At 38.7% G+C, this 56,370-nt stretch overlaps 1 protein-coding gene across 2 annotated transcripts; it reads left to right on the top strand.

The window, feature by feature from the left end:
* The first annotated feature begins 6,404 nt into the window (after positions 1-6,404).
* DDHD1 (DDHD domain containing 1) lies at positions 6,405-48,684 on the top strand. 2 transcript variants are annotated; one of them, XM_070931680.1, is made up of 13 exons: positions 6,405-7,554; positions 18,476-18,646; positions 30,964-31,065; positions 33,348-33,476; positions 34,321-34,468; positions 35,499-35,605; positions 35,976-36,082; positions 39,486-39,748; positions 40,222-40,297; positions 42,021-42,170; positions 44,523-44,775; positions 46,814-47,008; positions 47,873-48,684. In XM_070931680.1, the coding sequence occupies exons 1-13, from the start codon at positions 6,405-6,407 to the stop codon at positions 48,055-48,057; spliced, it is 3,036 nt and encodes a 1,011-aa protein (XP_070787781.1). In that variant the 3' UTR covers positions 48,058-48,684. The 2 variants fall into 2 exon arrangements, with proteins under 2 accessions (XP_070787781.1, XP_070787782.1); XM_070931681.1 differs by lacking the exon at positions 30,964-31,065 and having other exon boundaries at positions 6,890-7,554.
* The last annotated feature ends 7,686 nt before the right edge of the window (positions 48,685-56,370 follow it).

Below are 56,370 nucleotides of genomic sequence, written 5' to 3'. Positions count from 1 at the left end.
TTATTTTAAGTTCTGGACCACAAGTGACCAGATCTGTGCTATCCACCTCCAGGATCTCACCAAAGAAGTAGCTGAGGACTTGCCAGAAGCTTGGGCTTCTGAGGATGTGTAAAGCCTCCCATATGAAGCTTCTTGAGGACAGTAGCAGTTTGTCACCCTGCTGGAGAGCACTATTATATTAGGAAATGTGTGTGAAGGCATTCTCTTTCCCAGAGTTATGAAAAGGGAGGCTTTATTTCATTTTTTCCATATAGGTGGTTGCTCAGTGAAAACCACATTAGTTTGTATGCCTGAGATGCGTATCATGTATTTCTTTTTCTTTACTTCTGGATTGGTGTTTTGTATCTGTTTAAAAAAGAAAAGAGAAGCACAAATGGACCATCAAGCCAAAATTTCAAAAAGCAAAAATTAAAATAATGCAGGGACAACCCCCAAAATAACAGTAACAAACCAGTGGTGAAATCCAAATTTTTTTACTACCGGTTCTGTGGGCGTGGTTTGGTGGGCGTGACAGGGGAAGGGTGCTGCAAAATCTCCATTCCCTCCCAACTCTGGGGCCAGCCAGAGGTGGCATTGCCAGTTCTCTGAACTACTCAAAATTTCTGCTACTGGTTCTCCAGAACCTGTCAGAACCTGCTGGATTTCACCCCTGTAACAAACCCTACCTAAATATGAATACATAAGTGATTTAACAGAGAAAAGAAGTTTTAAAAATTAATATCATTTTTTTTCTATCCAAAATGGCACTTGTTCAGCCACTTTTCTTTGTGCTTTAATAGGGCAGGTGTGTTTAAATATTTTGTTGCAAAATTCTTTCCCTTTATTCATTTTCTTGGACAAATGAGTGTCATCAATGATGATTGCATAATTAATTCAGAGTAGAAAGCATTTGAAAAAGTGGTTCTGAATTGTGGCATTGAGACCTCCATCTTGAATTTAAATTCCAGACCAAATTACATTTGGTGTAGATCTGGATAATCATTAGCTACAATTTACTAGTCATCTTCCATTTTTGGCTGATATATCAAGTCCCTTTGTGGTGCCTGGTTGTGATGCCGGGTTTTATTGTTTGAAAAAAAGTGAAGTGCCATCTTTGGTGGTAAAAGATAACATCCTCCCCCCACCAATACCCAGTAGTAGGCCAGAGGCAGTAGTGGGTTGACCCCAGTTCGCACCGGTTCTATAGAACCAGTAGTAAAACTGGCGGGAGGTTCCGCTCACTGACCCCAATGTCATCAGAACGCTTCTGCGCATGTGCAGAAGAGTTTGCGTGCGAGCGAGTGAAGGTAAGTAGAACCTACCCCTGGCCAGAGGTATATAAATTCTGATTCTGTTTTTGCTCTTGGCCACTCAGCTTTGCTGGGAAGTCTTCCCTGAGTGATTTTAATATTATCCTTTGTTTTTGTTTTGCATTGCCTGGAGATGCTTACATGGGAAATGGTCTACATATATATGTTATAAACCAGGGGTGTCAAACTTGATTTCATTGAGGGCCGCATCAGGGTTGTATTTGACCTTGGGGGGGCGTGGCCAGGGTGGGTGTGGCCAGCTCAACATCACTCATGTCGAGGGCGCCTGTGGTGGCCTAAGCGCTCTGCCAGAGAAAACAGGCTCCTGAGCTCCGTTTTTGGCTACGACGGCATCCTGCAACCCTCTGTCAGTGAAAATGAAGCTCGGGAGAATCCGCATGCAGCCCTCCCGAGCTCAGTTTTTGCTTTGCAGAGGCACCGCATGTCAGCCCTGGAGGCCATCTTTTCTTGGGAAAACAGGAGGGCAGATTTTCAAGGAATTGGTGGAGATATATAGCCATAACATTTTTTTCTCTGAGAATCAAGGATTTTCACCTGGGTAGGAGTGACTGGGAGCTGTCTCCAGTTCGGACCATGTGGGTGCAGGGCAGTGGTGAAATCCAATTTTTTTTATTACTGGTTCTGTGGGTATGGCTTGGTGGGTGTTGCAGGGGAAGGATACTGCAAAATCTCCATTCCCAACCCACTTCCAGGGGAAGGATAGTGCAAAATCTCCATTCCCACCCCACTCTGGAACCAGCCAGAGGTGGTATTTGCTGGTTCTCTGAACTACTCAAAATTTCTGCTACTGGTTCTCCGAACTACTCAAAATGTCCACTACCAGTTCACCAGAACCTGTCAGAACCTGCTGGATTTCACCCCTGGTGCAGGGGATGGGGCTTTGACTTTCTTTTGGGTGGGGAAAACCTGGGAGCTTTCTGATTCAGGTTTTTCCCAGATGTGCCAATATGACATCTCTAATAAAATGGATCTTTTGAGGAATTGCTAGCCTCTGAGTCTTCTTTAGTTGGGGGTGTTACTTGAAACCCTGACACCACGGGTTGGTCCTTCGCTGTTTCCAGAGCGGCCCCATGGGCCAGATCTAAGCACCCCAGGGGCTGAATCTGGCCCCCGGGCCTTGAGTTTGACACAAATCTTATTGATGCATGAAGGCAGCAAGACTCATAAGGGGCAGTTAAACTCATAGTTTAAAAAAAATCTTAGCAAGAGAAATGGGTTATCTTATAATGCTATCTGTGACAATCACAGATCTTCACATCACAGAATCATAGAATTTTGATGTCCACAGTACTGTACAAATGCACTCAGTGTTTCTTCAGGTTGGAGGATGAAGACTGTTTGCCCTTTAATGCTTACTGGCCTATAGTAAAATCCCATTATCTACAGCTTTCTCTGACATCCCATAAATCGGAGCTGTGCACTCTTTGAAAATAATTCAGAAATGCTTTTGATTTTGCATAAACACATGACCTCTTTATCGTACATTAAAGAAGCCCAACTTTTTTCAGGATTTCATTTTGTTGTTGTTTTAACGATTTAGTCATGTATGACCCTTGGTGACCTTACAGGCAAGTGCTCTCCATGCTACCCTCTCAAGCACAGCTTTTTTCAATTGTTGGATGTTCATCTGTGTATTAGTTTTGATGTTATCAAGCCAGTGTATTATTTGCTTGCCCCTTCTTCTTCTACTAACCATTCCTAGCATCGTTGCCTTCACCAATGAATTTGCATGCATGAAATGGTCAAAGTAAATCAGACGTAGTTTTATGATTTTAGCTTCCAGTGATATATCTGGTTTTATACAATTTAACACCTCTCTGTTAGTTACTCTGGCTGTCTATGGTATACACAGTAGTTTACGCCAATACTACAGTTCAAAGGCATCAATTCTTCTTCGATCAGCCATTCTTAGTGTCCAGCTCTCACACCCATACATCATTATAGGGAAGACTATTGCTCTAACTAGCTGCTTTTTGTATTTATATCAATATTGCTGCTCAAGGTTTTGTAATAGCTTTAAAAAGTGCCTCAAGAGCCACATCACATTGAACAATTTATTTCCTTAAACCAGCAAGAGCTTTTTAGGTTCTCCTCCCAGCAGTACTCCTGGGGAGCACTGACATCTCCAAAAGTAGCCTGAACAAATTATAGGAATTGCACCAGGGCTTCCAGGGACAGCTACCAGCAATCAACCCCAGTTGCTTCTACTTATCAATCTAGAAATAGACATGAACCTAACAGGATTCATGTGTCACAGCTCTGCTCTGGGAAGGGAATATTCCTTCCATAGGTCTCAATGCAGATCATCCACTAGCACCAGTTTGAGTTTTATCCCTTGCCTGCATGTGAATTTATTGAATTCATACATTAATACAGAAGTAGATTATTTTTTTTCATATTTGCCGACCTTAGAGGACTTCACCCGAGATACGGTGACTTTACTGAAAAGAGGGTAGATATTTTGGGCTCATCTTTCCAACTTTGTGGAATTTGGAATAATTTGTAGAATTAGAACACAAAGAGTCCATTAAACGCAGTGGAGTCTTAACACACTTTCCTTTAGATTTTTTTAATCCCGTTTTTATTATTTTTGTAAATAACTCAAGATGGCACATATATCTAATACTCCTTCCTCCTCCTCTTTTCCCCATAACAATAACCCTGTGACGTGAATTGGGTTGAGATAGAGTGATTGGCCCAAAGTCACGCAGTTAGCTTTCATGCCTAGTTGATATTAGGGTTTTCTATTAAAATGGTATTGCTATTAAAATCAGCATATTGTTGTCAAACTTCTGAAACACAATTGAACAGAGATCTGTAATTTGAATCCCACTAAATAGGGATAACTTTAGCTTCCAACATCTTTCTGCAAGTGTCTATGGATATTCTCATTCATCCAGGTCATGTTTGTCCCAAAGATGCTTTTTCAAGAGGCAACTGGACTTTCTGGTTTTTCTTTGAAGATGTTTTGCTTCTCATCCAAGAAGCTGAAGTTTAAGAAGCTTCTTGGATAAGAAGCGAAACGTCTTCAAGGAGCTGAAGAAGCTTCTTGGCCGAGAAGCAAAATGTCTTCAAAGAAAAACCAGAAAGTCCAGTTACCTCTTGAAAAAGCACCTTTGGGACATCCTTCTGCAAGGCCACATTTTTCCTCAGTCCAGCATAACTGCTGCTATACCCACACAGATCCCTATGTTTTAGCTGGGTTTTAGGACACTGGGTCTAAGCCAGCACACAGTAGGTGAACCAGCACACAGTGGCTAAATCCAGCCATAAACAATAATGGTTCCAAGTATGGGCTGTGCTAAGCCCCAATTAAATAAAACAGTATTTCAGCTATACATTAGTAAAATTCTGATTCCTGTAACCTTTAACTTTTACCCATAGGTCAACACTTTTTGAACCAAGTTACCTAAAGTGGCCTATCTTACATAATGTGTCCAAAATCAAGGTCCCATATCTCCTTATGGTATTGAAATTTGGCAAATTTGATTTTATAACATAAGCATTATCGTAAAGCAGTTTATGACATAATGCAAAATGCCATAAAACATTTCCTGTGCCGACGTTTGTCTGTGCTATACACTTCAACATGGGCTGTTAACAGTTTATGATATTACAGAACGTCGTTAAAATGTTTCCTGGGCTGTTTGATTGCACTATACCTGATGGTGAACCTATTGCATATGTGCCACAAGTGGCACGTGGAGCCATATCGGTGGGCACACAAGCGTTGCCCTAGTTCAGCTCCGGCGCGCATAGTGGGACCGGAAGTCGGCAAATGGGCCATTTCTGGCCTCTGGAGGGCCTCGGGGACGGGGGGAAGCCATTTTCATCCTCTCCAGGCTCCTAGAAAGGCTCTGGAGCCTGGGGAGGGTGAAAAACGGGCCTCCCGGTCCCACTGTAAGTCGGCAAACGGGCCGTTTCTGGCTTCCGGGGGGGTGGGGAAGGCCGTTATCACCCTCCCCAGGCTCCAAGAAAGCCTTTGGAGCCTGGGGAGGGCAAACAACGGGCCTACCGGGCCCACCGTGCCATGGCGTGCCAAAAGCGTGGGGAACGTGGGGGTCATGCGTGTATGCGCGGGGCACACTGAATTATGGGTGTGGGCACGCACGCGCGTGATCTCCCCGCACACCCCCCCCCGCTTCTGGCACGTGAGGGCAAAAAGGTTAGCCATCACTGCACTATACAGTTGAACATGGTCTTTTTCAAAGCAGATACTTCTCTTTTCCAGTGAAGGCTGTACATTAGAAGCTCCGTCATCGTTGAAGGCATTGAGGAATCTGGGCTGTTGGTCTGAACTTGGCAAACGTTTTATGGTCAGTGCACTTTGAATTGTGCTCATCTGTCCGACCGCTGGCCTTTAAATAACTTTTTATGAGATGCAGATTGGTGAAGTCTCCTCGAGTGGTGACAAAACATTTGCAACCACATTGGCCAAGCTGGGAGCTCAAAGCCAACAGCCCAGCTACCAACCCCAGCTACTGATCTTCAAGTACATTTCAACTGAGGAACCTGATCAGGAAATCTCTCCGAAAGGATGACTCCTTGGGGCATAGGAATTGTCTGGTGATATATCACAAGGAGAGATTCCTTTGAGTCAGTGGTGGGATTCAAATAATTTAACAACCGGTTCTCTGCCCTAATGATTTCTTCCAACAACCAGTTCACCAAATTGTTCAGAAAGTTAACAAACGGTTCTCCCGAAGTGGTGCGAACAGGCTGAATCCCACCATTGCTTTGAGTTCATCTCAGACTGGAAACGTTTGACTCATTTAACAGCCGGGGGGGGGGGGGGGGTTCTTATACAATCCATTGCTTCAGTGCGTTCTATCGGGTGCAAAAGAGGGCCACGCCAGCCTAAACCAGGGCACCGCTCCGGAAGTAATGGCGAGGAGGACCCCACTGAAAGAGGAAGGCGCGTCTCCACCTCGCCCGCCATAAACGTGGTGTTTCTAAGGTCTCCTTCTTGCGCCCGCGGGGAGCAACGTACAACTTTCTTCGGGTGCGCATGCGCTCTCTCTCTCTCTCTCTCTCTCTCTCTCTCTCTTTTTCCCCCCATCCCCCACCCCCCCACCCCCACCCGCGCTGCCGCCGATGGCTTGCAAAGCTGGGCGGTTGCGTGAGGCGGAGCTAAGGCGGAGCCGGAGCAAAGAGACCGAGCCGGAGATCACCTCGCCGGGCCTTGGATTCAACCCTTCTTCCCTTTCCCTTCCCCTCCGCGGCGGCGGCGGCGGCGGCATGGAGAACCCTGAGGCGGCAGTAGCGGCCGCCAACGGGAATTCCTCCGCTTCGAACTCGACCGCCGCCTGCCTGGGCGGCTTCCGCAAAGGCGCGAGGAGACACTGCGATTCCGAGGAGAAACCGCTGAGCGATTCTAAGGCGGCCGGCGAGGAGCAGCCACCGCGCCCGCGTTCTCCTCAGCCGCCGGCGCTGTTGTCGTCTTCGGGCTCCGAGGAAGCGGTGCCGGACCACCCGGAAGGTCCCCAGCACTTGCCGCCGCCGCCGCCGCCTCTCCCTCACCGGCGTCCGCATCATCACCACCACCACCACCACCGCCGCCACCATTCCCCGCTGAACGCTTCTCCCCCTCAGAGGCGGCGCCGGCGCCGCAGCAACCGCCTCCTGCTCCTCGACCCCGGCGGCGCCGCGCTGATGGACGCGGGCGGCGCTGCCGGGCTGCTCTACCCGCCGTTGGGCCGGGTGGAAGACGGGGAGGAGGAGGAGGACGACGACGACGACGACGACGAGGAGGACGATGACGAGGACGACGAGCTGGACGAAGCGGGCGACGAGGAAGGCGCCGGCGACTTGGCCAGCAGCGAGAGCGCCGGCAGCGGCTTTTCCACCCAAGGCTGCGCCCTGGCCGAGCGCCGCAAGCGAGCCCGCGGATCCGGGAGCGGGCTGAGCGGCGGGGGCATCTCGGCTTCCTCCTGCATCGGCCGCAATTACGAGGTGGTCCGCGAGCTGGGAGCCGAGGAGGTGCGCTGGTTCTACCGCGAGGACCGCAAGAGCTGGAAGCCGTTTATCGGCTACGACTCGCTGCGCATCGAACTGGCCTATCGCGCCCTGCTGCTTCCCGACGACCAAGGCTCGCCCAGCCCCACCACCACCACCACCACCACCGGTAGGCCTGAGAAACTCACGCCTTCTTCGAGCATCCCGACCCCTGAGCCCGTTTGTGTCCGTGGCGGTCTCTACGAGGTGGATGTTGCCCACTCCGAGTGCTACCCGGTCTATTGGAACCGTAAGTGGCTTCTTCCTCCTCCTCCTCCTCCTCTCCCATTTTCACCTTTGCTCCTGCTGGATGCTTGCGAGTGAGCATCTTTTGGAGACTCGAACTGTTATTCCCTCCGGAGTGGGAGGGGATGCCTTGCCGTCACTTACTAAGGTGCTGAAAGTCTTTGGGTGCCTTGGTTAGGAGTGTTATCCAGTAGGGTGATGGGTCAGCTCAGTTGGCTGGGAAGGCTGGAAGGCTAATCAAATGAACCGTTCTCTAACCCTTGGACAAGAAAATCAGCTCCCCTACATTCAATAGGCATTACTTCTCAACCAAATATGCATTTGTAGACTTAGGATTCTATGTAAATGTGTTTGTGCCTTAAAAAATAAAAGGCTAGAATCCCACTTGGAAGCATATAACAAAAACATAATAGGCATAGGAGCCAGGTGAAGGATGTAGAAGAATAGATGTCCAGCCTCTTTGCCCTTAATTGGGTGTCCCTTTTTTTCCTTTGCTTGCACTGGCCATTCTTCAAATATGCAGAATCACTGAACACTTGCTTCATCTTACAGACTCACTCTTCAACTGTTAACTAAGAAGAAAGCTTATGTCTTAAACCCATGTCATCATCTTCTCTGTATCTCATATTATTTTCTTCTGCTATGGAGCACCTTCTCAAATTTAATAGTACTTTTTAAATTTTGTTTCTCTTGTGTACATATATATGTATGTATGTATGTATGTATGTATGTTTATTATTTTTTCCTAATTGGCAATGATCACACACACACACACACACACACACACACACACACACACACGCACAACTTCCATAGGCAAGTGTATGTATATCCTATTGGATAACCTGAGGGCGTTCTGTAGTTGAGCGGCTTCAAAATCTAAGAACAGAAGTAACTAACTAAAGTTGGTTTATATTTTTATGAATCTCCTCTTTTCTTGTTCTCAAGCATCATTAGTTAGTACCTGTTGGCTCATTGTTAAATTAAGCATCTAGCAATAAGGAATCTAGGGTCATGTTTGGGTTGTTGTGCAATTGATAATATCCTGAAAAAGGAAAGTGAGATTTTTAAAGAACAAAAGTATTGTAGGAACAATTTATTGGCTTTGTGGAAGTGAACATTTGCCAGTTAGAAAGGTATGGACAGGTAAACTGAACATTATTGCTGCAAGTTAGTTTTAGCTACATGTTTTCTGTTATCATGGGTTTTAATTTCTTTGGCTTGCTATTTCTTAAACCTTTTCTGTGCTTGTTTCATGTATTATTGAGGCGTGGTGGGACAAAATTGGGAATGTTGTAAATGAAATAGCCCATATGTGTTTTGGGTCCTGTAATAGATCTGGGAGGCAACATGGCATACATAGATCTTAAAAATTTCTTTACCTATGATTAGGATCTTTGCTCCTGAGATAGCAAAATGTGAATATGATAGATTAGGCTATGGGCACAGTTTGGGCATCCTGCTTCCCAGCAGATTCTTTAATGTTGCCAATGTTACCTTTTGCAGTGGTAGCATTAGTCCCAAAAGAAAAGATCTGTCATTACTAGGATCTACAGAACAAGCAAGTGAACTCTGTGTTCAGGGTATAGTTTGTGCATCTCCAGCTGTTGTACCAGTTGTAGCTCTACTGGATCTCTCAAGAATAACTCATATCCCATTACTACTTCTTTGCACTATTGCAATGCACTCTACATGGTTTGCCATGAAAGATCACTCGTTCGATTGACCCAATACACCATGTTGGGTTTTGGCTGGTGCAGAATAATATAAGCACATGAGACCTCTGCTCAAGGCCCTGCAGTGGCTTCCCATATGTTTCCAACTACAATCAAAAGTGCTGGTTTTAATCTTTACAGTTCCATATGGTTTGGCACAGAGATCCTTATTTGATTCATAAGGCCCAACAGACTTCAATGGTGTTCTATGGCACTGTGAGTGGGTATTGGCCTGTGGAGTTGGCTGTAGCCTGATACCATGACCTGATTACCTCCTAAAATTGTGTTCTATTAAAAAAGAAATGATTATGTGATCCCAAGAATATTAAAGTATTTAACCTAACCGCAAGGCTTCATCTCTATAGTTGATATCTACCATTGTTACATTTACCATCAATAATCTCATATGTCTGGGTTGAAACTAGAACTGGACTCTAATGCCAGATTAGCATGGGGTTATAGTTTGCTCCTTTTTGCTCAAGTAGATGCTGGGAAGGGGATATTTTAATATGGATTCTTATACTGAGCAAGAGTTTGGACTTGATAGTCAAATGGATTCTTGTTCCAGTGATATATTGACATAATATAAGTCAGTGTGAAAAGATTATGTGCAGTTCTTCACCCCTCTAAATCATGATACATACAACATGATTACCTACAATGGGGAATCTTTGTATATTCATGAAGGTTTCTACAAAATCATGGTATAAGTTTCAAACTACTTAGGAAGGTATGTGTGTATATAAAATCTCATTGATTCCATGCAGTCATGATATATCCATGGAGATTGCCTTCAATAATGTTTCCTTCATGACTCAGAGGAAAGGAAGGGCCGATTTCCCACATACTAAATTGTGTGTATTGGAATGTGATACATTTGAAAGAACATGATGAACGGTGCAGTTGAATACTTGCCACAGTAAGTTGGATATTGTTAGTTGTTGCTTATAAGCTTTCTTATACTGTATTTGCATCCATCAAATCAATATCTTTGTTTCGGTCTGGGTTCTCTTACTGCTTTATTATCCTTGTGCTATCCAGAGAAATTCAGTCTTTTCCTCTGACATGAAAAGGAAGTATTGCATAGTTTCATTTCCACTGATCCTGAGATATTATGTGTGTATATATTTGTTTTATTATATCTCTTGTAGTCTTTTTTTTCTCATTCATGTTGAACTGTATAGCATAGTCAAACATCATTACAGGAAATGTTTTATGACATTTTGAATTATGTCATAAATAGTTTAGTCCAAGTTGAACTATATAGAACAGATAAAGATCAATACAGTAAACGTTTATTACATTTGCATTATGTCATAAACTGCTTTATGATAATGTATAAGTTATAAAATGTTTAATCAAATTTGCCAAATTTCAGTTCCACAAGAGTCATGGGTCCTGGATTTTGGATGCATTCTGTAGGTTAGCCATTTGAAACACCTTGGTTCAAAAGTTTTGCCCAGGTGCACCATTTTGCCCAGTTAAAGATTAGAACAAATGCTCTGTCCCCACAATAGTCTATTGTTATAGGTAATCCTCAATTTATTATGGTAATTGAGCTCACAATTATTATCATAAGTTGTAACAATCATTAAGGGGGATTTTTTGTGGCAGTTGGAAAGTGAACACAGTGGTCATTAAATCCATTGTTCACTTTGGGCTGTTTTTTTATTGAAAACTGGAAATAAGCAATGGTTTCCAGTAAAAATGTCATAAATTATACTCCTGTGACTGTGGGATGCTGCAAACAACCACAGATGTGGGCTTTTGCTGAGCACTCAAAATATGGTCATGTGACTTTAGGGGGAAACTTGCCGTCAGAACTTCAAAACCGGGATCGTAACTACCTTTTTGGGTCTGTCATAACCTTGAGCAATTGGTGAGCAACTGGTCATATGTCAAGGTCTACCTGAATGTCTTTTTAAGTTTACTTATTCTACTTTTTTCAGTTGGTTAGTTTTACTTTCTGTTATTTCAGTTACTTGCACCTCAAGATGTCTCTTCACTTTGGAAGTCTTGTGATAGTGATGTTGTGACAAAATGGCAGTGAGCACATTTTTTAATGTTTTGGAAAGGCACACACAATTAATTAATGTTAACATTATCAGTACTTTATCATTCAGACCAGGGGTGAAATCCAGCAGGATCTGACAGGTTCTGGAGAACCAGTAGTGGAAATTTTGAGCAGTTCAGAGAACTGGCAAATAACACTTCTGTCTGGCCCTAGAGTGGGGTGGGAATGGAAATTTTGCAGTATCCTTCCCCTGTCACACCCACCAAGCCACACCCACAGGACTGGTAGTAAAAAAATTTGGATTTCACCACTGATTCAGATACAGAGCACCAAATAATTTGTACATATGTTACACCTCTGGTAGCACTAGGAGCAATGTCTAAAGGACAGGTGTCACGTTGCTGTCACATGACATTTCATGATGTGTTTTCCCTTCGTGGAGCTGGGTGTGCATGGCCTGTGCGTGACTCATCCAGCCTGCAGGCCGCCAGTTTGACACCCTAGTCTAAAGGATAGGATCTGCCGTATAGCCTTCTGATTCTCCTGTTATTCAAGGATATGGTTATATCACAAAAAAGGCAGGATTTACAGTTTTTGTCCTATGTTATTCTGGGTTTTATTTGTTAGATAACAAACAGTGGGAGTGGGAGGGAATTTAAGGGGTAATGTTTTGATGTAGTGGCAGGCTATAAGGAGCTTATGCAGCACAGGAATATGCAGCACATGTAGTTGTGGTTTAGCCAACTGGGGCTGGCAACTCAATGGTTAAGTGAAACATTATGGCTAAATGAAAAATTATGTGATCACAATTGTCCTTATAATTTTAACTCAGCTTTCTCCTTCCTTCCTTCCTTCCTTCCTTCCTTCCTTCCTTCCTTCCTTCCTTCCTTCCTTTCTTTCTCAAAATCAAAATATGGCACCAAATAGCCAGGCAGGCCCAAATGGCAGAGAAGGTCTCCAGAATTTGATTCATGAAGAAGTTGGATAAAATGGCAAATCTTATAGTCCTTTTCACCCACTCCCATGCTTTTTGGAATGCCCAACCAAATGCTGGGATAATTATCAAGAAGAGAATTAATGTTAGTATTTACATTTATTGGAATAGAAATTATTACAAGAAAATAAGCACACATATTGGGAATACACATCAAAATGAAAGCACTAGAAACTCTGTAAACTGCTTAGGAGGCAAAAGAAAGCCTCCTGTGTGAAACTGAATTTCAAGACCTTTGTGGTGTAGTAGTTAAAGCATCAGGCTAGATACTGAGAACTGGGAGTTCTAGTCCTGCCTTTGGCACAAAGTCATCTTGATAATCTTGGGCCAGTCACTCTCTCTCAGCCCTAGGAAAAAGGAAATGGCAAACCAGTTCCAAAATCTTGTGAAGAAAACTGCAGGGACTTGTCCAGGTAAACAACACTTCTATCTATCTATCTATCTATCTATCTATCTATCTATCTATCTATCTATCTATCTATCTATCTATCTATCTAGACTTACTCAAAGGATATATATATATATATATATATATATATATATATATATATATATATATATATATATATATAAATATATAAATATATATATATTATACACACACACATATATACATATATATACATATATACATACCAGGGGTGGGTTCTACTTACCTTTACTACCGGTTCACAACAGGGCTGCGCATGCGCAGAAGCATTTTGATGACGGGTCGGTGGGCGGAGCCTCCTGCTGGTTTTACTACCGGTTCTTTTTTTAAATAATTTTTTATTGATTTTATTAACATACATAAATCATAATATATAATATATAACAATATACACAATACAAACAATCAACAAATGCTCCCCCCACCCCTTGGGATCTATAGAATTGGTGCGAACCGGGGACAACCCACCACTGATACATACATATATACATACATACATATTTTAAGGCTTGGCTGGGATGTAGAGAAAAGGAGGTCAGAAAGAAGCAGCTTGTTTAGGCAGCATCCACTGGAGGTGGGGGAGAAAAGCATGTCAGGCACGGGACAACACCTACTAAATTACTGTAATGTAATCACTTGATTGCAAGACCGACACTGTAAAGGTCATAAATGCTACAAAATTAGTTTTTCATCACCACTGTAACTGCAAATGGCTACTGTCCTAGCAGGATTAAACAAGGACTGCCTGCACTCATATTAAGGCCAAACATAATGCTTAAGATTTGGTCTAAATCAGACAGTTCCCATGAGCACTATGGCAAGCTAACAGCTTGCTGGCTTCTTCTTGCAAGCGAGACAGCTTTTGCGAGGGGAATTGTGGTTGGATGCTGGGTATGAGCAGAACAAAGATTGTTGAGATCATCCAGAATGGCCCCAAACAGCTGTTCTTCATGAGAAGACCATGGAAACTGCTATTTTTATGATCTGCTTATGAGTGATGCTTACAACATCAAGCTCACATTCCTAAACCAGCCTATATGGACATTAGTGACTGAGCCTTATATCTTAATAACTTTATTTATTTTTGTATATTGGAGAGATTAAGACCCTTCAGACTGGCATGATTTTACTGTATTCCTCCTTAAAAGATGATGATGTGCAATGGAGATTTTTGTGGGATTGGTCGGTTGGTTTTTTTTTGTTTTTTTTTTTATGATAAGGAGACCTTAAAGACTAGATACTAGAGCCAAAGAATAAGGGAAACAAAGCAGAAATCTTTAGTGCAAACTTTTGAATATCTCTCAGCCAAGCTTTTGGACAGAATAGATTGAATGCTTGATAAAATTAAGAAAACATGTTCTAATGAAGTTATAAAATAAGAACAGTGGATGTCTATAAAATTAATTTAAAGGATGATTTAAATGTAATACAAATGGATCTGATTGATGAGTATTCCCTGGAGGAGAGAACAGATATTAACCAGGAAACTGATTTGGATGATTTGTTTCTCCTGAATATACATGAAAGCTCTGCTTAGATTTGGAAATATGTTTTTAGCAATGACAAATACAAGGATAACATTTATTTATTGATACTAAGGAAATCTATTAAAATCCTGAAGATTTTTCACTGGAAAACACATAAGCAAACTAACTCTGGGACTTTGAAAGGGTTAATGAATACATTTAACAATTCAGGGAAGCTTTATAATATTGATTTGTTTGACTAAGTCAGGGTTCTGCAACCCTAAATACTGAAAGAGCCATTTGGACCCGTTTCCCACAGAAAAGAAAACACCAGGAGCCACAAAACCTGGGTGGGCGTGGCCAACTCGATATCACTCACTTCCACCAGTCACATGACAAATCCCCCCCCTCAGCCATACCTACCCAGCCGGTCATTAGGGCAGAGAACCAGTTGTTAAAAAACACTGGGAACCACAAAATCCTTTTGACATATCTCTCTCTCCCCTCCCTCCCTCCCTCCCTCCCTCCCCCGTCCCTCTCTCTCTGTATCTCTTTATGTCTCTCCCCACCCCTCTGTATCTCTCTGTCTCTGCCCTGGTTGCTTCTCCCACCCCTCGCCATCGCCATTACCTTCTCAGGCTAGGCGAGGAGTGACTGGTAGGGGAGGGTGAGGGGCGGGGCCGGCCAGTGGTGGGATTACCTAACAGGGAGCCACAGCACAGGGCCCAAAGAGCCACATGTGGCTCCGGAGCCACAGGTTGCTGACCCCTGGACTAAGTTAAAAGAAGAAAATAGTTACAGTACATCTAGTTGCCCTTACTGGACTTTTGCTGACAATGATTGATTGATGTAGCATTTGGAATTTGTTATCTTTATCTAACATCATTACATTTTGACCCTATTGATTCAAACAGTCACTGAATAATATGTAAATTCTATTGCTTTTGTCAAAATACTGCATGTAAAAGCTGAAGCAGGCAAGGTGGGAACCACAGTGCTCAAGCCAGACCCAACACTGAATAAATATTGAGTAGGTGCCACATAATTTTGAAGCTGAGAAAAGAATGGCCCAAGGTCTTATTAATTTTGGAATGACTAAGTAAAAGGCTTAGGATTTAAACCTGTGACTAATAAGGTGTTTAGGGCTTGATGTATGTGCTTGGGCAGACACAAATTTTTATATGCATAATTTGATTTTTATTTCCAATAAAGCAATTTATTTAGCCAAGACTAAATTGTGAAGCTTCTGTTATTGTTGAATATGCACTTGAGTTTCTGAAGAACAGATTTAATACATCCCTGTCTGAAGTCTGACACTGCTTCCCATGAGAATCAACTTCTCATACAAGAAAATTTCTAAAATTTATGATAGAATTGGGATTCTATGCTTTGTGCTGCTAGACATCACACACTGACATTTTTCTGTCTCTTAAGACTCATATGTTTAGAGTTTCATTTGTGACACTTGGGTGACAATTTATGTCTTTCACTGCTAAGTGGTGAACATTCATTTTCACTTAGTAAGAAAACATTTTATAGAACAAGTAACAATTTCCACCAGAGGATTCGCTCATATTTTTTCTGCAGTCTTTCTACAGGCCATATCCAAACACTACTTAAGACTTATACATGTTGTTTCTTGGTGTCTATTGAATTACATATAGTCCTTGACTTAAGAATCACAATTGAGCCCAAAATGTCTGTTGCTAAGTGAGACATTTGTTAAGTGAGTTTTGCCCCATTTTACAACCTTGCCACATTTGTTAAGTGAATCACTGGAGTTGTTAACGTTAGTAACACGGCTGTTAAGTGAATATGGCTTCCCCATTGACTTTGCTTGTCAGAAAGTTGCAAAAGGTGATCACATGACCTCTGGATACTGCAACCATCGTAAATATGAGTCAGTTGCCAAGCTTCTGAATTTTGATCACATGACCATGGGGATGCTGCAACAATCTCAAGTGTGAGAAATGGTCATAAGTCACTTTTTTTGATGCCGTTGTAACTTCAATTGATCACTAAATGAACTGTTGTAAATTGAGGACTACCTGTATTTAATTTGGCTATAAAGTAGTTAAGATATAGATTAAAAAGAAGGGGAGCTAGAATGCAGCGGCTTAAATATGAATGAGCTGAGGCACCCATATAATAGCTCTTCTTCAAGAGCTGCACTGATTGTCAGCTGGCTTCTCGGTGAAGTTAAGGTGCTGGTTGTCATTTTAAAAACTTTTCATGGTTCATGACCTGGAAATTTATGGAACTGGTGGAGTTAAAGTAGTTGTTTCACTAAGCCAGGGGGAGGGGTTATTATTATCCCTCTAGATCATAGATTGGGGGGATGGTTGGTTTTAAACATGACTCCAATTTTTATGAGATGATAATGTATTCTTATGTTCTTTAGCTATTGTTTTAATTACAATTACATATTGGGAACTTGTATGCTACCCAGAATTGGCTGAAAGGAACCTACAAGCCCTATTAATAAACAAGCAAGCATATAAACACTTATAATTTATCCAATTTAGGTGCAAAAAAACAAAACTCCCGGTTAATTAATTACATACAAAAATGAAACATTCACAATCAGCCAATTAGTTCCTCTTTCATCACTTTACATAACATTTATTGATCTTAGATTTGCTTCTCTTCTCATTTCTACATCCAGACTAGTTCAGAAACTGTTCTTCCTTAAATGATAAAAGATTATTTGTTCTTATATACAAGATATATGAAAACTTTTGGATGTATTTATTGTTAAATTTATATGCTGCCTATCTTGCCTAGAGGATGAAGGTGTAATATAATGTGCAAGGATACACCACCAAGGGAATTCCTGTCAAGAGGGGAGTGAGACAAGGTGTATTCTGGGTGAACTGTAACCTCTGAATGCTCTTCAAAGGCAGCCCCAAATACAGCGCCTTGCAAGATCATTTGAGAGGTGACTAAGGCATGAATGACAATTAGTAATGCCTCCAGTTCCAGAAAGTCAAAATGAGTACATATAAGACTGAGCTGTGCAAAAGCCCTCTTGGCCACAGGTGCCATCAATTTCTCAAGCAGGAGTTGTGAATCTAAGATTGTAAGCCCCCAGATTGTGACTTTTCTCCTAGGAGAATGCAACTCAAATTTAAGAGTGGAATCCCTCTGCAGTCGGTAGACCTTTGAACCCAAAGTCACTCCATTTTACAGAAATTAAATCTCAGCTTGTTTTCTCCATTCAAATCTGGTTAGACACCAGGCAGTTTGATTCTGACCAATTTTGCAGCCAGAGGTCAAGATGTGAAAATTAGCATTCTGATGAAACATACTACCATACTACTAGATGATGTCCCACAGAAGTTTCACATAGCTGTTGAATAAGTGCATGGAGAATATTGAGAGCCCTGAGTCTTTTTACACTTGAGGGGTTTCCCTTCAGGAAGGAAAAATATTGCAAAACAGCATCCCCCACATCTAACTCCAGAGATGGCTCAGTTCTGTCAAATGTAATCTATAAGCAACTGGTGCTAAATCCGGTGCTGACAGGTTCATGGCTATCCTGATGTCATGAACTCCAGAGTTGCCTCTGACTTTTTTCCCCAGGGAAGATGAGCTGAAGTTTCTAAAACCAATATATCTTTAGAAATCCAACCCTATAGTAAATTCTAGCAGCTCAAGCAGCAAGGAGGACGATGAAATGAGTACAGGTGGTTCTTTACTTACAACCATTTGTTTAGTGGTTTCAGCACTGAAAAAAATTATTTATAACCGTTTTTCACATTTACTACCATTGCAACATCCCCATGGTCATGTAATCAAAATTTAGACACTTGGTAACTGACATGTATTTATGACAGTTGCAGTATGACTTTCCGATAAGCAAAGTCAGTGGGAAAGTCAGATTCACTTAACAACTGTGGTACTAACTTAACAACTGAAGTGATTCGCTTAACAACTATGGCAAGAAAAATAGTGAAATAGGACAAAATTCACATAAAAACTATCTTGCTTAGCAGTGGAAATTCTGGGCACATTTTTGTGGCACATTAAATTGAGGACTACCTGTATTCTGTGTGATATTTCTCAGTGACATTGATCACTTACCAGTTTCATCCTTATTAGGAATTATCAGACACAGGTAGACTAATAATAAAATTATTGTGTTATTGATTTTTTACAAGACAGCAGTGTTCTATTATATTGTATAATCATAGGGAAAAAATAACATTGAATTTGATGTGTTATCTATTGTTATTTAAATAGATTCAACAATAATTGTTCTAGCCTACATTGGATCTTAATATCATTCTGTTTCTTACCATTTTAGAATCTGAAAAGATTCCTGTGATGCGTGGACAATGGTTTATTGATGGCACATGGCAACCACTAGAAGAAGAAGAAAGTAATCTGATAGAAGAGGAACATCTCCGTTGTTTCAAGGGTCAACAGATGCAGAACTTTGACACAAATGTCTCAAAACCTATAGATAGGAAAGAGGGTAAGATTTACTACTGAAAATTTGCTGATACTCTCCTTGTTATGATGGTCATAACTTTTGCAAGACATCTGATACTTAATTAGGTAATTACACTTATATTTCCACATTAATGGACAGAAAGAGAGAAGTCTTTCTGAGCTTACATAGAATTGCCAGAAATTGTTTTTCCATGAATATATTTTCTCAGAATATATATTCAACATTTCTAAATCAACAATGTGATGCAATAAATATATATTAAGATGTAGCATTTCTATAAACCCACTTAGTTGGTTGCTTTTAATATCTGAAAAATGTAGTAACTTGAATAATATTTTTTTAAAAACCATTCAGTTAACTCTAGTTAGGATATATTTAGGAAAAATGATCCATCTATGTTAAGCAGACTTGTTTATTTGTTCTATTTTCCTTTTCCATAGAATAAAATTTTAAGTGATCAGACTGAATCTTGACAAACCATTTGCTCTGTTCTGAATAATAATAGTTTGCACTAGTTTGCATTATTCAGGAAAGCTAAAATTGTGCTGGTGGTAATTTGTTTTTAAATTTCATGATAATATCGTGAATTAACAAAGGCAGAGTTCTGCCTTTCGTTTCACTGTGTATGAACTAGTATTTTTCAACCACAGTAAGTTTAAGATGCATGGACTTCAACTTCCAGAATTCCCCCCTTAATTCCCCAGCCAACTAGAATTTTGAGAGTTGAAGTCCTTACATCTTAAATTTGGGGAGGTTGAGAGATACTGATCTGAAGTGAGTCAAAACAAATTGATTCTATTAATTACCCTGCAGATAAAAGCTCAGTGCACGTTAACAGAAACTTTGCTTAATCGTTACATTGTAATTAATTGCGATCTTCTTAAGAGATCATTGTTTAGATGATCTGTTTTTGCAGTTTACACAAGTGTTAAATATGGTTCATGATTAAATTATTGATCTTATTAAGGCAGAGTTTGAAAAATTAAAGAACAGTTTGGTCATATCTCCTTGACCAGTCACATTTTTAATCTTAAAGGACTGTATGATAAATCTCAGGAAATAGCTGCTTTTGAACCATGAAGCATCTTCAGCAAAGTCAGTAAGTTTATCAGACTGGTCCAGTCTGAAAAACTTGATACTTTTGTGCAACTTTTTAGACTTTAGCCTTTCTTTCAGCACCAAACTGAAATTCAGGCTACGAAACAGGTTACAAAAAATTATCATGCTACTAAACTTATCAGTAGAGAAAAGACAAAGAAATAACAGAATAACACAGCTAGAAGGGACCTTGTAAGTCATTTAGTCCAATCCCCTGCCCAAGCAGGAGACCCTACACCATTCCTGAGAGATGACAGTCCAGTCTCTTTTTCTTCTACAGGTAGTTTCATTGACTGCTTTGTTAAGCAACTGTTCAAAGCTACAACAGTGCTCAGAAAGTAAGTTTAGAACTGCTCCTTGCACTTGTGGCCATTGCAGCATCCCTGCAGTCATGTGCAAGTGATGTGCATTTACAACAGTCATGGCATCCTGCATTTACAACCTTCACAGCTGACTTCCAACAAGCAGTCAATGGGGAAGCCAGCAGAAAGTCACAAGTCATAGTGAAATTATGTTGCACTTAACAAGCTGCCATGATTTACTTAATGACCGGAGTGAAAATGATATAAATCCAGTGTGATCACATGATGTTTCACTTCATGACCACATTGCTTAGTAGTGGAGTTGCCAGTCCCAATTGTGATTGGTAATTTCTGTATTTTCATTGTCTACCAACCTACTTGCTGAACACATGGAATTCCATTTTTCTTTCTGTCTTTCAGGTGAATTGGTACAATACAAGACTGTATTAAGTAATAAGTAAAGTGTCAGGGTTCCAAGTAACATCCCCAACAAAAAAAAATTCCAAGGCTTGTTTTACTTCTAAAGCCTAGTTTAGAAGAGCATAACTTTTGTCTAACCTGGAAACAAATCCTGCTTCTAGAATTTCTGGATTTATACACATCTGGGTCATATGTATTTAATTCAGTGCTGTAGGTTGGATCACTTGAGTTAGACCTTATTAATTTGTCACAAGACTTCTGCACTAAGCATTACTAAGTTTAAATCCAAAGCAGATTAGTTTAAAATAGTTTTTTTTTTTAAAAAAAAGTATACATTCCTTCTGTAAACTTTTGAGTTTGACTCATAAAACTATTCTTATGAAGAACCTATTTCTGAGTTGCATAATTAATACTACAATAATTTTAGGGCTTAACAAACATCAACATTTTCTTTATTTTCCCTTTTGAATTCTACTTAATACTGTTAAATAGAGTGCAACATTTGCTGTTGGAAAGATTAAAATAAGTTACCGTATTTTTCAGACTATAAGATGCTCCGAACTATAAGAGACACATAGCTTTTGGGAAGGAAAACAAGAACAAAAAATCTCCCTTTGCCTCCCAGCAATTTGCCTCTTTGTAGCAAACAGCAAACAGTCTAGTCAGCTTCAGCACAGCCTGATTTAGCATGAATAGCTGATTGGTGGTTGGATCGGCCTCCTGGAATACCTCCTATCAGCTGTTCCAGGCTGCAGGGATCACCACTGCCTATTGCCACTGTCACTGGCCACCACCACCTATCGCCGCCTCCGCCTGCCCCATTTTTGGCCTCCGCGTGCCCCATTTTTGGCCTCCACACGTCCCGTTTTCGGGCCGTTCCAGGTGGCGGGAATTGATGCTGCCTATCCCCACCGCCTGGAATGGGCAAAAAATGGGGCGCATGGAGGCAACAATAGGCGGTGGCGATCCCTGCAGCCTGGAACAGCTTATCGGTGGTATTCCGGGAGGCAGATCCAACTGCCAATCGTGATTTAGTTCATGCTAAATCAGTCTGTGCTGAAGCTGACCAAGCTGTTTGCTATTTGCTGCAAGGAGGCAAATTGCTGGGAGGCAAAGGCAGAGGGCGTCTCTGACTACACTGGCGAGTGGGCAGAGCTTCAGCAGCATTTGGTCTATAAGACTCACAGACATTTCCACCCACTTTTTTGGGGGGGGGGAGTACATCTTATACATCGGAAAATACGGTATATAAAGTTATATAAATAATTTATGTGAAACATGATAGATAGCAGATTTTTTTTGTTTATAGATTATATATGTGTTACTGTTAGTGTCAAGATAACTGCGGAGTAGTTTCTATTTTTGGATTGAATCATCTTAGTTAACTTACAGCTACAATTGAGCCCAACATTTTTATTGTTAAGCAAGACATTTGTTAAGTGAGATTTGCTCCATTTTATGACCTCTCTTGCTACAGTGAATCTCTGCAGTTAGTAATACTGTTCTTAAGTGAATCTGGTTTCCCCACTGATTTTGCTTGTCAAGGTGATCACGTGACCCTGGGACATTGCAGCCATCCGAAATAGGAGCCAGTTGCCAAGCATCCGAATTTTGATCACATGACCATGAGGATACTACAGCAGTCATAAGTGTGAAAAATGCTCATAAGTTACTTTTTTCTGTGCTGTTGTAACTTTGAACTAAGCGAACTTTTGTAAGTCAAAGATATCTCTGTTTAGATATTTCTAAAAGCTTCCTTCAGGCTTTGCTTTTCACTGTTCTTGCATAAATCTACCAAAAGCAGTTTTAAATTACTGCTTTACCTGCACTAACTTGAGCAGCTGTCAAAAATGTTGTGACCTCCATCTAAAATGATCATAACCCATAATTTAAGAACTCCTGCCTTAAAGCAAAACAAAATAATTAACAAAATACATATTGTTAATCAACTATTAGGAGAAATGAAGAATTGTACTCCCACTTCTGAAATGTTAATTTTAGGAATTTTGAAAGTGCAACCTTGCATAACCCTGCAGGAGACCTGGGAGAAGTAAACTTTGTCTCTGTTCAGCTGGAGGTATGAATAAAAAAAAATGTTATTCCCTGCTATAATGTCCACAGTTGAAGGGCATCACTTTAATGGGACAGGAATAGGGAACTTTTATGTTAGTTTTAAAAATTATCATGTTCTTTTGTTCTTTCATTATTAGCTTTTGAGTCAGTCTTGACTTGAATAACTGCTTGGACAGTTTCCTTGCAAGATTTTCAGACGTGCTTTGCTATTGCCTTTTTTATAATAATATTATAATCGTTTACTTTTATCGTATTGATTATGTGCCATCAAGTCAATGTTGACTCTTAATAGCCACATAAATTTTCCCCAGGAAGCTCTGTCCCTATTCTGATCCTTTAGATCTTTCCAATGGTGCACCCACCCCAACTCCATCTTGCTGCTTATCTTTCTTTCCTCTTATCTTTCTTTGCACCTCTCCCACTGTCTCCCACTGTTACAAAATTCTCCAGAAAGCAACATCTTCACAAAACATGTCCAAAGTACAATTTGAGCCTAGTCATTTGTGCTTTGAATGAGAACTCTGGATTCATTTCTTCTATGTTCAAGTGGTTGTTAATGTAACCTTTCTCAATAAAGTATAATAACGTAGAATCAGTTTCCTGATTGGGTCTAACTCATACAAGGCACAACGCCTGAGGCTAGCTCACATATTTTAATATTATCTTTAAATGAATCTAAGGGCACAAATAAACAAATGCACATAAAGCTTCCATAATTATATGGTGACAATTTATTTATATATTTGGAAAATATATGAGGCCGCCAGTGATGAAATCCAAATTTTTTTACTACTGGTTCTGTGAGCGTGGCTTGGTGGGCGTGGCAGGAGAAGGATACTGCAAAATCTCCATTCCCACCCCACTCCAGGGGAAGGATACTGCAAAATCTCCATTCCCACCCCACTCCAGGGGAAGGATACTGCAAAATCCCCATTCCCACCTCACTCCAGGAGAAGGATACTGCAAAGTCTCCATTCACACCCCACTCGGGGGCCAGCCAGAGGTGGTATTTGCCGGTTCTCCGAACTACTCAAAATTTCTGCTACCGGTTCTCCAGAACCTGTGAGAACCTGCTGAATTTCACCCCTGGAGGCCGCCCATCTCTCACAGTGACTCTGGGCAGCTTACAAGCAGTAAAAAAATGCAGTATAATTTAAAAAAACAACAACACCCACACGCCCAGCCGGCAACAACACACAGTCAGTTGAGCCACTTGATGGGCTCCAATCCACTCTGGGTTCCCCAGGTCCACTGGCAAAATCAAGTGTTCAGGGCCTTACAAAAGAGTGTCAAAGTAGGAGCGGTCTAATTTCTGCAGAAATGATATTCCAAAGGGAGGGAGCCACCCATAGAGAAGGCCCTTCTTTTAGGTCCCACCAGATGTACCTCCTTAGGGGATAGGACCTGCAACATTGCCTCCCTGCTCTAGTGGGTCAAGTGGATGTAAGCGGCAATGCAACACAGAGTTGGATTTTGCAGGCACAAAGCTTGCTGGATAAATCCCATAAACATCAAGAAATCAAACAAAACATAACGATAAATCTGACCAGCAGATTTATCACTATGTTTTGTTTGATTTCTTGATGTTAGGAAGAATAAAATACAATAAACTAAAACATTTTTAAAATTCTTCCTTTTTGTATTGGATGATCTTTTTATACATCACCAGGGCAGCAAAGCTATTTGAGACTTCATTAAATCTGTTGCAGTCTGACTGCAATCAATTTACTGTATCACAGCTTTAAGCTTGCAAGCAATTTCTAGAGTCACTGATGGGCAATTTTTAAGGTGATTTAATCCATAGAAGTAGAAACACAAGAGACAGGTTCTATTTTTTTCTGCAAAAGTTGAATTGGTTCTTGTGAATGTAAGTTGTAGCAAAGTCTGTGAGTGCTCTTAGTTTTACCAGCTACCTATTATTTTACCTATTGTACAAATTGAACCTTAAACTACTAGGAGTAGAAGATACCGCATGTTTCTTTCTGTGCGGCCTACGAATCTTCTTTTGCTTGTTACTAAAATGGCAGGGGACCTTTTATATTGTAAGATAGGAAAAGCACTTGATCTTATCCCTCCTTTTCTGATTGAATCCAGTCAGCATAAAGGATACTGGTAAGCTTTAATGCTCTTTGCCCAGAGTTAATAGTTAATCAGTGCTGGGAATGCTGCCAACACCATTTCCTGCTCTTTGCTACTGCATGTGTAGCCCTAAGGTCCTTCATATTATTTGGCATTAGTTTGGCTTATTGTGTAATCTAGGGCAAAGCTACATATTACAGTATATAAATAGTGCAGTTTGGTATAACTGTATATAGCATTTTTCTTACCATTTTTTCCCAATTTTAGACTAACTATTGAGTTTCTTTCACAAGCTGTTTGCATGGAACTGAAGCTATTTTAGGCTTATCTTCCATGTTAAATAGCAGCTGGGATAGGTTGAAGGTTCACAGTAGAGCTCTAGGAGAAAGGAGCTTAACAATAAGTATTAGCATGCATATTGGTACTAGAGGTAATACAGTAATTGGGACCAGAATTTCTGTTACTAAGTGATGCAGTCATAATATGCAGTGTCACATAACTGCATTCCTTAGTGATGGCAATCCTGGCAGTCCCCAGTTGCTGTCATTAAATAAATCCCGTCTGTCATTAGCAAGGACTCAACCCAATCCAAGTGATTTCCAGCTTGGTCACTCCCAGCCCCAAACCGTGGTTATGTAAGGAGCTGCCTCTTCTGTCTTCTCTTGAACTACCCTCACCTGCCTACCTCTTCCTCTACCATCTCTGGCCTTTTGGCCATCCACTTGTCTGCCATTTCCAGCTGCCCCCATTGTCCTATCGCAGGTCAAGCATGTACACAAAGATACCTTTTTTTCTCTTTACTAAATGAGGCTTGCAAACACACACAAAAATACGCAGTATAGAGTCGTCTCCCCCCCCCCCCCCAATTTCCCCCAAATTTGAGAAGTTTTGGTTCTGGATGCTAATCGTTGGTCTCTTTTGGCTCCAAATCAGAGACCACCAAGACACTTACTGCTGTGCATGCTGTTACCCAGACCACTACTGCATCGGCCAGGAGCCTTCTTGCAAGATGCGGGCAGCCAGGTCTTTACCTGCCCAGGACCTCTGCATCCCAGCTGGCGCCTTCATTCACATCCTGCTAGGGCCTTCTTTCATGAAAGAAGTCCAGTGTGCGAAAAAAGAATCCTTCTGGAATTCTGCACCAGCACAGCCAGGGCCTCCTTTTACATGGGGTGCTTCTTTTGCAAAAGAAGGCCCTGAGCAGGGCATGAATGGAGGCAATGGCTGGTGTACCAGAGAAGCCCCAGCTACATCAGTGCAAAGGCAGCAGCATAAAAGAAGGCAATGGCCAGTACAGTAGTGTTGGGCAGTGTTGTGGGCTCAGCAGTGGGCACAGCAAGACAGACAGCCAAAAGGTAAATGAGGGTGGGCCTGAGTGGGCTCAAATTTTGTTCACATGTACACAGAGGCGTTGTAATGGCCAGAACTCTAATCTGCTATTACAGTACTAAAGCTGCAACAAAAACCTGTTCAGCAAAAATGGCTCTGAAGATGCCAAAGTGTCTAGAAATAACTAAAATATAGTATTGTTAATGTACCACCTTTATACAATTTAACACTGTGATTGAATATGATGTGCAATTCTGAAGTGTTTCACAGATTATAATACAGATTTTTTTTTAACTTTAGAAAAGCATGCATAGGGATGGTTATGAGAAGGATAAATTAAATTCCACATACTATGAATAGAGAAAAGAGGTTTGTAATGCTAACGTTTGAGGGTAGGTGATTTGGAACAGATTCAGGAAGTTGTGAACAAAGATAGCTGTTTCTTTCAAAGCAGTTAAGCCTGGGATCACCCAACAATACAGGTAGTCCTTGACTTAAAGCCGCATTTAGTGACGATTCAAAGTTATAACAGCCCTGAAAAAAGTGACAACTGTTTTTCACAGTTACAACCTTTGCAGCATCCCAATGATCATGTGATCAAAATTCTTGGCGACTGGCTCATGACTGCTGCTATGTCCCAAGGTCATGTGACCATCTTTTGTGACCTTCTGACCAGCAAAGTCAATGGGGAAGCCAGATTCACTTAACAACCAGGTTACTAACTTATCAACTGCAGTGATTCACTTAACAACTGTTGCAAGAAAGGTCATAAAATGTGGCCCGAACTCACCTATCAAATGTGCTACTTAACAACAGAAATTTAGGGCTCAATTGTAGTCGTAAGTTGAGGACTACCTATATAGACTAACAGTAAATATAACATTATTCAAAATAAACTGCTTAAATTAGTATACAGTACCAAAAATATACAGTAGTAAAGATAATTCGATTATATGACTTTGAAAAAGAAGAAATGCATTTATGAAAAATGGAAATTTAACCTTGCTCCTGGTTGTTTTGGTGTTTACAAATATGTATACTAACACTACAGGTAGTCCTCAACTTACGACCATAATTAAGCCCAAAATTTCTATTGCTAAATGAGACATTTGTTAAGTGAGTTTTACCCCATTTTGCAACCTTTCTTGCCACAGTTATTAAGTGAATCACTACAGTTGTTAAGTTAGTAACATGGTTGTTAAGTGAATCTGGCTTCCTCATTGACTTTGCTTGTCAGAAGGTTGTAAAAGGTAGTCACATACCCTGGGACACTGCAACAGTCATAAATACATGCCACTTGCCAAGTGTATGAATTTTGATCATGTAACTATGGAGATACTGCAGTGGTTGTAAGTTGAAAAACTGCCATCACTTTTTTCAGTGCCATATTAATTTTTGAAAAGATACGAAACAAATGGTTGTAAATTGAGGAGTATCTATAAATAATCCTCCTGAATTAAGATGAAGACAAGGACAAGTTTACAATTTATGTGTGAGCATAATTATGGCTGTGTAATTCAGTAATTATTATTATTATTTATTTCTAATTCATTAAATTTTATGCCACTCATCTCCTCTATAACGGGCTTGTAAAATCTAAGACAAGAAAAAAATACTGCTATTTGTTCTTAATAGCTTGATCCTTGGAATAACATGAGGCGTAACAAGTTATCAACCAATAAAGAATAACTTGCAGCATACTATATATCTTAGTACAAGAGAACAACCAGAACTTTTATTGTTGTGAAAACATCTGATGGAAGTATTCATAAATTTACTGCAGTTTACTGATTTTGTCCCACTTGTCAAGGTTTTCTTACCTGTGCTGTCTATATGTGTTAACCCTCTCATATAAATCAGTTAGGAAAGATAACAAGATGAACTACTTCTACTTTATTGTAGGGCTACATAATTTTGAAAGTTTGACAGTACAAATCTCCCACCATCACTTTTAACAGCCTGATCTATTAGGGCAGGTCCTTCTTAAGTTTCTTTCTCTTAATCATTAAGCCACTGGGGACTCCTCGCTTGTCTGATTGTCTCCTAGACAGCATCTCTTCTCATCCTTCACATCATATCTAGAATCCATTTAAGCATTGATATAGAAAAAAATCTTATAAATTCATATACAATTAGTAGTAAAGATCTAAATATTTTTGAAGAAAGTATCAGAAATGACTGAAGGCTTTACAAATGTAGACTTTACTGTTACCATTTTAAAGGAAATTTTCCAGATACATTAACAATAATATGTTCATTTTGTACCCAAGGTAGAATCTCTTGTTTTTAGTTTCAGTTTTGTATGAAGGAAACTGCAATGTAATATTATTTGCAGGTTGTTCATTTTAAAGGATTAGAGTGAATCCAGCCCATATTACTTACTATTTATTTTATTTAACTTTATATACTGCCCAACTCCAATGATTGAGCAGTTTACAAATAATAAGGAGCAAGGTCTTTCTAGGCCCTTTGAAATCCTACCAGTATAGGGGCATCCAGATTTAAGGAGAATTTTGTTCCAGAGAGTATGTGCTGTTACAGGAAAAGGTGGCATATTTAATCAAAGAAACCTGCAACATACCAATCCTGACAGATTTAATTGGCTGGGCCAATACTTGTGGGGGCAGGCACTCCCTCAAATAACCAGCACCTATGCCATGTAGGGCTTTATAGCTAACAGCCAGCATTTTGAATCAAACCTAGGAGCAAACTGGCAACCAGTGCAGGGTGACAGAGTTCTTGTTGGCCTTCTGTCTAAACCAGGGGTCTTCAGACTTGGCAACTTTAAGACTTGTGGACTTCAACTCCCAGCAAAGCTGGCTGAGGAATTCTGGAAGTTGAAGTCCACAAGTCTTAAAGTTGCCAAGTTTGGAGGCCCCTGGTCTAAGCAATTGGAAGCTTGCCTGTTTTGTGAAGGAGTAGATTGCATCTGTTCCCTGATGGTTGTCTGCCTTTTAAATTCTTGCTTTATGATCCTTTAAAAAAAAAATCTATTAGAATATTATTCATAGTAGCTTACAATATTTCATTTGACTCCATAAATCATTTAAATAAATATCATATTGAATTATAACCAGGAAAACCCAGGATACAAAAAAAAAAAGAGAACAAGGATGATAAAAATTAAAAAGGAGCAACAAATTTCTAAAACACTGGGGTGGTGGGGGAAGCAAAACATACAAATATAAATACCCCATTCCACCCCTAGCAAACCTTGGTGAACAAAGATCTTGTGACATAAGGAAGAGAAGTACTATATATTAGATGAAAAATGCAGGATCATTGCTGTCTAGACACTGAGAACAAACACAGAGAAAACATTTTTTTTTAAAAAAAAAAAACTTGTTTCCTCAGTGTATGCTCCTAGATTCTATAATGAGATGGAAAATTAGTCTTCCATACAACCCATGATATTCTACATTTTGTGCAATTCACCCTCCAGTTTCCAATTGCCTCACTAATTTCTTGGCTTTCTTTTCAGACTTTGAACAATGGGAAGTTGGTAAACTACCAGAGATTTTACAGCATGATTGATTGCACAGTTAAATAGCAAGGAAATCAGTATTCAAAGTTAATGATAACATCTTATCCTAGAACTTCTGAGATTCATCACTCTAATTCTTCCCCTTTGTTTCTTCATTAATTATTATTCTGGGCCTAGGGCAGAAACTTCTACAAGGACTTTTATATGCCACCTTCCCTGTTTAAAGGATAATCTTTCACACAGAATTCTCTATGTCATGCCAACTACAGCAAATAGAAAAATATACACAATAATGTATCACCAGTAGGAGTTGATTGGAAGGAGTTGAGATAGAATAAATGCCGTACAATGAGCATTTCTCTCTAAGGAGAGCATTGGATCTGCATTAGTGGTTAAAGTTTCCATTACACTGTATAATTGCCATTTGGAAATTATGAAAATGATTACTGAGCACTCTGATAGGAGGGAGTCACTTGTAAATAGAAATCTTTCTTTTGGTGCTACTAATTGGTTGCAGCTACCATCTTCTCTGATCATTCAGGGGTTTGGACAACATTATCCCATATCTTAATTTATGTTTTCTTAATTAGATCAGTTAGGTCCAGTAATTGCACCACCGCATCAATTCTCAGTAACCTATTTAAGGTTTTGTTTTTGTTTTGGGTTCAAACAGAGACTTCCAAACTGATGCTCAGTTTTTTAAATTGTCACATTTTGTCTTTCAAGTGAGCTTGACTCCCTGTTTGAATGCCAGCTGACCTTGGTGGTGCTTATTGTTCTCCTGTTTCTTAGGTGGGGCACAGCAGCTTCCTCTTCATTCCTAACTTGCCACTTGTGAGATACCTCAGCATTCATTCACCTTGTGATGTCCCTTCCTACACTGAACAGCACTGGCATCTACCTGTGGGGGTAAGGTAAGTCCATCAAACTACAGCACAGTAATCTTCAGGGGTTTCACTTTTTTCAATATTCTCATTGACTAGCTTGGAAGCTTAAAATGAGTATTGAAAGCATCACAGTGGATATGCATTTACCACCACAGGGAAACTCCAGTGCTGTTCAGGAATGGAAGTCTTGTTAATAGATAATGCATGTTGAGAATTTCCTGTCTTTCTTTCAAGAGTTGGAAAGCTACCGGTGGTCTTTTCCCTTGTTCCCTTGTTTTTAGCCATCTCTTTAGGCTGCCTAATATCCTGAGCCTATGTTACAGAGTTGTGCTTTATAATCCCAGTAAAATTGCTGACTGATATATCTCTGAATTCACAGGTGATGGATGAACCCATTCATTTTTACATTGCATATTTGTTGTTTTTTTTTACTCTCTAAACAGAATCTTACTTGTATCAAAGGAGCAAGTAAGGAAAATTGTTATTTTTTATTTACTTATTTAATTGGTTCCCCATTAAATCAGTGTTTTTTCTGTTTTGCTAGCATTTATCCATAGTGTTTTATTCTGTTTTCTGTGTTCATTAGTTTTTAGGATAGTTCCCTATCAAACCCAATTATGAACCTTCTCAAAAGTTCACTTTGAAGCTCGGTCTTTTTACTTTTAGTTGTCAACTATCTACCTACCTTCTCCCTCCATTCTCTGTTCAAATGGAGAGGATATAACGAGAATGCAGAGGCAACAGGGGTTAAACGCAAGTGGTCTGAAGGTACAGTAAATCAAAGATTTGTGTTCTTGTCTTCTCCTTGTATAGGAAGCTTTACACTGTAGCTAGCACTGTAGAGCATTTAGATAACCAAATGCTTTCCCCTCTGCACAATTTTGATATTTCCTGATTCCAAAACAAAACAAAAAATGAGACATTGTGGATCTTAATGAGACCATCTGTGCTTTGCTTCTTACAAAGAAAATTAGAAGCTGCCAGTGCTCTGACGAAGTATACTAACAATTAATTAAAATTCTAAAATATATTGTACATTATTTACTTAACATAAAAATTGGCCAGGGAATACCCTCCACTTTCAAAAAAAAAAAAGAGGTGGGGGAGGGGGGTCAAGGTTTTTATAAATCCTGTCCGGATAATGATTTGTTTAATAATTGTTTAATGAAAATCAATATGGATCATAATTAAATGCCTGTTCAGCTATAAAAGTAATTGGATACTTTTAATAAAATTGCTTTGATTAAACCTGACAAACCTAATTATTTTACAAAATGTTGAAGTGGATTAATGAAAGAGATTTAAAAAATGAAGAGGAAGAGAAATGGATATTGGGCCAAATGTTTTGCCCCTAGGTATCACAGAAATGAGTTCATTGCTCTTCTTTGCTCATTTGCATCTTAGTTAGACTTGTCATAAGAGTTTTTGTCAACACTGTCACTGAATAAAAACAATGCACTCATTCTCAGAAAGGAAGAAAATTTGTAAAGCATGAGGAAAATAGTAAAGTAATATTTTTCCTATATTTTCACCATGGACTTATAAGAAAATAATTACTATTTAAACAACCATAAATTTTGTCAGTCTTCATGCTTATTACAGATCCAGTAAAATAACATTGGGAAGTCATGACTTTTTGGGCTTGTTCTAACGGTGGGCATTCTTGCATACTTTCCTTGGCAGCTTTCTGATTTTTTACACCTGTTTTAACAATAAAAAAAAAAATCAGAGCTGTGCTCAACATGCATATTTGGCCTCAGAAATAATTTCTGAAAATCCATTTCAAGGTGTGGACTTAATCATCTTATTGTTGATCAGCAACATTTATATATATTTGCATCTATATGTATATATCCTGCATTTATTTGTACAACTCAGGGTAAGAGTTGATGAGTTAATGACCTGTAGGGTAATTCCACACCTCTGAGGAAAGAAACCCTTGGTTGATCTTAGTGAAATTAGAATGTTTAACTCATGACATTTAATCTCTTAAGATTTTTAAGGTAAAATCTTAAAGATTTTTTACTCTGTAGGCTAAATGTACTTAAGGAAGAAGTGCATTTTTTAAAAAAGATCCAATAGCAATTAGATGTAGAAGTTAGAAATTGCTAACATCAGCAAAATGCTATTCCACTTCTTATATTTTCCTCCCAAATCTTCTACTCTTTAGAAAGAATAAAAAATGAAACAGGTGGGATTCAGCTTGCTTTTTTATGTAACATTTAATTTACCACACCATAATGTATTATTTTACATTTATCATTGAGCAACATATATGTGACAATGGCTAAAATATATGTACCTTTTCAAGCACAATTTTCTTTTGTTCCAAAAATCATTCATGTGAATAACTTGTCTCTTCAACAGATGTGTCATCTTGTTTGTCTTTGTTCTATCATGGGAATCTTTAGTAGTGCATAAATATTTTAAACTCCTAGATGATGGCATAAGACTTTTGAGAACTGCAGGCAGCTAACACTTATTTAGGGAACAGCAGAAGGACCAAATATTGGACCAGGCATTCCCTATTTTAAATAATAAATGCAGGGTTAAGTGCGGAATATTTTTATGTGAACTGAATAATCTCATCTTCAACTATATCCAGGAAGTGTACACACTCTTCATTTACCTGTTCAGATGAAAATTACATAACTGGAAGTGCACTGTGCTAACTCATAACAAGTTATTAAAATCAAAATAAGCATAGTAAAGTTACAATACTTAAACAAAAGCAGTGAAATAAGTGATGAAAATGGAGTAGAGTTTATAGGGCCAAGAATTCTTTAACTATGATTAACAAAAAAATTTCCATATGTTTTTGAGCTTTATTTTTAAAAAATGAATCAATCTTGCCTTTTTAAAATATTACTGGCTACAAATGTGTTTTCATTATTCACAATTTGATATTTGGGTAACATGCTAATATGTAATATCGATACCCTTGTTTTTGTGCTTCCCTCTCCCTGTTTTTTGCTATGTCTAGTTCTGGAAGAGATGGGGTTCCTGTTTTATTTTTTTTAATTAAAAACCTCTTTTTTATGTTCATACAGCTGTTCATAGTTTGAAGCTGAGTCGCAACCATGTAGATTGGCACAGTGTCGATGAGGTATATCTGTATAGTGATGCAACAACTTCAAAAATTGCAAGAACAGTCTCTCAGAAGCTAGGTTTTTCTAAAGGTAAAACTAATTGGAGTTTTGTGTGCATTATCAAAATATACTTGCTGAATATATTGTATGTTTCTGTGAAAAATGTGAAAATGATCTGTTTTATTTTTCTGAAATGTACTTAATAATGATCTGTGCTACTCAGAAAGGAACTATAAAATTAGCGCTCTAACCTACTAACCTAAAATGATACAATAGGGTGTGGGGTTTTTTGACAAACTTACCAAATGTTTATGATAAAGGGATCGTTTTCAACCATAACATAGCTGACCTCCCCAAGATATTTTGGCTACCTCAAATCTAAGATAAAGAAACATACAGTATTTTGATATATATAATATTATTCAATCAAAGCAACTGTATTTCTTTTCTTTTGTAATCCAAAGACTTGCATGATTTTTCCCTTCATTTTATCTTCACAGAACTCTTAAGTAGAATAGGCAGAAATAAAACAACTGGCATAAAGTTATCTAGTCAGTTTATGGTTTAAACTTGGATTTCCTCAATCTTAATAAAACAATTAGCTTAGTATTTCATTACATACAGATTTCTGATGTGCGTTATACATATAAACATTAGTTTTTCATTACCTACAAATATTTGCTATTGTAGTAACATTGCAGGGTTAAAATAAATCTTGCTATTAAGTCTATTCAAAGTATAAGCCGTTCTTCCTGCAGTACACATATAGATCTTGTGTAAATATGTTTTTCAGTATGCATTATAATGTATTTAAAGCAAATGAGGAGAAAAAAGTTTGAAGAAACTTTTTTGCTTGGGCACTTAATAGATAGTTGTGCACAAAGTAATCGCTTTTTCCAGGTAGAAATTAAGTGATGCCAATTTTATTCTGCAGCTTCAAGTAGTGGGACCAGACTTCATAGAGGCTATGTTGAGGAAGCTACATTAGAAGACAAACCTTCTCCAACAACTCACATTGTGTTTGTTGTGCATGGCATTGGACAGAAAATAGAGCAAGGAAGGATTATAAGGAATACTGCCATGTAAGTGCTTCATTTCTTTTTTACAACCTGTATTTTTATTTTAGATCAGTAGATGGAAGAATGCTACAAAATATAAATAAGTTAATTTTGTTTAAATATACTTAAGAACTGTTGTTGATAAAAATAGGATCGCTAACATGATGGCACAAGAAGAAGATATGCTTTTTAATTAGGCTACAAAATCTGCTTTTGTACTGATTTAAATTGCACTGTCTTACAGTTTATATTAGAAGTTTTTACAGTACTGATTGTTTTCATTTATCAGATAAACATGTTGGAGGTTTTACATGGTATTTAGAAAGTTGCCCAGTGTTTTGCTCTGATCTAGACTTTTGAATAGTACAGAAATCATTCTTCTCAGAAGTGAAATTAAATCAGACTTTGATAAGAGATTGGAGGTGAGGGAAGAGGGAAGGGAAGGAAAGGAAGGATCTCTTGCTCCTACAACATTTTTGCCCACCCATAGTTATTCTGTTTATCTGTTTAGGTAAAAACAGAAATGTCACTGGAACAATTTTTAATATGAGGATTAAAAATAATGGCATGAAAATAAGAAAAAGCAAACAATAATAAATACAAGTCACCAGAGAATGAAAAAAAATCATAATTGAACACCAAAATGCACTATCATAGAACAAATTAACTCACTTTATCCCAGGACCTGCTGAAAAAGCCAGATTTTTACAGATTTGCAAAAGAACAACAGACTTAAGGCAACGCAGATCTTGGGAAGATTGCTATTCCACAGGAGAGGTGCAGCTATAAAGAAGGTGCATCTCTTGGGGTCCTGCAAGATGACAGAGCTTTACAGCTGGGACCTGGAGCATGTCGACTTTACCAGAACTTTCTGGTCAAGCAGAAACAATAGGAGAAAGGTAGTTCTTAAGATAACCAGATCCCAAGACTATCCTTTGTTGGATAGCTTTGGGCAAGATCATTTCCTACAAACGTCTGCTTCGCAGATTATTGTTATTTATGAGAAGTACCCTTATTTTTCAGTCTAACATTTGTTGTTTTTTTAATGTTCTAGGATGCGGGAAACTGCAAGGAAAATTGAAGACAAATATTTTAGCAACCTTGCAACACATGTTGAATTTTTGCCAGTAGAATGGCGATCTAAACTTACACTTGATGGAGGTATTTCTTTCTTTTTAAAAAAACCTGATGACATTGGTAATACTTGGAAAGTGGCATTTTTTATATTTTCTTTAGCACTGAGTTTCACTTGTTCAGTTATCTATCAAAAAAAACATCCATATTGTAAATGTTTCTGGATACTACCTGCTCATTTTAATTTAAGCTTGTTAGGTCTGTTGGCTCTAAATTTAATCCCAAACATCCTTCAACTGCCTAAACTGATATAGAAGGAAAACATTGGTAGTGATGAACAAGCACATTATCACAGCACTTGAGCAATTTCCATAGTTATGGATTTAGATGTTTTGAATTGTTGATTTTGAACCATTCAAGATTTTATCACACCTTGATCTCCTTTTTTTCATTTTAGACACTGTTGACTCTATTACTCCAGATAAAGTTCGTGGACTAAGGGATTTGCTTAACAGCAGTGCAATGGACATAATGTATTACACAAGTCCCCTTTATAGAGATGAGGTATGTGTATTGTTAAGTGTTTTTTCTTTTTTCAAGTGTGGACAAAAAATGGCCCAGCAGCTTTTCAGTTAAGCATACTTCAGTTTCTCTGTTATCTTAAAGAAGAGTGTGAAATTCTATTGTATAGGAAGTGTGAAGTTCCATTTTATAGAAACAAAATAATGAACTGCTTGTCCTCTATTTTTGTGTATGGTAATAACCAGGCACAATCCTCTTATTATACCCTTCTGTTAATAAAAGGGCATATGTGCTATACGTCATAGTTTTTAAGTTTTTATTTTGAATGTGGGTGAACTAAATGACCACTGATGGTAAAAGCAGTAGTGAGAGAAATTCAAATAAAATGTCAGGAAAGGTTGTCTTTCAATCAGATTGGCATGATTGTATCATTTAAAATAGTAAAGATTGTACAGATGATAGGGAATAATTGCACAAATGGTATGTACATGCTGTATAAATTAGATTAAATAAATAAATAAAAATGATGTCTTGGATTGAACCATTCTGTGGAATTTTCTAATCAAGAATGAAAGGTTAAGGTTTAGAACTGACCTCATAGTTTTTCTAATTTGGTTCTTAACCTCATGATAACCAGGCTTCAGGTTAATAGAAGGACTCTAAAAGGGGAATCCTTAGTGCCAAACAAGAAAGAGAAGAGAGGTTGTCTAGAAAAGAAGCTATTGCATAGGGCACCTCCACAATCATCACTTATTTATTGGAGCCCTGATATTTCCTGCATGTGAGGGCTCTGCAGTTGGAAGTCCTACAGTCAAATCACACACTGAGTGATAGGGTAAGGTCAGTATCTTTTTCAGACATTGTGTGCCGAAAGATACAATTACAGCATCAATTGGGATGTCGGAAATAATTTGATGCCCGTGAATTGCTAAAACCTAACCTTGCAAGTATCAGCTCATAGTCCCTCATTTATCAGCCAAGAGGCAAGAGAGAAGTATAGTAAGTTATGTTGTGATAGTAGGATATAATAATAGTTAACTATGTCAACCTCCTCTTTGAATCTTTACAGTCCAGCTGTGTGTGACAGCAATTGAGTAGCCCAATACAGATTTGATTCAGAGCATATGTAATTTGTGGGGTGGATCCATTAAATAAATCTCCTCATTTTCTTCTGTCAGCACTGGGGGAATGTGCAATTAATCATGGTTATTGGTGGTAAATTTTTAAAGTCCATTCTTATAATGTGATGGCTACATGGGTTATCAAATATATAACTGTCTATGACTAAGTCAACATGTTTTATTTGCAGTGACCTTGTGAGCTAGATGAGGCTGAAAATTTGTTTGCCTTATTATTCCAAGATTAGAAGTGGCATGAAATATTGTTTAAACAAAAAGCATTAGTGGAAATGTTTCTTGCCTTCACACTGCTTTAAGGTTACTTGCCTGGCTACTGTTTGAACAAAAAGCTAAATATGTTGGGCTTTGTAGCCAGATTCAGCAGGATTTTTGTATGCTTTGATGACTGAATACAGAATTAAACCCAACTTTAGTTATCCTCTACAGCTTCTGTAATTATCCAACTTTACATAAAAATACAGTTTTAATACAAAAATAATTCCATTATTTTTCTAATATAATTCTCGATGATAATTTTCTAACACTTTCAGTATAAACGCAGTAGTTCCTTTGATGTTTGGGTGTGTTGAATTGCTTACTTAATTAGTAGGCATAGACTAAGAAATGGACTAAGGAGCAGTTTGCAAATAATGAGATCACAGGATTTATCCTACAAAGAATCAATTGTTAGCTGCAGCAAAGAGCTGCAATACAGAAGAGGAGACATTTCTACGAGGAGAAAAATCCCCCCTCAATATTTCTGCATGAGAATATGTTATTCCCTTCGGTTCCAAATGAAATTAATTATGCATTGGATGAGAGGGTAACAATCTCTTTAAGAGATTTTCCTAAAGAATTCAAAAATTATAAAGGTTTTAGAAGGTCATCCAGCAACTGGGATGAGAAATTTGATTGTAGGAGTCAGAGAGAAATGTGCTTTGTAAGCTACATAAAGGGGAAAAAAATCAGTCAGATATTATAGTGCCAGTAGACATTTTAAAATTTAAAAAGAGGAAACTATTTTTGAAGAATAAGCAAACAATGGAATCTAGGATCCAGAATATTCTTCCCCTGACAAATGGAGTATGATAAATAGAATAAATATTCATACAGCGAAGAGGTGTACAATTTTTGGTGGTCAAGAACTTGCTATGAAAAAGGAAAAAGGTCTTTAAATGGTACAATAGAGTGAGAAAGCAAAAACTGTGCCACACATCTGAAGTTTATTTAGTTAGAGTCAGGCTAACATTGTAATAAGAAATTTCCATAGCAGGGACAGGGACGAATGCAGGTATCTAAACTATTAGATTCCTCTCATATACCAAGTAGATACTTCAATATCGACTTCTAACAAATTAGGTATACTACTGTATACTACAAAAAGTCACTACTATATTTTTCTCATTTTACAATTTTCCCCTTTTTTCATAACCAGGCCATTTGTTTTATCTCATATCACAAATCATATTTCAGGTCCCCCTCCCCAATGCTTGGAACTTATGCATTAAATAACTACTGTCTTTTCAAATGGACTGCACCACTCAAGAGAAACAAATCATAAATATGACTGATAAAAAGAACTGATTGTTCTGACCTTTTGAGATGGGGCTTATTTATTTATTTATGAACTGTTTATCCCATCTATATTCAATGTTCAATGTTGCTACCTTCTATGTTCCCAACAACAATCCTGTGAGGTGTGTTGGAATAAGGAGTATCTGGCCCAAAGTCACTTAGCCAGCTTTCATTCCTAAGAGAGGACTAAAATGGCATCCCAATTTCTAGCCCAATCCTTTAACTGCTGCCTGAGATATTCCTTTCCATATTTGTGCTGCTTGATCTGATTGCATCAAAGTAGAAAACCTTAATGATATTTCGTGCCTCCAAGCAGATGTTCCACAATATTTATTTGAATCCTCTTGTTGCAAATTACTTCGTTTCAATCTGCTCTAATTTGTTAATCATCTAGATACCGGTAGCCTCTGTACATTATCTTCTACCTGGAGACAGGTTGCTTGTGGTTAATATATATTTTTAAATAGTTGGCATTTTAAGGGGTTAAGCTGCAAGCATGATAATTAAAGTAGGAATCTTTCGTTTACTTCATTTACTCTTCGTTTACTTAAATGATACATTTAAAAGCTACTATTCCATTAAATGTGGAGGCCAGAAGTGGTTGCTCTTCATTGGTTTTTCTGTCCATTTCGATTGGCCATAAAATTTGCACTTAAATATAAGGAATGCAGAAGCTAACAATATGCAGAATAGTTTTTAAATGATTTTTTCACCCCTCTCTCTGTGTTTCTTTTCCTGACATTTTAACACAGCTGGTAAAAGGCCTTCAGCAAGAGATGAATCGTTTGTACACACTTTTCTGTTCCCGGAATCCAGAATTTACAGAAAAAGATGGAAAAGTGTCTATTGTATCACATTCCTTAGGGTGTGTGATTACGTATGATATCATGACAGGATGGAATCCAGTCAGGCTCTATGAACAGCTACTTGAGAAGGAATATGATGTTCTCGAGCACTCTTGGATGACCTATGAGGAGCAGCGTTTGCTAGAGGAGTTTTACTTAACCAAGAAACAGTAAGAAAATATCCTTGAATTACTAAGGAGATCCCTAGTATGAAGAAAATGCACAAGTAGATTCAGCACCATTTTGAGAAAACAGGATAGGTTTGATTTGATACATAGGCAGATCTTAGTTCAGCTGTGCCTTGGTAAAATAAATATTGAAGGCAATTTCTATCCATGATTTTTTTTTTTTTTTAGACTTCACTGGTAGAGGGAATGTAATGATGCATGCAGCACTTAGTGGGCTTCAATCTACATAAAGATCTTTTAGGAAGGTCAGGGACATTTCTTAATGATCATTCAGTTCTTCACTAGGGGATGGGCCAGATGGACCATGGGGAAAAGGATGATTTTTTTTTTCTCTCCACTGTTTTCCTAAATAAAATATCTTCTTTTCCACTGTTGCCATATATATGGAAAATAACAGATTTAAATAGAATGGACTGGGATTAAAAGTGTTCATGCCAGTGTTAATTTTCTCCTAGGCTGAGGGAGATAGAAGATAGATTGCATGGACTAAAGACATCAACTGTAGCCAAAACACCTGCCTTAAAATTCAAGGTATGAATAGATAAGGAATGTCTTTTCTTTCTGATAGGTCACTTTTAACAAACTGGTCAACTCTTTTTTTTTTTTTACCAATTCTACTTTCAACTTAGATAAATCTACAAATACGTTTTCTATATACAAAACTTCTTAATTCAAATATTACCAGGAAATGGATTATTTTCAAACAGAAAAAGTACTGTTGTCCTTATTACATAACAGAGGATAGGAGGAAATAATCAAGACGTGAAGGATGTGGTACCTGTTGACCTGGTTCAGGCTATCAAACATCATTTAGTTGGTTTTGGCTGTACATCATGAATTGTTTTCAGTATGTGCACTCCCAATGAGAAGAAGTTGTGCAAATTTGGATACTATTTTTGCCTCAAGAGTTTTCTGTCTCTGCAACATTAAAAGATACATCACCAAAAATAGTGTGAATTTACCTTTTTCTCTCCAGTTTTGTTACCCCTTGTCATCTCAATCCAGCTAGCAGTTCATATGTTTTTTTAAAAATCATTTTTAAAAAATGCAGTTTATACAAAGGAATATGAGCATAATAGGAAGCTGGCATCTATTACTGTCAACCAATCAGTATATCTGCAAGTTGTGATCAGATTGTTTTGAAGAAGTCACATCTCTGATATTGAACACAGCTTAATAACTGTAGCTTAATTTTATGAGAAATTACTGTACAATAATTATATTTGGTATTGGACTTTTTTAAAGATCTTCCATCACTATATCCTGGCATATAGGATTCTCTAGGATGTTGGATATTAAACATTTTAAAACATATTTGTTGTTCATCTTCTGGCAGCCTTGCATGGAACCCACACAGGAAACACACCCAGATGAGCCATAGTTCTACTTTATTGTAAGGTTACAACAACAGAATCTTGCAAGTCTGAAAGTACATTTCTCCCCTGTTGCCTTTAGAGCCCAAGAAATTAGGGAGAGTCCCTTCTGGGATATTTGCCACACCCACATTCCTGCTGCAGATTAAGCTGCCTCTTATTTGTTTATTTATTCAGTTTCTATAGCCACTCCTCTCAGACAAGTGACTCTGGACTGTAAACAATCATAAGAGCAGTTAGAACCAAGTGCAAACACAACACATAAATGTATGTTTCTGTCTATCAGCTGCAAAAAAGTATAACTATAACTATCAATATAACCAGGAAATGGGGTCCTTAACATGTTTGCGGCCCCACGTGCAAGCATGTAACATATCTGACTGTTCCCCTAGCTGTGGCTCCACTCCCTGTCTCTCATGGCCCTTCCCTCATACCACTACATCCTCCTTGAAATTTTTGTTAGGGGAAAAAAAATACTCCTAAATTTTCCTAAATTGCAGTTAAGTAGTGGCCACAACCTTCTTAATTTCCCATATGGTCACAAAGAAGCAGATTTCTGTTCTGCTTTGGAAATATTCTGAACAGTTCTTTTTAAGCACCCAAGTTTTCTCAACCTTTCCTGCAATACTTCTTTTAGTTGAAATGTTCTCAGGAAAAAAACAAATCCATACTATAGTATTTTTGTAACATAGCTTTCTTTGGTTATCATATAATGCAAAAAGAGTATTAATTCATTATTAAACTGTGGCTTTCCTCAGTTTGTATTGTTTCTCAAGGCAATGAGATCACAGCTCTTCTTCCTTACCTCAAAGTTTTCTGCTATGTGCTAGACCAGCTGCCTATTACTCTGCCTGTTAATATCAAATGAAATGTTTCCATAGGTGGACAATTTCTTCTGTATGGGATCTCCATTAGCAGTGTTTTTGGCCTTGCGTGGCATCCGTCCAGGAAACAGTGGAACTCAAGATCACATTCTACCCAGAAAAATTTGTAACCGGTTGCTAAACATTTTTCATCCAACAGATCCAGTGGTGAGTGTTAGTATAGTAGCAAGCTTTCACAGAACAGTGGCAACTATCATGGAGCCAGATAAGGTAGCCCCTCAGATAGCAAAATTTTGATGCCATTACAATGGCAATGAAGTTTATTAGGCCATAGTACACCAGGGTTTTTTTCTAAGGGGAAAAAAATTGAAGGATTCCATTGGTGGAAGTCCTGAAGGGAAAAACAATTCAAGATGGTTGGGGAATTCTGAAAGATGAGGTAATTAAGGCTCAAACACAAACAATACCAAAGAGAAAGAAAAATGGGAAAGAACTAATGAGACCAATATGGTGGCATAAAGAGCTTTCTGAGAAATAGAGAAACAAAACAAAATTTAAACTTGGAAAGAGGGGATCATAAAAAAGCCAAAATTGAGAAAATAGTTCAAATCCTTAAAACCTATCTTACAACTTATAGAAAGGCTAAGGCTAAGAATGAACTGAATCTTGCAATTAAGCCCTTTTTTTTAAAAAAAATGCTCATTGGGGTACGTGCAGAACAGGAAGAATGTGAGGGAAATGGTCCGTCTGCTGTTTGAAGAAGGCTGAACTGCTTATTTCTTATTTTGCATTCTTTTCATAAAAAGAAAAATAGTTCAGCTTCAGAATTGGGCCAGAAGAGACATGCAGGTCAAAATAGGCCAGTAATTTGTGAGAGAACACCTAGCTGCTTTGAATAAATTCAAGTCTAATAGTCTGGATGGATTACATCCCAGGACGCTAAAGAAATTGGCAGATGTGATTTCAGAACTGGAAAAGTTCCAGAAGCCTGGAGAAAAGATAATGTTGTTGCAGTTTTATGAAAAGTGAAAAAAAATGGCCCAGAACACAGCCCAATCAGCTTGACACCTTAGTATCTGGGAAAATCTAAGAAAGGTAGATCAAGTAGTGAATTTGGAAGCATTTAGAAAGGAACAGAGTAATTACTAGAACCCAGTATTATTTGTTAAAAATAGGTTGTGCTAAACAAATTTCATTACATTTTTTTGCAAAATAACTACATTGGTAGGCCAAGAGAATGTTATGGATGAAGCATCCTTAGACTGTAGTAAAGTATTTGGTAAACTGGGCGATGGCCATTTTTGATAAAATGGAACAGTATGGGATGAATGGCCCCATTACAGATGAATTCAGAGTTGATGGACTTGAAGATAATGTACAATCACACATATATAAGCTTTTTTTTTTTAAACTGGATATCACAGGCTACCAAGTAATTGTCATAGCTCACTTCTAGTTGAACTTGGCAGAAACATTTTCCTTAATGAATTCAGTCACACAAAATAGACTTTTTAAATTAAGTTCTGCAAAGGGACTTCCATATAAACTATTATTCTAACATATAATATGTGTCTTGACTTCCAGGGTCTGTCTTTTCTTCTTTTTTTTTCCCCCTTGGTCATGGGTTATATATTTATTTATGTATTTATTTATCAAATTTATAGCCGCCTAACTCCCAATAATTCAAATATGAAAGAAAATATGAAGAAATATCTAAACATCAGAAACATCAACCGCATGAACAAGTAGAAAATGGCATTTTTGTTTTCATAGATGTGGGATGGTTGTTTTAGAAATGTTAAAAGAAAACTATTTTATCTTTAATGCACTAGTATCCTTAGCAAAACTTAGCAAAGCAAATTGCTCATGATTTCCATGTATATAGCTGATGTTGCTTGGCCATGTGCAAATGTGCCAAATCAGCATATGTTGTTTATTTTAAAACAGTGTGTAGAACAAGTTAATGTAAAATATTCTCAGTTCTAATATAAGCAAAAATGATTGTTTGTATAAAGCTCATATGAAGCTGCAGGACAGTAATGATTCTTCTTTTTCTAGGCAGCAGGATCTTTAGATCAGTTATATTACGAATGAAGGCAAATATACGTGTCCCAGGATAATGTTGCAGGATCCAATCTTGGTCTGTCACTGGGACCAGAGGTTTAATCTTCCAATTTTTTGGACTCATGCTAGTGCATAATGGAATATATGCTTTGGACTATTCTATGCATAGTATTTATGTGGTGCTTGGTTGTGTGTGGCACCACATAAATAGTACGCATAGAATAGTCCCTTGAATAGAATAGGGAGAAGTTCCCTAAGGATGGGCTCCAGCACAAGTCCAAAAGCTCAGAAGACCAAACCTTTGTTCCCGGTGACCGACCAAGATTGGATTCAGCACCAGTCATATTGTTTAAAACTTTTAAATGGAGGTGAAGAGAGAAGGAATATTACTTAAACATTTAAGTGATAAATGGGTAGATATTTGACCAGATGAAAAATGGATATAACTAAAATGTTCCCTGTTCATAGTTTCTTTCTTTGTCTTCTTATTTGCAGGCCTATAGACTAGAACCTTTAATTCTGAAGCACTACAGTAATATTTCTCCTGTGCAAATACATTGGTATAACACCACAAATCCACTACCTTATGAACACATGAAGCCAAGCTTTCTCAATCCAGCAAAAGAATCTACCTCTGTTTCTGACCCCGAATCTCTCACAACATTACCCAGTCCAACAACATCCCCTGTCATGTCTCGGCGGCATTATGGGGAGTCCATAACAAATATAGGCAAAGCAAGCATATTGGGTAACTATGTGCTAAATTAAACCTATCTTTGTTGGTAGTGTTTGTCTTTCTCTAAAACAGTGATTCTTAAATTGAGGAGAATTTAGGCATAATCCTGAAAGTAATGGAGCAATATGTAATTGGTTATTTATGTGTCAAAATCCAGTTTGTGATCACTGCTGTGAAGAGCAGAATGTTTTTTTTTTTTTTGGGGGGGGGGTGTTGTTTGTTTTTGTGAAGTAATGACATTTTCCTGAGATCAGGAAAAGGAGTGATTGAGTCGAACAGTTTTAAAACCCTCCGCTCTAAAAAATAGAATTCCTGGAGTCATGAGGCTTATTAGGCCAATCATTGTATCTCCGATTAATTTACTTCACAGAAATAATAGAGGCTAAGACACTGAGCTTGTCAATCAAAAGGTTGGCAGTTCAGCAGTTCAAATCCCTAGTACCGCGTAGCGGGGTGAGCTCCTGTTACTTGTCCCAGCTTCTGCCAACCTAGCAGTTTGAAAGCACATAAAAAATGCAAGTAGAAAAATAGGGATCACCTTTGGTGGGAAGGTAACAGCATTCTGTATGCCTCTGGCATTCAGCTTTGAAACAGAGATGAGCACTGCCCCCTAGAGTTGGGAACGACTAGCACATATGTGCGAGGGAACCTTTATCTTTTTAAGCACAAGGTACAGATAATTTAGATTTCCTAGTATGGTCTTTGATATTTTTGCTTTTTCAAAAAGGAATAAATTAAATAAAAAATGAAAATGTGACAGAAGAAATTGCTCCTATAAATGGTGCTGCAAGGAAACATAAATGTTTAATCATAATGTTTAGTTAATCCTCATTTAGTGACTGCCTTGTACAGCAACCATTCACAATTCTGACAGTAATGAAAAAATAACTTTGCAAAATGTCCTCATATTTATGACCTTTGCACGTCTGTAAAGCAAAGGAAAGCTGCAGTAAGACGATAAGCACAGTTTAATTTAGCAATCCCTTCGCTCAATGGCCAAGTTCTGGTCCCAACTGTGGTTGCTAAATGAAGACTACCTGTATTATATTTCAGACTCACTCTTTCTTCAAGAGTTCATAATCCTATATAGAATATTGGAATTTGAAACATTGCTCTGTGGGCTAGTGGATAGTACTTTTGAATCATTTGGGCTAAAGCCCTGTCCCATAGATGACTCTTATACTACTCAGTCCCGCATCATTTAATGATTCCACTAAGTGGAGGACAGGTATCCAGTTTTGGTCACCACGGTATAAAAAAATACTGAGACTCTAGAAAGAGTGCAAAGAACAAATATTGGGGGAGTAGAGGTTTAAACACATGAAGAACGGTTGCAGGACCTGGGTATGTCTAGTGTCTAACAAAGATAAGGACTAGGGGTGACATGACAGCAGTCTTCCAATATTCTCCAAAAATCTGATGGCAGAGCAAGAAGCAATGGATGAAACTAATCAAGGAAAGAACCCTTGGCTTGAGCAGGTTGAAGTAAATGGAATTAGCACAACTCTGTCATAAAGCCTGGATCCTACCCCAAATAAATAAGTAACAACTTTAGTTGGTTGTGAATGGGTTGTATATCACAGAGCCTCGAATTTGCTAATACATGGGCATTAACAGGTGCAGCAGACTGTTCCGATTGATGCATTTTTAATGAAGTAGTGACCCTGGGAATACAGTATCTGAGAATGACACCCCTAGTTTCAGGGTAAAACTATCCACATGGGGGCAGCAGAGACAAAAGAAAAAACTCTGTTATAGTTGTAAGGGTCAATAACTGCAGTTTCAGTGACACTTCTTATGCATGATGAAGGAAAGCTCTGGGGTGATGATGGGAAAAAAATCAGCCACTGAATATTAAAATCAGAGTGTGAAAAAATAGTTATGAAATGTGGACACTTGTCAGTTATACTAGAAGTTAAAATGGCATGTAGAGAAAACCTGTGATTTCTGTTGCTGGGAACAGTTGTGGGCTTATCCATAACCTGTCACCAATACTGGAGCGCTGTGGCTGCAGAATAACATGTCTTGTTTTACTGTGCTAATTGAATAGGAGCAGCTAGCATTGGGAAAGGCCTCGGAGGGATGCTGTTCTCTAGATTTGGACGTTCCAGTCTGCCCACCTTACAAGTGCCTGAGCCAGGAAAAGAAGGAACAGAAGTGGAGGACAAGAAGCCAGTTCTGAGTCAAACATCAGTCGGGACTCAGACTTTTCCACACAGCAGTTCTGGCTTCCTAGATCCAACAAGTAAGTAGTTCTTGGTTCCTTACTTTGCTAATTATGTTTTCACCTTTCTATCTAGGGCAGGGGTCACCAGCCCCTGGTTCGTGGACTAGTATTGGCCCACTAGGAATGGCATAAGTGAACAATGTTTCATCTGTGCATGCGCAGGACCTAGGTAGCACACAAAACCATCCCTCCCCTCCCCCGGTCCCTGGTGCCCAAAAAGTTGGGGACCGCTGATCTAAGAACTGCTTCCTCCTAACCTGGAAGCAGGATTTTGATTAGCAGCCAGCAAACCTCATGAGTTGGCAAGAGAAGGAATCATGACAAACTTCAGTGTAGATTTAAACTCCAGTTCATTTGGCTCTAGAAGTTCTGACCCTCCCTAAAATTCATCACCGTCAGCCCTACGAGTCAGAAAGCAAAGTAATATCTAAGTACTACGAGATCTCCTCCTCCCATTTTAGCTCTTGCTTTTATGAGAGAATCCTTGCTGCTTCAGTTTTCAGTTTTACCTATTTTTCCTTCTTCTTCAATTGCTCGTATTATAAAGACTGTTGGGGTTTTTTCCAATCCAGAGCCAACCAGGATAGCTTCTTTGGCAGTTATGTAGCTTCTAATATTTTGGCTGGAAACTAGTTTCTAGTGGCACTGCTGCTGAGCCTCACAATTTCCATTCTGTTAGGTGGTTTGGGGGGGGGCATTTTTGAGATCTGTATCTAATTAGCAACTTAAGGAGATGAAGAATGCCACCCAATAGTGCTACTTCCAGTTCTATTCACTCCCCTCCCCCCCATTTCAAATGTTAGGTTAGATGTGAAGAATCAAAAGTGCAGCAAAGGACAAGGTGACAGTTCTTCTGCAGTAACGGTTTTGTTTCCTGCCTAGTTGAGCTGGACCACAGGATCGACTTTGAGCTCAGGGAAGGCCTGGTGGAAAGCAGGTACTGGTCTGCCGTTACATCGCATACAGCTTACTGGTCATCAATGGACGTCGCTCTTTTCCTTCTTACCTTCATGTACAAGCAGGACCAAGAAGAGGATGACATCAAGGCCCACTTAGATCCTGTTTGATTAGGGATAGGGCAGGAATTAGGGAGGAGTGGGAAAGGGAGAAAGGATGAAACATGACAGTTGGCACAAAAACAGTCAGACAACATCTGTTTTTAGGGCATGGTGGTTTCAGTTTAAATGCATGTCTGATTTCCTTTCTTCCAAGATTATTTGTCCTTCAGTGCACATATCCATTTCTGTGCTAATTGAGGCCTTCTTGAAAGATCATTCTCAGCTCCCACCCTTCCAGCTTCCAAACAAGCCAGCAGTAGTTGTTTTAGCATCCATGTAGAATAACATCTTTGCAGATTAACATATCTGTTTAAGAGTAGCTGCTTTTTTTTAAATACAGAGATTAATCTGTTACAATGGAATTTGTTTTCATTTAAGAGAAATGCCTGCAGATCTAAAAGAGCCATGTTCTGTGTCCTTTGTATGAGTTAAATTAAGAAGTAAATGGGTACTCGATTCAATTGCATTGAAACCCTATCAAGTAAGTGGCAGATACAAAGGGTGTAACAAAACTCATTCCATGTACTAAAACTGGCAAGCAGTCCTTAATGTTTGGAAATATTGTAACAATAATTTATTATTACCTCTTACTATTTGTTTTCTCCAATGTATTAAAAATGTTAGTTTTCTACAGTTTTTTCCTTTTTGTTTTCTTTGAAAGCAGAGGAACATAATTTAAAAAAAAAACCACATTTATTTTCTACAGTGTTAAAACTTTATTCCTCAGATGACATATGTCATACCTTTGTACTATTTCAATGGAGCTATGGACACTGTGGCACACTTTTCAGTATTTTTTTCATTAAAAATAAACTTTTGTGATATCACACAAGCATTATTTGTTAAATCCTGTTTCTCCAAGAAAAGATACCCTTTCTCTTTGATTTTGGCATATGTTCATTTTGCTGTCTTTTCAATTTGCAAAATACTTGCACTCAACTTCTTGGAGACTTAAGTGGTGGAAAGTAAGTCTTAATTTGTGGTTCCTCGGTATCAAGCAGATTCTTAAGATGAGTGTTTGACTTTGAACAATTAGACCATTGTTAAGTTCTTTTGATAAAATGATGCTGGCCAGTATCCAAAGAAGAGGCATTCGTACTCAACGTATTTTTCTTTCAGCTATTCAGGCTGTAAATGAAGCCATCTGCTTTTCACACCGCAGGGTGTTTGCTTCTTCACAACGGCAACTGCTGCAGTCCAAAACACTTAACAGTATTTCTTCATTCCTTCTTCAGCAAGACCTCAGTTCATTCCCTCACATGTATCCTCCTTCATTTTGCATGCTCAGTTGTCCCTAAATCTCTAAATGTGACACCAAATTTACTTGATTTATATATATCAGTTCAGTCCTTATTCTTGGATATTCACAGAACTTGGGAAAAAATTGAATAAGATTTAGGAAAACAAAAAAAACATGATCATCAATATAATTACCATCAGTACTTGGACAGAAGATTCTAAATCAGGGGTGTCCAACCTTGGTAACTTTTAAGATTTGTGGACTGCAACTCAGGCTGCCTGGGGAATTCTGGGAGTTGAAGTCCTCAAGTCTTAAAAGTTGCCAAGGTTGGAGACGTCTGTTCTAAAGCATAGCCATAGCTAAAAGCTATTACTTGGAATCACAAAGCTTTCCTAAGAACTGGCCTCCACAGAGTCATACTTTCTATGTTTAGGGGTGAAGCACTCAGGCTAAGAACTAGGGCTTCAGTGTGGTACATCTTAACTCTATATGGTAGCATCCATCTGTAACAATACTATTTATCCACCTATAATTCTTGCAGATAAAGTCATGGACAGAACTGTGATCAGGTGCCTTGTAATAATTTGATGTCCTTAAGTGTTAAGTGCTAGGGAAGGAAGAATAGGACTGTTGAGAAAAAGCAGAAATTTAAAGAAAGTGCCTCCCCACCCTCTCCAAAAGTTAAAATTTTGGCCAGGGTGAAAGAATAACTAATAAAGGAGAATATTTGTAGCTCAGAGTTGACCTGAGAGCTCCTTCGTGCTGAGTTTGCTTGTTTTCTTGCAGACATTTCATTACCCAAACTAGATAACATAATCAGTGCTAGCAAGGAGTGCAGTTTGCTGTCAGTTTATATTCTAGTGGCTTACCTGTCAGTGTTGGTGGGGATGGTCTTAGAGATTCTTTGGGCTGTTTGCCATTGGCGTCTATCTCTTAAGATCACCCCACCAACACTGACAGGCAAGCCACTAGAATATAAACTGACAGCAAACAGCACCCCTTACTAGTATTGATGATGTTACCTAGTTTGGGTAATGAAAGATCTGCAAGAAAACAAGCAAACTCAGAGAGGATCAAGGACCCCTCATGAAAGAATAACTGGCTGGGGTTTTATACTGACATAGACCCTCAGTACATGACCCAGGGGTTCAGTTTGCTAAAATTCTAGTATTGGGTATATAAACCTGGCTAGAATTGATTCTATCCTAAATAGTTTGCTGTAATTAATCAAAGGAATAAAAATATGTATAGGAATTTATTTTCCTTGGGTGTGGTACTCATCCTAAAAGATCAGATCTTACATATCAAGTGGTTCACTTCTGTCCTATGTCTTGACTCTGCTGGCAGCCCCAAGCAGTCAGCTGTGCTTGGGAAATTATTTATATCTGTTAGATATCATATGTAGTTAGGTTCTACATAGCCTGATGGTAGCTTTCTGGGCTTTCAAAATTTTGATAGCCTGCCCAAAAATATTTAGTCAACAAAATGATTTTGTGTGTGAGGGAGAGCGAAAGGGAGAGGGAGGAGAGAAGGCACATCTGCCCATTTTGACTTTGTTTGAAAAGCGAGTACAATATACATAATGTTTTACAGAGACTCCAGCTCAAAGTTTAGCTGTATCTTGACTTGTCTCCAAATCCCTCTACTAAGCAGTTTGTCATTCTCTGCTAGATGACTTGGCCTGGTCAGCTGTTTTTCTCTGATCCACTTTTGTATTTATATGGATAGGAAAGCTGCCTCTTTTATCTCTGCCCCTTAATAGAACACCCATGAGTCATAGGAGAATTTCCTCCAATTTTGGTTTTGTTGGGGGGAGACATTCACCTTATTAGTGCCTTTTAGCTCTTTCATTAAGTAAAGGGTGCAACTTTCTGTTTCTCCTGCATCTCCTTTGTCCCTTTCTTGCGGATTTATTTTCAAAAATGGTTTCTGTCCAGGATGTATTTTTATGTTTTCCAGGATTCTGTAGTTAATAATGAACTTTCCCCTTTTCGCTGAAAACTGTTAGCGTTCCAAAGGTTTGTGTCTTCTGTAACACTAGTCTGGGTGAACTCCAGTTTTCATGTTATAAGCCATTTGGAGAACAGAAGTAGCATGAAAACAATTGTACTGTAAATATAGTAAACCTAATCTGTTGAAAATTGTAAGGGATCTTTAAAATTCTATTTTTGTGGGTTCCACTTTAATATAAGAGACGCAGCGTTAAATCAGGGGTAACATGCAGCCCATAGGCTGTATGGTGGCCTGAACCTCAAAGCTTGATTTTCAAAAATTCAGTGATAAAACACCAATTTATTGTTTTCTTCCTTTACTGTGGTTTGTTACAAATAATGAAAAAGAAATGCCTCCCCCCCCCCTTGCATCTGAAGGGAAAAATGCAAGTCAAAGGATTTACCTCATCTGGTGATTTACATGTCACATTCTCATGTAATCCAAAAGTAAATAAATCAATGAAATACAGCTGCAGAAAAATTGCTGTTTGAGGTACACTCTCCCCACAAGTAGTGCTCGCTAAAAGTATGCCAACAATAAACATTCTTTTTTATTTATTGGAACCAAGCACAAACAATTTGGTTTAAGGCGTGGGAAGATTTCAAGTAACTTTTAAATTGTACCTCTTACATTTAGAAATAAATAGAACTTCTCCAACCCACCAAATGGCATATCAACAGCTTATTGGGGGGGATCAGTGCAGTTGTTATCCTCATATTTGTGCAATGATCATCCCTTTGAAAAGAACTGCTGTCATTAGTATCTCCTTGCAGATCTCTTGATGGCAGATTGCTAATTGTTATCAGAAACACAATCAGAAAATCAGGTCTCCTAATTAACCGAGCTGCAACTGGTATAATGCAAATATTAATCATTGCATTTTGAAGATCAGCAAATTAAAAGGATATGTTATGATTATCTGAATTCAGGTAGACCTTGTCTACAGTTCATTTATTGACTGTTCAAAGTTAAAAAAGCATTGCTTTTTTTTAAATCCTATTTATATTCTGCTTTTAAAAGGCAGTTTACATGACAGTATCTCCTAATTTTATCCTTACAACTGCACACTACTTTCGGACTTGACCCTTGATCCCACAGTCCAAGTTTAATAATATAACTAATGCAGTACACAACATTGTTTAAGTGGATAAGTGTGTATGGAGCACGCCAAGTGATGTAGACCAGGATGGTAAAACAATTGAAAACGGAAGGAAATCAAGATTGGAATGGGACTCTGTAAGAATCAGTTTCTTCACTGGAATAAACTGGATTATGGGAAGCTGTTATCTGTTGGACAAGGAATTGAAGGTGTTGATGTAAGAGTTCCCATGTAAATATGTACATATTGCATAAAATCCATTTAATATAGTGAAACTGATTTAAGTTTTCCCTGCTCTGAAAATCCTACTGCTATTTGGTGAAAGATACAAATTGATTCTAATTTGTGGTGCATACAAAACAGGATATGGACGCCTGGACTATTGTAACGCTCTCTACATGGGGCTCCCCTTGAGGAGCACCCGGAGGCTCCAACTGGCGCAGAGTGCGGCCGCGCGGATGGTAATGGGAGCGACATGGCGTTCCCATGTAACACCTCCTGCGCGAGCTGCACTGGCTCCTGGTGGTCTTCCGGGTGCGCTTCAAGGTTTTGGTTATCACCTTTAGAGCGCTCCATGGCTTAGGACCTGGTTATTTACGGGACCACCTACCACCACCAATAGCCTCCCACCGGCCGGTAAGCTTTCATAGAGAGGGGCTCCTCCAGGTGCCATCGGCCAAACAATGTCGACTGGCGGCCCCCAGGAGGAGAGCCTTTTCTGTGGGGCACCTACTATCTGGAACGAGCTCCCCCCAGAGATATGGAGGATCCCGGATCTGTGCACCTTCCGCCGCGCTCTTAAGACCTTTTTATTCCACCAGGCGGGCCTAATCTTTTCCCTCTTTTTAATTATGCAAATTTTAATTGGTTTTAAATGATTGATTGGGGTGTTTTAATTTGTTTGGGCCAAATTGTTTAATTCGATTTTACTTTGTTTTTAAATTTTGTATCTATGTATTTTACTGTTTGGCTGTTCACCGCCCTGAGTCCTTCGGAAGTAGGGCGGTATATAAATCAAATTAATAATTAATAATAATAATAATAATAATAATAATAATAATAATAATAATAATAATATAGTGCAGTTCAAAACTCTTGGAAGAGTGTATTTTCTATCTTCCCTCCCTCCCTCCTTCTCTCTCTGAACCAAAAATGTCTGGTTTACATATGCCATATTTAGAACAGATAACCCCTTGTAGCAGTGAATAAACAAATGCCATCAGCTCCTTACAGTTTCCATTACTGTACATTACATTACTACTCTGCAAGCTTGCCCATCTAAATGCATAAATTATGCTCTTGGTTATTATTTTGCCTTCTTTCTACAGTGTATTTTATCATTTCCATTCTGTTTAACCTGTACCTAGCACTTCGTCTTCAATTATGGTTGCTTCTCAGCCCTTTAAAAGTGATCAAAGAAATAGTATGCTAGTGAAAGTTCAGATATTGGACTGAAACTCTTGGGTAAAACTGGCTCGTTCATTAAGTTTCATATCATCTGTGACAACTTCTCTTACATCTTGCACAATCTCTCTTCTGTGCAGAAAAGAACAACAGATAAGCAAGAAAGGCCCTCTGCAACTAGGGCTGCAGATCCAGCAACATGCTTTCCAGTCTTGTCTTGCAAAGTGGGCTTGCTTCTCCTGTTTGTTTTAAGCAATTATAGCTTCCTCCTGAACCTGGTTTCATATAAGAAAGATGCTGGAAGAAATGCTAAGGTTTGAGGGCCCCTTGGACAAAGCATTTTCAACTGAACTCTTCTTTGTGGGCCGTTCTTCTTTCCAAAGCTGCTAATGCCCAGTCACTTTCTGCCTTTCTCTGTGCCCAATCCAGATAACAAAAAAAAAAAAGGGGGGGGGAACATAAATTGAAGACTGTCCACGTTCTTCAAGAGGGCAGAAACAATATCTGCAAGAAAGAGGAACATTAGAAACGAAGGATTCCAGCTGTGGAACTCAGCAGTTCCCCAATAGTGTTTTTTACCTTGCCTGCCTGAAGGAAAATGTTGCTTGAAATTACAGTAATTGGCATTGATCATACAGAAAAAGAAACCTTGGAGAAAGTAGTGACTGTATATAATCAGAATTACAGGATCCCAATGCTGCTATCTGTGAATTTTTTCATCTGGGTGTTGGCAAACAGCATTTTTCCCCTTATGCCTTAATATTAGATTCCATCTGATTTTCCTGCATTCCCACAAACACACACACCCCTCAGCAATATCTTTCCCCCCAGAGGGTAAAACCAGGAGCAAATAACTTATTTCATCTATCATTTGTCCCTTAAAGTACCTCCTCCCTATTAATTGCTTCTTTTCCCCCCATAAATGAATGTATTTTTTCACAGATCAAAGGATACAAGAAAACAGTAAGGTACAGCCAACTCCAGCTACAGAGATTACTTTTAAATAATAATTGTATTCTTGATTGTGCAACTTGTTTAGTTGCAACTATGAAGATGTTACCTCTGGTATCAGAAACAAATCCAATCCTTTTCTCTAGGCCAAATGTGTTGGCATAAAAACCAAGCCTATGTGATCGTTTCTTTGTACGTGGTGAATATTTTTATTCCCTCCGTGATTGGGAAATAAGGTTTGTTGAGGGAGGATTTTGAACTTTTCCCCACTACTGAGTTGAAGGGTTTCCATCCATCCTTGAGTCAGCAGAAAATGTTGACACAAACATTGCTATTTTTGTGGCCAATCCCTACCCTGATTCTATTGTCTATTCTGAGATGCTGTCAGATGGTGGTGTCCTTATTAGCAAGTGTGACACTCATTAGGCAAGGGTATTAGTTTCTCCTCTAACTTTGCTGCCATCTCTGTCCAGCATTTCATAACCTGCAGGAAAAGTGCCATCAATCAGATCATGACAAGAGTGGGAAGGGTCTGAATAAATTAGGGTTCTGCCTTCTCTTTTCTAAATGCATTTGCCTGCTCTGCCTCTTTAATTTTCCAAGTTTAAAAAGAAAAAAAGGATAGAAATAGTTGCAGAAAAGAGAGCAACAAACACTCCCTGGGATGATTGTAAAAATACAAATAGGTCCTGCAGAACAGGAAAACTGAAATTCACTAATTGCTGGGCAATATTTTTACTCAGGAACAGGGGTGTGGTTGTGCCTGCCAAATAAAGTGGCATAGAAGCAGAGACATGTCCCCTTGCTTTCTTCAAAAAAAAAATAGGTCTCTTCCCTCTTATATCTTGTTGGAAGCTGGGGAAAAGCTGGTGTCAAAAACAGAAAGTGAAGGGGTGATACGTCAAAAAGGGGCTCTGAAAACGAAGGATACTAATGGAAAAAGCAAAGACTGGAAAAGAAAGGATTATAGTGGAAGCTGGCAAGTGGCCAGAGGAGAGAGAGCTTATCTATACAGTATTCTCAGAATACAACTCTTGATTACTTGTAGTCATCTGACATTGTCCACATATCTTAAAGTTGCTGAGGTTGAGAAACACTGTCATAGAGACTTTGGGGCTGCTTTCTTTCCATATCTGCCATTTATCTAAGTTTCCTTTATATTATAGAACTTGAAGGATGACTGTTTCCATTCTCCCTCCTTGTGATATGTGGCTCTGCAACTCTACGTGGCATCTAATAGGGTGCTGTTCTAGGAAACGGTGGCTCTTTTGTTGCCTTCCTTACTAATGTGGGTTTTTTTTTTTTTTTTTTTGCTTTAATTTATATGCCGCCCTTCTCCAGAGACTCAGGGCGGCTTACAGTGCATTAAGCAATAGCCTTCATACTTTTGTATATTTATACAAAGTCAGCTTATTGCCCCCACAATCTGGGTCCTCATTTCACCTACCTTAGAAAGGATGGAAGGCTGAGTCAACCTTGAGCCTGGTGAGATTTGAACTTGCAGTAATTGCAAGCAGCAGTTGTTAATAACAGTGCTTTAGTCCACTGTACTACAGGCTCTTGAATGTTAGGCAAAGGATAAACTAATGTGAGAGAGCATGACCTGCAAAGTTACTGAAGCAAATCATTCTCATAA

Source organism: Pituophis catenifer, unplaced genomic scaffold (assembly GCF_029215685.1).
Source record: "Pituophis catenifer annectens isolate HBS135680 unplaced genomic scaffold, rPitCat1.0.hap2 SCAF_1, whole genome shotgun sequence".
Lineage (NCBI taxonomy): Eukaryota > Metazoa > Chordata > Lepidosauria > Squamata > Colubridae > Pituophis > Pituophis catenifer.
The sequence above is the reverse complement of the archived record's forward strand: the minus strand, read 5'-3'. Positions and strand labels throughout refer to the sequence as shown.

Coding starts and splice junctions, on each gene's coding strand:
- DDHD1 (XM_070931680.1), top strand. CDS start 6,405: ATGGCTTGCAAAGCTGGGCGGTTGCGTGAGGCGGAGCTAAGGCGGAGC. Junction 33,477..34,320: donor GAAGCTAGGTTTTTCTAAAG/GTAAAACTAATT, acceptor TTTATTCTGCAG/CTTCAAGTAGTGGGACCAGA. Junction 34,469..35,498: donor ATTATAAGGAATACTGCCAT/GTAAGTGCTTCA, acceptor TTAATGTTCTAG/GATGCGGGAAACTGCAAGGA.